We start from the raw sequence: 72,089 nt of genomic DNA, 5'->3' as shown, positions 1-72,089 counted from the left end.
GATGTGAATGAGGATATAGATGTGGATGTATGGATGTGAATGTGCATGTAGATATGGATGTATATATGTGAATGGGAATGTGGATGTGGATGTATGTATGCATGTGGATGTGGATATGGATGTGTATGTATGAATGTGGATATGGGATGTGGATGTATAAATGAGGATGTGAAAATGGAGATAAGCATGTAGATGTGGATGTATGGATGTGAATGTGGATGTGGATGTGGATGTATGAATGTGGATGTATGGATGTGAATGAGGATGTGGATGTGGATGCATGGATGTAAATGTGGATGTGTATGTATGGATGTATGCATGTAGATGTGGATGCATGAATGTGGATGTATGGATGTGAATGAGGATATAGATGTGGATGTATGGATGTGAATGTGCATGTAGATATGGATGTATAGATGTGAATGGGAATGTGGATGTGGATGTATGTATGTATGTGGATGTGGATGTATGAATGAGGACGTGATAATGAATGTATGCATGTGGATGTGGATATGGATGTGTATGTATGAATGCGGATATGGATGTGGATATGGATGTGTATGTATGAATGTGGATATGGGATGTGGATGTATAAATGAGGATGTGAAAATGGAGATAAGCATGTAGATGTGGATGTATGGATGTGAATGTGGATGTGGATGTGGATGTATGGATGTGGATATGGATGTGAATATATGATATGTGATGTGAAGGAATCTAAAGTGAAGAGATGAAAAATGATGTGAGTGGATGAGTACACATATAAATGAAATGTGGAATAAGTAATGTGGATTGTATGAGGGATAATGTGGAAAAATGAGAGTTAATATAGAAATTGTATTTGTAAACTGTTTGTAAATGCAGTTTGTAAATGGCTGTTTTATGTCAAGAATGCTGGGAAAGTATTTTGACCGTCTTGTGATTAAGGTCGTGGAGACCTAACTGATAAAGTTGCAACTGCTGACGGAGAGTCAATGGAGGACGTCTCACGTAGCAAGGTCGGCCGAGGTCTTGACCAGCCTCGGTTCGATTAAAATGGTGAGCTTCCGGTACGGTGGATGAGGGACCAAGGAAGCGGCCTATGAGTGAAGCGCTAGGTCACCTGCGAAGGATCCTAGAGGGTGCTGACCATACGGTGCTCGGGCTCTGGGTCGCCCAGGATACCCACGCGTGCGTCGAGGAAGATATTGGAACAAGGAGTAAGAGTTGTTTTCTGGAACCGGGCATGGATCTGGTTGACTGACCTTGCTGGTCCTCAACGGATGAGTCCATGGCTCTTTTATATGGATCTGTTGGTTGATCTTGTTGATCTTCAACGAGAGTCCATCTTGATAAGTGATTATATTGTTGAGTATTATGGGCTAGGAACTATTGAAACGGCCCCTGTGTGGACAGGTGGTGAGCGTTCTAGTTGCCAATGATGCCATAGATACTCTGATGAAGGAATGATGGAAAATTATGAATCAACTGGATAAATTGGAAGATTGTGATCAGTGGTACTATGGTTTCATTAAAGGATTGTTTTAAAGTTAGCTGATGCTAAGAAAAAAGGCAATTTTCATATTGGGTGTGTAAGTGGTGTGGCTAGTTTTATGTTTGCATGAACTTCCGGCTAGGGGGCCTTGGAACTCTTTTCCTTGGTACCCGGGACAAAACCTAACCAAATTCCAAATTGGATCCCATCACTACAGTGGTTGGGCGGTTGGCTAACCCATGGGATCGGATGGGGTTAGGCTGGACTGATGGATCCGTAAATCGAGACTCAAACTTTTGTTTTTACGATAGATAAAATGAATCCCGGACAGTAACTGTTCTATGGATAGGAATCAACGGCTGTGCCTCTTGAATGGGGAAAAAAGCGTTGATCCCAATGATCCAAGTGCAAGTTTCTTCCTTAATCTGACCATGTATCTTATAGATGCAATTGGATCAGCTCGATCAGAAATGTTCTTGACTACGTTAGAGTAAAAAATTATCCTGGTGGAATCGCCCGTGCTTTCCGGATAAGGGAAGTTTTTCCGGGTCTGGTTTTGGAAAAACCGACGGATTAGTCTTTTGTCCGGATATCCGTGGGCGAGACCCCGAATGTGGGACCCCTGTCCCACGCGAGAAGTGCTACTTCCGCTGCCAGTATCTTGAATCCGTTGCTCGGTGGGAAAAGGGATCCCACAACATCACTCCGAGCATGCATTTGGAAATCACAATCACTTCTTCCAGCGCGTCAAAATTAGGTCCTGGCGAAGATAGTGCAAAATCCCCATAACAGAGTTTCGGATCCGAAATAAGTCCGAATCGCATCTGAACACAACAAGAAAGATCCGGGTTGCTTTGCCACACATTTGTCCATGCATGATTCGATTATCATGCCTCTTCGCGGTGCCGTTTGGGCCCCTGTTGGAAATTTCCACCATTTGGCACGCTCGTGCATCTTTTTCGAGAACCCGGATTCGGAGAGTTAGAAGTTGAGGATCCGGGACCCCATCAGAGAACGGACCACACAGACTTTTGCTAGGAAAGTTGCTCTATGTCCATGTCACTCCGTGCATAGATTTTGGCATCGCAATCACTTCTCCCCGCGCGTCAAAGTTGGGTCCCGGCGAAGATAGTGCAAAATCGCCATAATAGAGTTTCATATCCGAAATGAGTCCGAATCGCATCTGAACACAACAAGAAAGATCCGGGTTGGTTGTCACACATTTATCCATGCATGATTCGAATTTCATCCCTCTTCGTCGCTGTTTGGGCCACGGTTGGAAATTTCCGTCATTTGGCACGCTCGTGCATCTTTTTCGAGAACCCGGATTTTGGCAGTTAGAAGTTGAGGATTTGGGACCCCATGAGAGAACGGACCATACGGACTTGTGCTAGGGAAGTTGCTCTATGTCCACATCACTTCGTGCATGAATTTGGGCATCGCAATCAGTTCTCCAAGCACGTCAAAGTTGGGTCCCGGCAAAGATAGTGCAAAATCGCCATAATAGAGTTTTGGATCCGAAATGAGTCCGAATCGCATCTGAACACAACAAGAAAGATCCGGGTTGCTTGCCACACATTTGTCCATGCATGATTCAATTTTCATGCCTCTTCGGTGACGTTTGGGCCATGGTTGGAAATTTCTGCCATTTGGCACGCTCGTGCATCTTTGTCGAGAACCCTGATTCGGATAGCTAGAAGTTGAGGATCCGGGACCCCATCAGAGAACGAACCACACGGACTTGTGCTAGGGAAGTTTCTCTATGTCCACATCACTCCGTGCATGGATTTGGGCATCGCAATCACTTCTCCCAGTGCGTCAAAGTTGGTTTTCGTTGAAGATAGTGAAAATCGACATAACATAGTTTCGGATCCGAAATGAGTCCGAATCGCATCTGAACACAACAAGAAAGATCCGGGTTGGTTGCTTCACATTTTTCCATGCATGATTCAAATTTCATGCCTCTTCGGTGCCGTTTGAACCACGGTTGGAAATTTCTGCCATTTGGTATGCTTGTGTATCTTTTTCGAGAACTCGGATTCAGACAGTTAGAAGTTGAGGATCTGGGACCCCACGAGAGAACGAACCACACGGACTTGTGCTAGGGAAGTTGCTCTATGTCCACATCACTCCGTGCATGCATTTGGAGATCGCAATCACTTCTCCCATCGTGTTAAAGATGGGTCCCGGCGAAGATAGTGCAAAATCGCCATAACAGAGTGTCGGTCATCCGCAATGAGTCTGAATTGCATCTGAACACAACAAGAAAGATCCGGGTTTCTTGCCACACATTTGTCCATGCATGATTCGAATTTCGTGCCTCTTCACGCCGTTTGGGCCACGGTTGAAAATTTCCACCATTTGGAACCCTCCTGTATCTTTTTCGAGAACCCAGATTCGGTTAGAAGTTGAGGATCCGGGACCCCATTAGAGAACGGACCACACGGACTTGTGCTAGGGAAGTTGCTCTATGTCCACATCACTCCGTGCATGGGATTTGGGCATCGCAATCAGTTTTCGCAACGCGTCAAAGTTGGGTCCCGACCAAGATAGTGCAAAATTGCCATAACAGAGTTTCGGATCCAAAATGAGTCCGAATCACATCTGAACACAACAAGAAAGATCCGAGTTTCTTGCCACACATTTGTCCATGCATGATTCGATTTTCATGCCTCTTCGGCGCCGTTTGGGCCACTGTTGAAAATTTCTGCCATTTGGCACGCTCGTGTATCTTTTTCGAGAACCCGGATTCAGACAGTTAGAAGTTGAGGATCTGGGACCCCACGAGAGAACGGACCACACGGACTTGTGCTAGGGAAGTTGCTCTATGTCCACATCACTCCGTGCATGCATTTGGAGATCGCAATTACTTCTCCCAGCGCGTTAAAGATGGGTCCCGGCGAAGATAGTGCAAAATCGCCATAACAGAGTGTCGGGTCCGAAATGAGTCTGAATTACATATGAACACAACAAGAAAGATCCGGGTTGCTTGCCACACATTTGTCCATGCATGATTCGAATTTCGTGCCTCTCCATGCCGTTTGGGCCACGGTTGAAAATTTCCACCATTTGGAACCCTCCTGTATCTTTTTCGAGAACCCAGATTCGGTTAGAAGTTGAGGATCTGGGACCCCATTAGAGAATGGACCACACGGACTTGTGCTAGGGAAGTTGCTCTATGTCCACATCACTCCATGCATGGGATTTGGGCATTGCAATCAGTTTTCCCGATGCGTCAAAGTTGGGTCCCGACCAAGATAGTGCAAAATCGCCATAACAGAGTTTCGGATCCGAAATGAGTCCGAATCACATCTGAACACAACAAGAAAGATCCGGGTTTCTTGCCACACATTTGTCCATGCATGATTCGATTTTCATGCCTCTTCGGCGCCGTTTGGGCCACTGTTGGAAATTTCCGCCATTTGGCACGCTCGTGCATCTTTTTTTGAGAACCCCGATTCGGATAGTTAGAAGTTGAGGATCCGGGACCCCATCAGAGAGCGGACCACACACACTTGTGCTAGGGAAGTTGCTCTATGTCCACATCACTCCGTGCATGCATTTGGAGATTGCAATCACTTCTCCTAGTGCGTCAAATTTGGGTCCCGGCGAAGATAGTGCAAAATCGCCATAACAGAGTTTCGGATCCGAAATGAGTCCGAATCGCATCTGAACACAACAAGAAAGATCCAGGTTGCTTGCCACACATTTGTCCATGCATGATTTGATTTTCATGCCTCTTCGGCGCCGTTTGGGCCACTGTTGGAAATTTCTGCCATTTGGCACGCTCGTGCATCTTTTTCGAGAACCCGTGTTGCATGACGAATGAAGATCAATACAAGGATGCAACAAAAAAGACACTTAGGGCTCTTGAAAAGAGTTCCAAGTTGTAGATGAATGTGGGAGAGGGCTTGACAATAATCCCACATGGGAACTTTTGGGAGTTCTAGAATTTTTGTATAAAAGGTGGCCCATTTGAGAGCTAGAGAGGACTCTTTGGTCATTTAGTTGAGAGGCTCATAGAGAGAGCTTACTCCATAGCTCCTTCTGTCAAGTGCACTCCCAAGGCTCTCCATCTCCATTCATGCTTCAATCTTGCACTCTCTATTCTCTACATTTTCAATGATATGAGGTTTTGGTTTACACACTTGCTAATCTAGATTTCTTAATGATGTTTTGATTTGTGAGTTGTAGAGTGCATGTGATGAAGCTTGTGCATGAAATGATGTGTAGTTGAGGCTTGTGTGAGAGCTCTTTGCATATTAGGTTCCTTGCATAAGTTGCATTGTGTGCTTAAGTGTAACCTAATCTTGATGCTTTGATTATGTAAGATTGATTGCTTGAGTGATGAAGAAGGATTGAGTAGGACTAGAAGTCATTAGTGTGTGGTTAACTCTTCTTCTCCCATTCGGGATAGCCTCTATGCGCTAACCGGGTTGCATTCACGGATTGACAAGTGTGTGGGTTGGAGTGTAGCCTCCGCTATGCTATGATGTCCCAAACAATGGCGCCGCTGCCGGGGAACGCACACCTAAGTTAGTGAAGGTGTTAACCATTACTTCTTACTAAGTGCTCCATTGATTGCAAAATCGTGGATTAGGGTAGATTAGAGTGGAGTTTGCAAGGGCATTGAGTGTGTGATCTCAAGGGCGCCTTGTGTGTATTTTTTTGATTAGAAGCAAAAAAATAAAAATAAAAATTAAAACCCCATTGCGGTAGAGTAATCCCGCCATTATTTAGGTTCAAGTTGTTTCTGTTTTTGTATTTTTTGTCGTGAGTGGCGTATGGTGGCGTCGGGCAAGTCAAAGTGGTTGTAGCTAGGCGGCGAAGGACTGTGGGAGGTAAGCAGCTGGCCGCAGCAAAGAAATATATATATATATATATATATATATTTACTTGAAGCGTGGCAGCAGGCGAAGTGGCTGTAGGTGAAGGCGCCTGAAAGGAAGAGTGAAGCAAAAGAAGGTGGTAGCCAAGGGGCGGTGAGGCTCAGCAAAGAAGAAAAAAAAAAAAGAGAAGAAGAAGAAAGCGAAGGCGTCAGGCTCAAGGCGGTTGAAAAAAATAAAAAAAATATATTAAAAAAAATATTCGTGCGTGAAGCGTGGCTGCTGGGGAGGCGCAGCAGCGAAGCTGTTGGAAGCGACCTGCGTGGAGTTGAGAGGTCGAAGGCTGCGCAGCAGCAAGGCAGTGCGTGAAGCGTGGCTGCTGGAGGCGCAGCAGCGAAGCTGTTAGTGCGTGGCTATTGGAGGCGCAGCGACGACTCTGGTGGTGCAGCTGGCAGAAGAGCGAGCGAAGGCGAAGAAACAAAAGGCTGTAGGAGCAGGCGGCTGACCGGCGGAGCGGAAGGCGTCGAAGCGCAGGCTGTCGGCAGCACGGAGTGACTGTCTTTTGAGCTATGGTGCGGGCGGGCTGTAGCAAGCAGCAACGCGGAGCAGCATAAGAGCAGACGGCTGGCAGAAAGCGCCGCAAGGAGGCACATGCGCGCAGGCGAGAAATCTGGCAAGGCGGTGGTGAGGATAAGGTAAGTTCATTTTTAAATATTTTTTTTATTTTTTTATTTTTTTAATTAATTTTTCATGTTTCTTTTATATTTTTAAATAAAAAAATAATAATAAAAATTATAAAAAACAAAACAAAAAAATATTTTTTTTAAAAAAAAGAGAAAAAGAGATAGAAAAAAAAAAGATTTTTTAAAAAAAGAGAAAAAAATATATAAAAAAATATTATTTTTTTTAAAAAAAGAAAAAAAGAAAAAGAAAAAAGAAGAAAAACAATTTTTAGTTTTGGTAGTTTAAATCCATTTTTTAAATTTTTTGTTAAATTTTTGCATAAGTAAAGTAGTGTGCATTTTTTTGTTATTTTTTGTAATTACGTGCATAATTAGTAGATTTATATTTTTTGTAATTAGGCATGAAATTTATTAGTTAAAAAAAAAACAAAACAAAACAAAACCAACAAAAGGAGAGAAAAACAAAAGAAAACAAAAGAAAATTTATAAAAAAAATAAATTAATTATAAATTAAGTGTTTTTTAGGAGTCTATTTTTTTGCCTATTTTGCAATTCTTTATTTTTTTTAATTTTTTGCATAATTAGTGTAACCTGCATTTTTTAATTTTTGTAACTTTGTGCATAATTAGTATTTTTTTTAGTGTGATTCATAATTTTTGTGTAAATTTAAAAAAATAAAAACATAAAAAACATAAAATCATTTAAAAAAATCATAATTAAATAAAAAAATAGGATAGATAGTTACACCGCACATACTCCTTTTAGTGCATTTAGTGATTAGGTAGGTTAAAAAATATATATATATATACATATATATATATATATATTTTATTTTTAAAAAAAAACAAAAACAAAAACAAAACAAAACAAAACAAAAACACATAAAAAAAAACCAAAAAATTTTGACCTTATGCACTTGCGGTCGGGACGTCTTGTAGATTCTGCCACAGGGCCTAGGGCACCTTCTAGAGTACCTACGCAAGAAAGTGGGACCCAATCGGTAGGCAATTTGGCAGATATTGCTGAAACCCTTTCTGAATCCCAATCCGATACCCTTTCCTCCAGAACAACTAGTTCATTGTCCATGGACAATCTAGGGCCAACAAATAGTCATCCCGTAGCCCCAAATAGGACACCCTCAAGATCCTTTAATCCATTTGAAGCCGACACCATGGGGTTAACACTCAATGTGAGACTCCAATATGTCTACACAAATGCTCAAGGAGCTGAGATCTTTAGGGACCCAGAACAACGGTATCTTGTTAAGATCGCAGACATTTTCTCAGCACTTGATAGAGCACCTCTAGTCAATGACCAGGGTAACATGTACATGGGTGGAGATGGTGTTCGCTACGAAGTCACCTACCATCCAGAAAAGGTAGACAAATTAGGGGAGCTCTCTAAAACCGAGTTCTTAGACTTATCAGAACTTTCCAGAGCAAGGGAGTCTAGAGATGACTGGCTCATTGAGCCGGACATGCCCGGACCCTCCAATGCCCAGTCCTCAAAGCCATCCACCATAGATGATTTACTTCTTGTAGATCTAAGTTTGGAAAGGGATAGGAAAGGCAAGAGTAAAATGGATCAGGGGGCTGAAAACCAATGGGAGTTTGTACGACAAATTCCAGTGACAAAGGTCTTACAGGATGATCCACTTCAAGAGGTCTATAAGGACTCGTTGGAGGGATATTATGCCACAACTAGATTGCCACAGCTGGATCTTCCTCTAGCTCATGTGGTGGTAGTTGAGAAGCTTGCAGGACACATGAACAGAATAATTGATAAATGGGCCAATGAATACCGAACCTTAGATTGGACAGAGATTCAGGAACTCACATGGAAAGGACAACCATTATTCATGGAAGTGTTCTCAACAAATACAGCCACACCGGGAGAGACAGCCTTTCTTGGAGAAACTGTTGCTCCTCCCCTACGAGAGTTCACTAGAGAGGGACCCTCAACATCCAAGTGGGCCACAGCTAGTAGCCCAACTCTAGCACCAAGATATCGTCCTACACCAAATGTGCGACCACAGGTCACACCACACCAACATCTTTCTCACTATAACAATCGGAGGGTAGGGGAGCCAACTTGGCTTCCCATTAATGCACCTCCTGAAATGCGGGTGACAAGATCTTTGGAGGGGTTTGGTGAGGCTGGTAATAGGATACCCACACCAATTTTGGAAACATGTGGACCATCTTTCCAAAGGGAGGAACAATTCCCACTGAGAGTGAGAGGCCGTAGGCCCTATGATGAGTATTCAAGACAAGTAAGGCCATCAACTCTTCAGAAACTGGTAAAGAAGTATGAAGTGTCGGGAGATCCATACGACCATGTAGCAGCATTTAGACAAGCAGTTCGAGCTGAGCAAGTGGCTGATAAGCATACTCAAATTGAAGGATTTGGACTCACTCTTGAGGGAAAAGCCCTGGCTTGGTTTCAGGCATTAGAGGCTTCAGACAAATCTTCTTTACGAGTTTTGGACATATGAGGCTTGGCATAGCCGCAAGCCATCTGTTGGCCATTTACGTGTTTTTGGTTGCCTGGCATATGCATTAGTGCCTGTGCAACATCGCAGAAAATTGGATGACAAAGCTGTCAAATGTATTTTTGTTGGATATAGTGCTGAGAGCAAAGGCTATCGTTTGTATCATCCACAGACAAAGCGCATTTTGGTTAGCCGTGATGTTGTATTTGTGGAAGATGCAGTTCAGCCCTTGGTTTCATGTACTAAGGAGACAGATATCAGCTCACGTGATGTCTATGATACATTGTTGCCTCTTTTCAGTGGCGCACAGTCAAGTGCAATACCTCATGAGGCAGTTTTTCAGCCTATGCAGGTTTTAAATGATGGCACAGATCAGGCTATATCTGATGCAGATGTGCATGATGCACTTGAGGATGAGAGACAAGAGATTGAGGGCTCTAGGAACATGCCTAGATGGCTGGTGCAGACTTTGCGTGACAGCAAGTTGGATGCCCCTTTGTCTAGTCGCACTCGTTCTGGCTCTCATGGTGCCTCTTATGCGTCAGATTGTTATGCATTGGCTGTTTCTAGTATGTGCGATGAAAGTGAGCCTGTTTCATTTGATGAGGCACAAAGTTCAGAAAATTGGATGGCTGCTATGCAAGCAGAATACGATGCTATTATGAAGAATAGTACATGGTCTTTATGTGACTTGCCCCCTGGCAAGAAGGCCATTGGCACTAAGTGGGTATACAAATTGAAGCGTAAGCCTGATGGCACAGTGGATCGCCATAAGGCTAGGCTTGTTGCAAAAGGTTATGCTCAAGAGAAGGGCATTGATTTTGATGAGACTTTTGCTCCCACATGTCGTATGACCACTGTTCGTAGCATCTGTGCATTAGCAGCTCATAATGGTTGGAATGTACATCAGCTGGACATAAAGACTGCGTTCTTAAATGGAGATTTGCATGAGGAGGTGTATGTATCGCAGCCTCGTGGTTTTGTTCAAAGAGGGCAGGAAAACAAAGTGTGCAGGTTAAAAAAGGCTTTATATGGTTTAAAGCAAGCTCCACGAGCTTGGTATGAAAAAATACATGCATATTTGACTGCACATGGGTTTCAGAATAGTCCAACAGAAAGCACTTTGTATGTTAAAGGTGTGGATGGTGTACATCTAATCATTGCTCTCTATGTCGATGACATGCTGCTCACAGGACCAAATGAGAGTCATATTGCTGATTTTAAGGCTGATTTGAATGCCTCTTTTGAGATGTCAGATTTGGGGCATTTGTATCATTATTTGGGGATACAATTTAAGCAGTGTGATGGAGGTATTGCTTTGTGTCAGACAAAGTATATTGAGACATTGTTGCGGAGATTTGGCCTTGAAGACTGCAAACCTATTGCTACTCCAATGGAGACAGGTTTGAAGTTGAGTCTTCATGATGCTGGAGATCACTTTGATGTCACACTCTATCAGACAGCTGTTGGTTGCCTCATTTATGTATGCATTACGAGGCCAGACATTCAGTTTGCAGTCTCACAGGTGAGCAGATTTATGCATAGCCCAGGCATTAAGCATTGGCAGGCAGTGAAGCGTATCTTTCGCTATTTGAGTGGTACTCGGCATCTTGGGTTGTTTTATCCCAAGGGGGGATCATTGCCGCCAGATTTACATGTTTTTTCAGATTCTGACTGGGCTGGTTGTTATGACACACGCGTGTCCACGAGTGGTTTTTGCTTCATGCTTGGAAGCTCATGCATATCATGGTTGAGCAAGAAGCAGCCTACTGTGGCCACTTCTAGTTGTGAAGCTGAGTACAGGGCATCTTTCACAGCTACGGTTGAGTGTGTGTGGCTCAGACGCCTTATGGCTGATTTGGGTGTTGGGCAGCCATCTGCCACCACCATCTTCACTGACAGTCAGAGCGCATTGGCAGTTGCGCGGAACCCAGTGTTCCATGCTCGTACGAAGCACATTGAGGTGCACTACCATTATGTCAGGGAGAGACTCTCTGCAGGAGAGATCAGTTTGGCTTATGTGCCAACACAGGATAACCTTGCAGACCTTTTCACAAAGGCTCTGCCTCGTGAGAAGTTCGAAGCTTTTCGCAAAGCTTTGGGCTTACTCCCTTTTGTGGATTCGTCCACATAGCTAGACACTTCCCTATACATGAGTGCTAGCTCTTGTTCACCGCATCACTCCAGGGGGGATTTGTTACCATATTATAGTAGTGATGTGTGTGAACACACTTAGGACCGCCGGGGCACTTTTTCCCTCACTAGGAGGTTTTTTCCCCCGTGCATTGTATATACGCCCATTATCTTCTAGGGCTTGTTATCTTTCATTTTTGGCACTCATAATACACTACTGTGTTGTGCTCAAGCTTCCTCATCTTCTTGAAGTTGTGTGTGCATTCCTGCAACCCTAATTCCAACATTCTCAAACCTTGAGGATACCCTCCATGCATAAAAGGTTGACAAAGGAGAAAGATATGAGTATGGTGCAAGCTATTTTGTCAGCACCAGTGGCTTGTACCTTACCTTTGCTTGATTTGATAAAAATTTGACCTGAGTTGTGGAATGATATTGCCACATGTTTGTCAGAGCAGGTATTGCTACAAAAGGTTCACCATGAGTGTACTATACACCCTGAGACAAAGCATGTAATGCCAGTTCCTATCAACAAAGTAGGAAAATTTTGTGAGGACGATCAGGGAAATGCTACCCTCCCATTAGAAGTGCGAAAAGTATCTTCAACTGCAATACTTGATAGTGGTGCAGGAGTGGGCATTGTGACAAGGTCCATTTGGGAAAAATGGGGCAAACCAGCTATTAGGAGTACCAGGATACACTTGCAGCTAGCAGATGGAAGCTTAGAACATCCCCTTGGGTTGCTTGAGAACATATTGGTCACCACATGTGGGATTGAATATGAGCACACCTTTGCAGTAGTAGATTTTGGAAAACATCCAAACTATGAAGTGATATTGGGTAGACCATTCATGCGACAATTTCAAATGTGTAAGGTTCCTCCCCAACCTTCGAGGTATACTGGAGTAAGAATCTTCCTTTCTGATCTTATAATTATTCCCTCTCTAAAATAAAAGAAAATTTCTGTTTAAAAAAGGAAGACCCTTTTCCTAGAATACTTCTCAGGAGTCACGCCTGTTTTAAGGATTTAGAACAATGAGTTTAGAAGTGAGAATCGGTGTTTTGGATACCAAGGTTTTGGTTTTCATTCGAGTACGGCCCAAAAGAAGTTCTTTATCTCTTGGGGAGTATAAGAAGTTATCCCCCAGATATTGTGATCCTTATATCCGAATTCAATGAAAGTAGGTGACTTAGCCTACAAGTTTCTTTTATCTCCTCATCTCAAAATTCTTAATGCCTTCTATAGAAAAATGTGTCAAACACAAATCATGGAAAGATAGTAAAACTTCAGTGGCAAGTTACCGTTGGCTTCTAGGTTACGCTAGCTCCTTCCTTTATATAAGTCGTAACTTTTACTTATCGCTCACAGTAATCTTACTCCCATCAATCTCCTTTCTTTCTTAATCTCCTTCATGGCTTGGCAACAGGAATTAGTTTTATCCATGATGATTTCTCACCTTCAAGACGCAAGCGAGTCTGTGAAGAAAGATTTTATAGAACAGTATGAGCGCTCACTTTTCCCTCACTTGGGAACTTCTGTAGCTCAGACCAAATGGCGAACCTATCAAAACATAACTAGGGCAACACCCTGGGGTCAGCAGCACTTTCGTAACAATGTCCGCTTGGCCATGGTTATTGAAGCTTTGGGTTTGGGTCCCCGATACTACTGCGTCATGAGATCAAGGCATCTTGGGTTTTCTGACCGAGTCTTCTTACTGACTTGTTTTCTTCCTCATGAGAAGATATGCCTTTATCCCGTTTTTGGCTTGCCTCTCAGAGGTCCTTTTGTTAGATCACCTCATACCACTGAGATAGGTGCGGCAATAACCAGTAGAATCATTCCCATAGATGAGTTACCCTATACTTGTGCAGCTTGTGAGGACTGCTTTTGTGACCATATGATGGACGGACTTATGGAAGTGTAAAGAGTTTCTCTATCTTTACTGTATAAGTTCCGAGAATGAATAAAGTTTAAATCTTGTTCTTATTTTGAATCTTGCTCTCTTTAAGACTTTTCTTGGTGGTTAATCATGATTAAAATTTTTCTCTAAGTCTCATATTCGTGCATCTTGCGAAATTATTCCAAGTTGCGAGATGAGGACATCTCGCGTTTTTTCAGTGGGGTAGAATGTAAGATTCCTCCCCCAACCCCTTTTTGATGTCTAGTATATTCCCCTGTAATCAATTCCTTTTCTGAAATATAAGAGATCTTGTTTGTGACTGTTTTAACCTAGAGAGAGAAAATATTCTAGAGAGAGAATATTTAGATTTTGAATATTTCTGGATAGAAAAATATCTCTTATAATTCAGATGAGTTTCCTTGAAACAGAAATTTAAAAAGAATTTTCCAATGTGCAATTGGAATTAATTGGAAATAGGTATAAAGAACCTTAGCCTAAGGGTCTAGATTTTTATAAATCTTTAGACTATGGTCCAATTAAGGTTCCTATGGGCCAATAGCATCAATCCATGTGTAGGGAGGAGATAAATCCAAATTGTAAAAAGAAAATACCCAAAAATGAGTAAATGCTCACATGAGGTGAAGAGTTGAAAATGTACAAGGTTTATTAGTAAAAAACTATATTAAAAATATGAGATATTTTGGGAATAATGATTTTATTATGACACATATGTAAGGAAGGGGAGTCCCTTAAATGCTCACATAAGATGAAGAGTTGAAAATGTACAAGGTTTATTAGTAAAAAACTATGAGCAATATTAAAATGATTCCATTATGACACATATGTAAGGAAGGAGAGTTCTTTAAAGGAGGTGCATATTTCACATAAGATAAAGAGTTGAAAATGTACAAGGTTTATTAATAAAAAACTATGAACAATATTAAAAATATGAGATATTTTGGGAATAATGATTTTATTATGACACATATGTAAGGAAGGGGAGTCCCTTAAATGCTCACATAAGATGAAGAGTTGAAAATGTACAAGGCTTATTAGTAAAAAACTATGAGCAATATTAAAATGATTCCATTATGACACATATGTAAGGAAGGGGAATTCTTTAAAGGAGGTGCATATTTCACATGCTTGAATAAATTTTAAACTCATAAAAATTGAGATATTTTATCTCTCCTCTCTCCTCATTCAAGTCTAGTTCCAAAAAGTTAGCTTAACTGACCTAAAAATGGTCAAAAAGTGACCAAACTGACTTGGAAAATTCTAGAATCAGTTTGTTTGGTTAGGAGCTCAAATTTTCCTATAAATAGAAGCCTCCCCTTGTTGAAAAAGATATAGAATCTTATGCCTTGTTACTCTACTCCACCTAAGCCAAAATATATACTGTCTTATGCTTTGTTACTCTACTCCACCTAAGCTAAAATATATAGTGTCTTATGCTTTGTTACTCTACTCCATCTAAGCCAAAATATATAGTGTCTTATGCTTTGTTACTCCACCTAAGCCAAGAACTGTGAATTCTTTAATAATTCACTAGTTTTTGACACTTCTCTCTTTCTTCAATCCCCATTGGTGGCTCCATCAACATACTAAACCAATTGATTGGTTGGGGGCCGCTACCGTGAATAAAGAATCAAGCAAATTATAAGGTAAGTATATTGAATTTTGATTTTTTCTATAATTACTCAATGATTCTCTCTTCTCAACCCCTCTCAAGCTTGAGAAGTTTAATTGGTATGGTTTTTTAAATGCTATTGAAGTTAATTGGTGAATAGTAGTGAAGAGTTACATAATTTAATAAATGCTATAGAAGTTAATTTCCATTTATGTTTAAATTCTAATGGTTTTTATGTAATTTCTCTCTCTCACTCAAGAAATGGTCATACTCATGACCCATTCTCAATCCAAATGAAGCTTTTCATAAAGCTTTTCCTTAATCCAAGATTAAGCTATGCTTGAGGCCAAATTAATGGCTTTTTGCTATGCTTTTAGTTTATGCACATTGATGATTCAATCCATTATGGATTGATGACCCAATTAGAGACCATTCTAATTATTTTCTTAATGATAAGCTTTATCCCTTAGAAAAAAATTGAGATTTATCAGTCATAGTAGCGGAGCTATGGCAAAATTTTTATAGAAATTACGCATAAAATAAATTTATTCAAAGCATAAAAAGAGGACTTCCTACCATATTCTAGGAACTATCATCCTAGATTAATTAAAAGAATTTTATTAAGCATGGAGATGTGGATGTTTGCATGTAGATGTAGATGTATGGATATGAGTGTGAATGTGGAGATGGGAGATGTGGATGTATGCATGTAGAAGTAGATGTATAGATGAGGATGTAAATAGAGATGTGGATGGATGCATGTAGATGTAGATGTATAGATGTGGATGTGAATGGAGATGTAGATGTAGGCATGTAGATGTAGATGTATAGATGTGGATGTGGATGTATGCATGTAGATGTAGATGTATAGATATGGATGTGGAGGTGGAGGTGGATGTATGCATGTAGATGTAGATGTGGATGTGGATGTGGAGATGGATGTATGCATGTAGATGTAGATGTATAGATGTGGATGTGAATATGGAGGTGGAAGTATGCATGTAGATGTAGATGTATGAGGAGAATGTGAATGTGGATGTGGATGTATGCATAGAGATGTGGATGTATGCATGTAGATGAGAATGTACGCATATAGATGTAGATGTATGGATGTAAATATGCATGTAGATGTGGATGTAGGGATGTGGATGCATGAATGTGTATGTAGATGTGGATGTGAAAATAGATGTATGGATGTAGATGTGGATGTGTGGATGTGAATGTGGATGTGGATGCGGAGATGTGAATATATGTATGAATGTGAATATACGATATGTGATGTGAAAGAATATGAAGTGTTGAGATGGAAAATGATGTGAGGGGATGAGTATACATATAAATGGAATATGGAATAAGTAATGTGGATTGATGAGGGATAATGTGGAAAAATGAAAGTAAAAATAGAAACTGTATTGTAAACTGTTTGTAAATGCTGTTTGTAAATGACTGTTTTATGTCAAGATTGCTGGGGGAGCATTGTGACTATCTTGTGATTAAGGTCGTGAGACCTAACTGATAATGTTGCAACTGCTGACGGAGAGTCAATGAAGGACGTCTCGCGTAGCAAGGTCGGCCGAGGTCTTGACCAGCCTCGGTGCGATTAAAATGGTGAGCTTCCGGTACGGTGGATGAGGGGCCAAGGAAGCGGCCTATGAGTGAAGCGCTAGGTCACCTGCGAAGGATCCTAGAGGGTGCTGACCATACGGTGCTCGGGCTCTGGGTCGCCTAGGATACCCACGCGTGCGTCGAGGAAGATATTGGAACAGAGTTGGAGTTGTTTTCTTAAATCGAGCATGGATCTGGTTGATTGACCTTGCTGGTCTTCAATGGATGAGTCCATGGCTCCTTATATGGATCCGTTGGTTGATCTTGCTGATCTTCAACGAGAGTCCATCTTGATAAGTGATTATATTGCCGAGTATTAAGGGCTAGGAACTAAGAAACGGCCCCTGAGTGGACAGGTGGTGAGCGTCCTAGTTGCCAATGATGCCATAGATACTCTGATGAAGGAATGATGGAAAAATTAAGAATCAACTGGATAAATTGGAAGATGGTGATCAGTGATACCATGGTTTTATTAAAGGATTGTTTTAAACTGGTTGAATCTGTGAAAAGGCAATTTCATATTGGGTGTGTGAGTGGTGTGACTAGTTTTATTTTGCATGAACATCCGGCTAGGGGGCCTTGGAACTCTTTTCCTTGGTACCCGGGACAAAACCTAACCAAATTTTTAATTGGATCCCATCACTACAGTGGTTGGGCGGTTGGCTAACCCATGGGACTGGATGGGGTTAGGCTGGACTGATGGATCCGTAAATCGAGACTCAAACTTTTGTTTTTACGATAGAAAAAAAAAATCCCGGACAGTAACTGTTCTATGGATAGGAATCAACGGCTGTGCCTCTTGAATGGGGAAAAAAGCGTTGATCCCAATGATCCAAGTGCAAGTTTCTTTCTTGAACTGACTAAGTATCTTATAGATGTAATTGGATCATCTCGATCAGAAATGATCTTGACTACGTTAGAGTAAAAAGTTATCCTGGTGGAATCGCCCGTGCTTCCGGTTAAGAAAGTTCTTCCGGGTTCGGTTTTGGAACGACCGACGGATTAGTCTCTTATCCGGATATCCGTGGTGGGCGAGGCCCCGAGTGTGGGACCCCTGTCCCGCGCGAGAAGCGCTACTTCCGCTGCCAGTACCCCGAATCCGTTGCTCGGTGGGAACAGGGATCTTACAGTTGGTATCAGAGCATTTGGTTAATAAAGATCAACTGAGAAGACAAATATGTCAAAAAATTATCAAGAAACACCAAAAGGTTATAATTGTGTGATATAATTCATACAATTTGATATTCAAACTGAAATTCATAATTTGGTAATCGGCTCTTCAGATGGAAGTACCGCAATTATATAGAATCCCTGACTTGCTTGAGGCCTACTTATAATTCCAAGGGCCGTGACTACGCGTATATACCGAGAGTATACTGCAGCTCTTTACTGACAGTATATACGAGTGAATCTAAGACTTGAAATTATAAGTGTTAATGCTATCCAGATGATGATTTCGAATGTGATTGATATGATTTTTAATTCTGTTTGAGAATTGATGAATTGACTTGGATTCTGATTGAAAATGCTGATTGAAAAAAAAATGTTGATTTTTAAAAATTAGTTGAAATATAATGAAACCACAATGAGGGGGAATGGGACAAGTCCCTGTGATGATATTCATAACTAGAATGATGATAACGAATTCAGCAAATCACTATGAGATTAGTGGATTGTGCTGTCAGATTGCTACTGTTAATACTTGACCGGTAGATCAAGTTAAGGGATGTCAAATTGAGAACTTGCTTGACTGAAATTTTCGTGGGGAGGAATGTTCCGAAGGAAACTTTTCGGTCTAATGGACCTTTATCATGTTAAAGATATGAATGATATGATCTGAATGAATTGTTATTTAATGATGAGTTCTATATAAGGGATATTTATCCCAGTGTTCTGTTGGGTTGACCAGAATATAAGGAACCCAGAATAAAATTGGATCTTAAGAAAAAGAGCTGTCCTCTACCTTGCGAGATAAGGACATCTCGCACTTTTTAAGTGGGGTAGAATGTAAGATTCCTCCCTAACCTTCGAGGTATACTGGAGTAAGAATCTTCCTTTCTGATCTTATAATTATTCCCTCTCTAAAATAAAAGAAAATTTCTGTTTAAAAAAGGAAGACCCTTTTCCTAGAATACTTCTCAGGAGTCACGCCTGTTTTAAGGATTTAGAACAATGAGTTTAGAAGTGAGAATCGGTGTTTTGGATACCAAGGTTTTGGTTTTCATTCGAGTACGGCCCAAAAGAAGTTCTTTATCTCTTGGGGAGTATAAGAAGTTATCCCCCAGATATTGTGATCCTTATATCTGAATTCAATGAAAGTAGGTGACTTAGCCTACAAGTTTCTTTTATCTCCTCATCTCAAAATTCTTAATGCCTTCTATAGAAAAATGTGTCAAACACAAATCATGGAAAGACGGTAAAACTTCAGTGACAAGTTACCGTTGGCTTCTAAGTTACGCTAGCTCCTTCCTTTATATAAGTCGTAACTTTTACTTGTCGCTCACGGTAATCTTACTCCCATCAATCTCCTTTCTTTCTTAATCTCCTTCATGGCTTGGCAACAGGAATTAGTTTTATCCATGATGATTTCTCACCTTCAAGACGCAAGCGAGTCTGTGAAGAAAGATTTTATAGAACAGTATGAGCGCTCACTTTTCCCTCACTTGGGAACTTCTGTAGCTCAGACCAAATGGCGAACCTATCAAAACATAACTAGGGCAACACCCTGGGGTCAGCAGCACTTTCGTAACAATGTCCGCTTGGCCATGGTTATTGAAGCTTTGGGTTTGGGTCCCCGATACTACTGCGTCATGAGATCAAGGCATCTTGGGTTTTCTGACCGAGTCTTCTTACTGGCGTGTTTTCTTCCTCATGAGAAGATATGCCTTTATCCCGTTTTTGGCTTGCCTCTCAGAGGTCCTTTTGTTAGATCACCTCATACCACTGAGATAGGTGCGGCAATAACCAGCAGAATCATTCCCATAGATGAGTTACCCTACACTTGTGCAGCTTGTGAGGACTGCTTTTGTGACCATATGATGGACGGACTTATGGAAGTGTAAAGAGTTTCTCTATCTTTACTGTATAAGTTCCGAGAATGAATAAAGTTTAAATCTTGTTCTTATTTTGAATCTTGCTCTCTTTAAGACTTTTCTTGGTGGTTAATCGTGATTAAAATTTTTCTCTAAGTCTCATATTCGTGCATCTTGCGAAATTATTCCAAGTTGCGAGATGAGGACATCTCGCGTTTTTTCAGTGGGGTAGAATGTAAGATTCCTCCCCCAACCCCTTTTTGATGTCTAGTATATTCCCCTGTAATCAATTCCTTTTCTGAAATATAAGAGATCTTGTTTGTGACTGTTTTAACCTAGAGAGAGAAAATATTCTAGAGAGAGAATATTCAGATTTTGAATATTTTTGGATAGAAAAATATCTCTTATAATTCAGATGAGTTCCCTTGAAACAGAAATTTAAAAAGAATTTTCCAATGTGCAATTGGAATTAATTGGAAATAGGTATAAAGAACCTTAGCCTAAGGGTCTAGATTTTCATAAATCTTTAGACTATGGTCCAATTAAGGTTCCTATGGGCCAATAGCATCAATCCATGTGTAGGGAGGAGATAAATCCAAATTGTAAAAAGAAAATACCCAAAAATGAGTAAATGCTCACATGAGGTGAAGAGTTGAAAATGTACAAGGTTTATTAGTAAAAAACTATATTAAAAATATGAGATATTTTGGGAATAATGATTTTATTATGACACATATGTAAGGAAGGGGAGTCCCTTAAATGCTCACATAAGATGAAGAGTTGAAAATGTACAAGGTTTATTAGTAAAAAACTATGAGCAATATTAAAATGATTCCATTATGACACATATGTAAGGAAGGAGAGTTCTTTAAAGGAGGTGCATATTTCACATAAGATGAAGAGTTGAAAATGTACAAGGTTTATTAATAAAAAACTATGAACAATATTAAAAATATGAGATATTTTGGGAATAATGATTTTATTATGACACATATGTAAGGAAGGGGAGTCCCTTAAATGCTCACATAAGATGAAGAGTTGAAAATGTACAAGGCTTATTAGTAAAAAACTATGAGCAATATTAAAATGATTCCATTATGACACATATGTAAGGAAGGGGAATTCTTTAAAGGAGGTGCATATTTCACATGCTTGAATAAATTTTAAACTCATAAAAATTGAGATATTTTATCTCTCCTCTCTCCTCATTCAAGTCTAGTTCCAAAAAGTTAGCTTAACTGACCTAAAAATGGTCAAAAAGTGACCAAACTGACTTGGAAAATTCTAGAATCAGTTTGTTTGGTTAGGAGCTCAAATTTTCCTATAAATAGAAGCCTCCCCTTGTTGAAAAAGATATAGAATCTTATGCCTTGTTACTCTACTCCACCTAAGCCAAAATATATAGTGTCTTATGCTTTGTTACTCTACTCCACCTAAGCTAAAATATATAGTGTCTTATGCTTTGTTACTCTACTCCATCTAAGCCAAAATATATAGTGTCTTATGCTTTGTTACTCCACCTAAGCCAAGAACTGTGAATTCTTTAATAATTCACTAGTTTTTGACACTTCTCTCTTTCTTCAATCCCCATTGGTGGCTCCATCAACATACTAAACCAATTGATTGGTTGGGGGCCTCTACCGTGAATAAAGAATCAAGCAAATTATAAGGTAAGTATATTGAATTTTGATCTTTTCTATAATTACTCAATGATTCTCTCTTCTCAACCCCTCTCAAGCTTGAGAAGTTTAATTGGTATGGTTTTTTAAATGCTATTGAAGTTAATTGGTGAATAGTAGTGAAGAGTTACATAATTTAATAAATGCTATAGAAGTTAATTTTTATTTATGTTTAAATTCTAATGGTTTTTATGTAATTTCTCTCTCTCACTCAAGAAATGGTCATACTCATGACCCATTCTCAATCCAAATGAAGCTTTTCATAAAGCTTTTCCTTAATCCAAGATTAAGCTATGCTTGAGGCCAAATTAATGGCTTTTTGCTATGCTTTTAGTTTATGCACATTGATGATTCAATCCATTATGGATTGATGACCCAATTAGAGACCATTCTAATTATTTCCTTAATGATAAGCTTTATCCCTTAGAAAAAAATTGAGATTTATCAGTCATAGTAGCGGAGCTATGGCAAAATTTTTATAGAAATTACGCATAAAATAAATTTATTCAAAGCATAAAAAGAGGACTCCTACCATATTCTAGGAACTATCATCCTAGATTAATTAAAAGAATTTTATTAAGCATGGAGATGTGGATGTTTGCATGTAGATGTAGATGTATGGATATGAGTGTGAATGTGGAGATGGATGTATGCTGGAGATGTGGATGTATGCATGTAGAAGTAGATGTATAGATGAGGATGTAAATAGAGATGTGGATGGATGCATGTAGATGTAGATGTATAGATGTGGATGTGAATGGAGATGTAGATGTAGGCATGTAGATGTAGATGTATAGATGTGGATGTGGATGTATGCATGTAGATGTAGATGTATAGATATGGATGTGGATGTGGAGGTGGATGTATGCATGTAGATGTAGATGTGGATGTGGATGTGGAGATGGATGTATGCATGTAGATGTAGATGTATAGATGTGGATGTGAATATGGAGGTGGAAGTATGCATGTAGATGTAGATGTATGAGGAGAATGTGAATGTGGATGTGGATGTGGATGTATGCATAGAGATGTGGATGTATGCATGTAGATGAGAATGTACGCATATAGATGTAGATGTATGGATGTAAATATGCATGTAGATGTGGATGTAGGGATGTGGATGCATGAATGTGCATGTAGATGTGGATGTGAAAATAGATGTATGGATGTAGATGTGGATGTGTGGATGTGAATGTGGATGTGGATGTGGAGATGTGAATATATGTATGAATGTGAATATACGATATGTGATGTGAAGGAATATGAAGTGTTGAGATGGAAAATGATGTGAGGGGATGAGTATACATATAAATGGAATATGGAATAAGTAATGTGGATTGATGAGGGATAATGTGGAAAAATGAAAGTAAAAATAGAAACTGTATTGTAAACTGTTTGTAAATGCTGTTTGTAAATGACTGTTTTATGTCAAGATTGCTGGGGGAGCATTGTGACTATCTTGTGATTAAGGTCGTGAGACCTAACTGATAATGTTGCAACTGCTGACGGAGAGTCAATGAAGGACGTCTCGCGTAGCAAGGTCGGCCGAGGTCTTGACCAGCCTCGGTGCGATTAAAATGGTGAGCTTCCGGTACGGTGGATGAGGGGCCAAGGAAGCGGCCTATGAGTGAAGCGCTAGGTCACCTGCGAAGGATCCTAGAGGGTGCTGACCATACGGTGCTCGGGCTCTGGGTCGCCTAGGATACCCACGCGTGCGTCGAGGAAGATATTGGAACAGAGTTGGAGTTGTTTTCTGAAATCGAGCATGGATCTGGTTGATTGACCTTGCTGGTCTTCAATGGATGAGTCCATGGCTCCTTATATGGATCCGTTGGTTGATCTTGCTGATCTTCAACGAGAGTCCATCTTGATAAGTGATTATATTGCCGAGTATTAAGGGCTAGGAACTAAGAAACGGCCCCTGAGTGGACAGGTGGTGAGCGTCCTAGTTGCCAATGATGCCATAGATACTCTGATGAAGGAATGATGGAAAAATTAAGAATCAACTGGATAAATTGGAAGATGGTGATCAGTGATACCATGGTTTTATTAAAGGATTGTTTTAAACTGGTTGAATCTGTGAAAAGGCAATTTCATATTGGGTGTGTGAGTGGTGTGACTAGTTTTATTTTGCATGAACATCCGGCTAGGGGGCCTTGGAACTCTTTTCCTTGGTACCCGGGACAAAACCTAACCAAATTTTTAATTGGATCCCATCACTACAGTGGTTGGGCGGTTGGCTAACCCATGGGACTGGATGGGGTTAGGCTGGACTGATGGATCCGTAAATCGAGACTCAAACTTTTATTTTTACGATAGAAAAAAAAAATCCCGGACAGTAACTGTTCTATGGATAGGAATCAACGGCTGTGCCTCTTGAATGGGAAAAAAAGCGTTGATCCCAATGATCCAAGTGCAAGTTTCTTTCTTGAACTGACTAAGTATCTTATAGATGTAATTGGATCATCTCGATCAGAAATGATCTTGACTACGTTAGAGTAAAAAGTTATCCTGGTGGAATCGCCCGTGCTTCCGGTTAAGAAAGTTCTTCCGGGTTCGGTTTTGGAACGACCGACGGATTAGTCTCTTATCCGGATATCCGTGGGCGAGGCCCCGAGTGTGGGACCCCTGTCCCGCACGAGAAGCGCTACTTCCGCTGCCAGTACCCCGAATCCGTTGCTCGGTGGGAACAGGGATCTTACAAAATGATTCAAGATTAGGGATACAATTATTTGTATCTCCGACATGATTCTGTCATCACAAGGGTCAACCTAAGGAATCACTCATATCGTGATGTAACAAGGTCTCCAATAGATGAGTTTGATTCTGCTTCATCTGAGGGCTCAAGAGTTACATTATCAAACGGACGAGAAGATCTGTGGATGTGTGGAGTCTCATGTAGGGATTTCAACACTGAGAGACTTAAGGGTAATAGAAGTGTATCAGACAAGGCATACATTCCACAACCCTTCCCTGAGCATTTAATTGATCCATTAGAATGGAGTCATGTCCTTGCAACATTATCGACATGTGCTTTACCGAAGCCAATTCAATTTTGTGACTCAGATGGATATGATATTATTCCTATACGAATGGTACAACCACGTGCCCTTCTAGATGATTTGTACTATAGAGATACATCCACAACAGCTCTGCATGTTGAGGAAGTCTCAGTAGAGGACTTAACACTCGAATCTGCTAATGATGCTGATGAGGAAGATGGTTGGGACTCTGATTTTAATAATGATGTGACAATCCCTGAGGAAGAGTTAGGAAAGGCACGCCTACTCTTGAGAGGAAGGGAGATTCAGGTAGAGATCCCTCGAAGCCGACCTAAACGTAAATGCTGTAAGAGCCATAAAAAAATTCGTAGACCAGATGAGCGTGAACAACGTGAGAGACTACAAAAAGAAAAGGAGGAGTCTAAGAGTGAAAACTCTCGACCACCACCTCACTTCGCAGGAAAGAACGGATATCTATACTATGTCCAAGCACAAGATAGTATCAAAGACCAAATAAGACGATCAGATGGATTCCAAGCAGGGGAAAAGCTAACAACTGTTAGCAAAAATTGTAAAAAAACGAAGAAACAAAAACCAAAACTCAAGTCTAAAACCGATTCAAAAAAGAGTGTGGGAAGTGCAAAGACAACGGTTGAACAAAAAAATCCGATGCAAGATAGCAAAGGAGAGCTCAAAACCGCATGGTCTTCAATGAGTGAAGACTCAAGTGGACATGAACAAGGTCTCAATGTTCCTCCCAATTTCACACAGTACACTCTTCAAGATCGGAAGATTGTTCTTCAACAGCCCATGCGACAAAAACCGAGCGTGCCAGGGGTTTCATACAATGGTCCAGAAGATGCAAAAAAGATTGATATTGCTAAGCCAGGAGAAGAGCCTCGCTATGTGTGGATTGCCACAGACTTGTCCTTAGATGAGGAGAAGTTATTAATACAAACAATAAAGGAGTATCGCGATGTTTTTGCTTGGAGTTATAAAGACCTCAAAGGAGTTGATCCAAGCATATGTCAGCATACAATACCATTGCGAGAGGATGCAAAACCCTCCAAGCAACGTCCTTATACTTACAATGAAAATTTTGCACGGAAGATAAAGGAAGAAATAGACAAGCTCTTAGAGGCAAAATTTATCTATGAGATTGAACACACTGAATGGGTCTCCCCTATTGTAGTGGTGCCCAAGAAAAATGGAAAACTTCGAGTATGTGTAAACCTCAAGAAGGTAAATGCAGCTACTGTGCGTGATCATTACCCACTTCCAATCACGGATCATGTTCTGGAACGAGTTGCAGGGAAAAAGGCATATAGTTTCTTGGATGGATTCTCCGGGTACAATCAAGTGTCAATTGATCCAAAGGATCAACATAAGACAGCCTTTGCTACTGAAGATGGCATCTTTGCCTATCGTGTTATGCCATTTGGTCTAACAAATGCACCAGCAACCTTTTAGCAGTTAATGAGTCATGTATTCAAGGAGTACCTTAGGCAATTTCTTGAGATTTTCATGGATGATTTATGTGTTCACTCACAAGAGCGTGATGATCATATAGAACACCTGAGACTTGTGTTTCAAAAGTGTCAACTTTATCGTATATGCTTGAATCCTGACAAGTGCAAATTCATGGTAAGACAAGGGAAAATTTTGGGCCATATTGTTTCTCGCAATGGTATTTCAACAGATATGGATAAAATTGATGTCATTGTCTCATTACCTCGGCCTATCAACCCTAAAGAGGTACAAACATTCATGGGACATTGTGGCTATTATCGTAGATTCATCTACATGTATGCTGTCCTACCCAGACCGTTATATGCTCTTCTTGTAAAGTTTAATTGGACTGATGAGTGTGAGGAATCATTTGAAAAGTTGAAGCAAGCATTAGTGACTGCACCCATTTTACGGGCACCAGATTGGAACCAAATCTTTCATGTCCATATTGATGCTTCAAACTTTGCAATTGGATGTATTTTGGCTCAATCGGGAGAACACAATAAGGATTTCCCAATCTCATATGCTAGTCGACAGTTGAACAATGCTGAGAAGAATTACACCACAACAGAAAGAGAAGGATTGTCCATGATATATGCAGTGAAAAAGTTTCGCCATTATCTTTTGGTAAACAAATTCATATTTTTTGTGGACCATCAAGCATTGCTATATTTGGTGAATAAGCCTTGTGCAACTGGAAGGATTGTGAGGTGGTTTATCATCCTTCTTGAGTTTGATTTTGAAGTTGCAGTTCGAAAAGGAACAACTCATCTAAGGGCAGATCATTTGTCTCGAATCACCTCTGGCGAAGCTCCTGTGGGTGTGGATGATGATATGTTAGATTCAACACTTTTCCTTGTAGAGACAGCTCCTAGATGGTCTGAATCCATTTTAGAAATTTTGACAAGTGGGCAAATACAACTAGCGGGTCCTAATGTGGACCTATGGCGACCATTCAAGTTAATCTCAGGGAGATTATATCGTCAGGGTAATGATGGAGTGTTGAGGCTTATACCTAACCCCGACCAATATGAGGAGATCTTGGAATGGGCACATGCGGGTATCGATGGAATCCATGCATCAGCTACTACTTGTGTGCGACGTATATCTCAAGATGGGCAATGGTGGCCTACCATGCATGCAGATGCTGAAACATTTGTTTGTAACTGTGCTTCATGTAAATTCAGAAGCCAATTCAGAATGTCACATTATTCCAAATTTCAACTACACCAAGTTGGAGTAAGTATATTGTGGACTATCTTCAGCATGGTCATTTGGATCAAACAATTCCTAAACATCGAAAGCAGGCTATTAAAATTGAAGCAGCAAACTATATGCTGATAGAGGGCCAACTCTACAAGAGGGGCAAGGATGGTAACTTACGCATGTGTGTATGTGAAGCTGACTATCTGAAAATCTTAACTCATGCACATGCAGGTGTTGGTGGTGGACACTTTTCTGGCAATACCACAGCTAAGTTGACTAGGTGGTCTAGGCTTTGGTGGCCAACCTTACAAATGGATGCCGAAGAATATGTGAAACGTTGTGACGATTGTCAAAGGACCAAACCTCCCATCACAAAGGACAATATGCCATTGCGGCCTATGTTAAGCACACGTGCTTTTGCAAAATGGGGTATTGACTTTGTCGGTCCCATTAAACCTCCAACTCGTAACACGCATGCAGAATATATTATAGTCGCAACCGACTATTTGACCAAATGGGTTGAGGCAAAGGCAACAGTCAAAAATGATGCCAGAACCACAGCCAAGTTCTTGTATGAGTACGTGTTTACACGCTATGGCTTACCAATTGAGATCGTTAGTGATCAAGGTGTGCACTTTGTAAATGAAGTCATAGAATTTTTGCTTCAAGAATTTATGGTAATTCACAAGCGTTCTGCACCCTATCATCCCCAGACCAATGGACAAGCCGAGAGTACTAACAAGACTCTCTGCACAGCACTCACAAAGATTGTTGAGGGACATAGGACTGATTGGGAGCAAAAGTTGCACTCAGTTCTCTGGGCATATAGGACAGCCTATAAAACAACTGTGGGCACAACCCCATTTGAACTTGCTTTTGGGCTAGATGCAATTCTTCCCATTGAATTTCTTGTACCTACTCTCTACGAGTAGCTAAACAATTGGATTGGACTGGTCATGAGCTTTCACAACGCGTTGACGAATTGGAAAAGCTTGATGAGACCCGCTTATTGGCGGTAATGGGGATGTATGCCGAGAAGAGGAGACAAAAGCAATGGTATGATAGAAATGTAACAACTGGCCGATTCAAAAAAGGAGACCTGGTGCTCTTGTACACACTTAAGAAACATAAGAGAAAGCTCAAAAAACGTGGCCTAGGACCGTTTGTGATTAATGAGCTTACCCCAAGTGGTGCAGTGCGTTTAGAGACACTAGACGGTGAGCAAATGCCTAACTTCATTAATGGAAGTCGTCTCAAGAAATACAATGAACCATTAACTGAAGCCATGCTTCAACAGATGCATGCTGTACAAACACGGAAAGAAGCACTTGACCTACTTAAACGTCAGGCTCAAGAGGAGGCTAAAGCTAGAGTTGCAAAAGCCAAGGAGCGTCGCAAAGTTCTAACAGTGCCCCAAACGGCGCCGAAGAGGCATGAAATTCAAATCATGCATGGACAAATGTGTGGCAAGCAACCCGGATCTTTCTTGTTGTGTTGCAATTCGAACTCATTTCGGATCCGAAACTCTGTTTGGCGATTTTGCACTATCTTTGCCGGGACCCAACTTTGACGCGCTGGGAGAAGTGATTCCGATCTCCAAATGCATGCACGGAGTGATGTGGACATAGAGCAACTTCCCTAGCACAAGTCCATGTGGTCCGTTCTTTGACAGGGTCCCGGATCCTCAACTTCTAACTGTCCGAATCTTTGTTCTTCAAAAAGATGCACGAGCGTGCCAAATGGCGGAAATTTCCAACTGTGGCCCAAACGGCGCCGAAAAGGCATGAAAATGGAATCATGCATGGAAAAATGTGTGGCAAGAAACCCAAATCTAGCTGTGTACCATGCAGATCAACAAAACCAATTATTGTAAGAAGAGACCTACTTCACATGACGAGAACCAAGGAGCTACAATTGCATCAGATCTAGCTCTAACATGTGGTGGAGCTAGAATGCATCGATCTAGCTGTGTACCATGCAGATCAACAAAATCAATTACTCCAAGATGAGATCTACTTCACATGACAAGAATCAAGAAGATAGAATTGCATTTGATCTAGCTCTACCACGTGGTAGAGCTGTATCCAACCTAGACCACATCGTAGAGCTAGACTGCTTTGAGGTCTAGCTCTACCATGTGGTGGAGCTAGACTTGCATTTGAGGTATAGCTTTACCATGTGGTAGAGCTAGAATGCATTGATCTAGCTATGTACCATGCAAATCAACAAAAACAATTACTCCAAGAAGAGACCATGACGAGAACCAAGGAGATAAACAAGTGTGTTGAATGGCGCTGGGACCCAAATTTGACGCGCTGGGAGAAGTGATTGCGATGCCCAAACTAGTGCACAGAGTGCTGTGGACATAGAGCAACTTCCCTAGCACAAGCTCGTGTGGTTCATTCTCTGATGGGGTCCCGGATCCTCAACTTCTAGCTGTCCGAATCAGGGTTCTCGACAAAGATGCACGAACATGCCAAATGGTGAAAATTTCACACTGTGGCCCAAACGGCACCAAAGAGGCATGAAAATTGAATCATGTATGAACAAATGTGTGGCAAGCAACCCGGATCTTTCTTGTCGTGTTCAGATGCAATTCGGACTCATTTCGGATCCGAAACTCTGTTATGGCGATTTTGCACTATCTTTGCCGGGACCCAACTTTGATGTACTGGGAGAACTGATTGCGATGCCCAAATCCATGTACGGAGTGATGTGGACATAGAGAAACTTCCCTAGCACAAGTCCGTGTCGTCCGTTCTCTCATGGGGTTCCAGATCCTCAACTTCTAAAACTGTCCAAATCTGGGTTCTCGAAAAAGATGCACGGGCGTGCCAAATGGTGCAAATTTCCAACCGTGGCCCAAACGGTGCCAAAGAGGCATGAAAATTGAATCATGCATGGACAAATGTGTGGCAAGCAACCCGGATCTTTCTTGTTGTGTTCAGATGCAATTCAAACTCATTTCGGATCCGAAACTCTGTTATGCTGATTTTGCACTATCTTTGCAGGGACCCAACTTTGACATGCTAGGAGAACTGATTGCGATGCCCAAATCTATGCACGGAGTGATGTGGACATAGAGAAATTTCCCTAGCACAAGTCCGAGTGGTCCCTTCTCTCATGCGGTCCTAGATCCTCAACTTCTAACTGTCCGAATCCAAGTTCTCGAAAAAGATGCACGAGCATGCCAAATGGCGGAAATTTCCAACCGTGGCCCAAACGGCGCCGAAGAGGGATGAAATTCGAATCATGCATGGAAAAATGTGTGAACCTACTCGAATCTTTCTTGTTGTGTTCCGATGCAATTCGGACTCATTTCGGATCCGAAACTCTGTTATGGCGATTTTGCACTATCTTTGCCGGGACCCAACTTTGACGTACTGGGAGAAGTGATTGCGATGCCAAAATCTATGCACAGAGTAATATGGACATAGAGAAAATTCCCTAGCACAAGTCCGTATAGTCCGTTCTCTTATGGGGTCCTGGATCCTCAACTTCTAACTGTCCGAATCCGGGTTCTCGAAAAAGATGCACGAGCGTGCCAAATGGCAAAAATTTCCAACAGTGGCCCAAACGGTGCCGAAGAGGCATGAAAATTGAATCATGCATGGACAAATGTGTGACAAGCAACCCGGATCTTTCTTGTTGTGTTCAGATGCGATTCGGACTCATTTCGGATCCGAAACTCTGTTATGGCGATTTTGCACTATCTTCGCCGCTGGGACCCAACTTTGACGCACTGGGAGAAGTGATTGCGATCTCCAAATGCATGCACGGAGTGATGTGGACATAGAGCAACTTCCCTAGCACAAGTCTGTGTGGTCCGTTCTCTGATGGGGTCCCGGATCCTCAAGTTCTAACTGTACGAATCCAGGTTCTCGAAAAAAGATACACGAGCATGCAAAATGGCAAAAATTTCTAACCGTGGCCCAAACGGCGCCGACGAGGCATGAAAATTGAATCATGCATGGACAAATATGTGGCAAGCAACCCGGATCTTTCTTGTTGTGTTTAGATGCAATTCAAACTCATTTTGGATCCGAAACTCTGTTATGCCGATTTTGCACTATCTTTGCCGGAACCCAACTTTGAGGTGCTAGGAGAACTGATTGCGATGTCCAAATCCATGCACGGAGTGATGTGGACATAGAGCAACTTCCCTAGCCAAGTCAGTGTGCTCGTGGGGTCCCAGATCCTCAACTTCTAACTCTCCGAATCCGAGTTCTCAGCGAAAAACATGCACGAGCATGCCAAATAACAGAAATTTCCAACCGTGGCCCAAACGGTGCCAAAGAGGCATGAAATTCGAATCATGCATGGAAAAATGTCTGGCAACCAACCTTGATTTTTCTTATTGTGTTCAGATGCGATTCGACTCATTTCAGATCCGAAACTCTGTTATGGCGATTTTGCACCATCTTGGCCGGGACCCAACTTTGATGCGTTGGGAGAACTGATTGCGATGCCCAAATCCATGCACGCAGTGATGTGGACATAGAGCAACTTCCCTAACACAAGTCCATGTGGTTCCTTCTCTTATGGGGTCCCAGATTCTTAACTTCTAACTGTCGGAATCCGGGTGCTCGAAAAAGATGCACGAGCATGGTAAATGGTGGAAATTTTTAAGAGTGGCCCAAATGGTGCCGAAGAGGCATGAAATTCGAATCATGAATGGACAAATGTGTGGCAAAGCAACCCGGATCTTTCTTGTTGTGTTCAGATGCGATTCGGACTCATTTCGGATCCGAAACTCTGTTACGGCGATTTTGCACTATCTTCACCGCTGGGACCCAACTTTGACGCACTGGGAGAAGTGATTGCGATCTCCAAATGCATGCACGGAGTGATGTGGACATAGAGCAACTTCCCTAGCACAAGTCCTTGTGGTCCGTTCTGTGATGGGGTCCCGGATCCTCAAGTTCTAACTGTACGAATCCAGGTTCTCGAAAAAAGATACACGAGCATGCAAAATGGCAGAAATTTCTAACCGTGGCCCAAACGGCGCCGAAGAGGCATGAAAATTGAATCATGCATGGACAAATGTGTGTAAAGCAACCCGGATCTTTCTTGTTGTGTTCAGATGCAATTCGAACTCATTTCGGATCCGAAACTCTGTTATGTCGATTTTGCACGATCTTTGGAGAACTGATTGCGATGTCCAAATCCATGAACGGAGTGATGTGGACATAGAGCAACTTCCCTAGCCAAGTCAATGTGCTCATGGGGTCCCAGATCCTCAACTTCTAACTCTCCGAATCCGGGTTCTCGGCGAAAAACATGCACGAGCATGCCAAATAACAGAAATTTCCAACCGTGGCCCAAACGGTGCCAAAGAGGCATGAAATTCGAATCATGCATGAAAAAATGTCTGGCAACCAACCTTGATTTTTCTTATTGTGTTCAGATGCGATTCGACTCATTTCGGATCCGAAACTCTGTTATGGCGATTTTGCACCATCTTGGCCGAGACCCAACTTTGATGCATTGGGAGAACTGATTGCGATGCCCAAATCCATGCACGGAGTGACGTGGACATAGAGCAACTTCCCTAACACAAGTCCATGTGGTCCCTTCTCTTATGGGGTCCCAGATTCTTAACTTCTAACTGTCGGAATCCGGGTTCTCGAAAAAGATGCACGAGCATGGTAAATGGTGGAAGTTTTTAACAGTGGCCCAAATGATGCCGAAGAGGCATGAAATTCGAATCATGCATGGACAAATGTGTGGCAAAGCAAACCGGATCTTTCTTATTGTGTTCAGATGCGATTCGGACTCATTTCGGATCAGAAACTCTATTATGGCGATTTTGCACTATCTTCGCCCGGACCCAACTTTGACGCACTGGGAGAAGTGATTGCGATCTCCAAATCCATGCACGGAGTGATGTGGACATAGAGAAACTTCCCTAGCACAAGTTCGTGTGGTCCGTTCTCTGATGGGGTCCCGGATCCTCAACTTCTAACTGTCCGAATCCGGGTTCTCGAAAAAGATGCACGAGCGTGCCAAATGGCGAAAATTTCCAACCATGGCCCAGACGGCACCGAAGAGGCATAGAAATGGAATCATGCATAGAAGAATGTGTGGCAAGAAACTCGGATCTAGCTGTGTACCATGTAGATCAACAAAACCAATTACTCTAAGAAGAGACCTACTTCACATAGTGAGAACCAAGGAGCTACAATTGCATTAGATCTAGCTCTTCCATGTGGTGGAGCTAGAATGCATCGATCTAGCTGTGTACCATGCAGATCAATAAAATTAATTACTCAAAAATGAGATCTACTTCACATGACAAGAACCAAAAAGCTAGAATTGCATTTGATCTAGCTCTACCACGTAGTAGAGCTGTATCCAACCTAGACCACATCGTAGAGCTAGACTGCTTTGAGGTCTAGCTCTACCATGTGGTGGAGCTAGACTTGCATTTGAGGTATAGCTTTACCATGTGGTAGAGCTAAAATGCATTGATCTAGCTGTGTACCATGCAAATCGACAAAACCAATTACTCCAAGAAGAGACCATGACGAGAACCAAGGAGATAAACAAGTGTGTCAAATGGCGCTGGGACCCAACTTTGACGCGTTGGGTGAAGTGATTGCGATGCCCAAATCTGTGCACGGAGTGCTCTGGACATAGAGTAACTTCCCTAGCACAAGTCTGTGTGGTCCGTTCTCTGATGGGGTCCCGGATCCTAAACTTCTAACTGTTTGAATCCAGGTCCTCGAAAAAGATGCACGAGCGTGCCAAATGGCAAAAATTTCCAACCGTGGCCCAAACGGTGCTGAAGAGGCATGAAAATTGAATCATGAATGGACAAATGTGTGGCAAGCAACCCGGATCTTTCTTGTTGTGTTCAGATGCGATTCGGACTCATTTCGGATCCGAAACTCTGTTATGGCGATTTTGCACTATCTTCGTTGGGACACAACTTTGACATGCTGAGAGAAGTGATTGCGATGTCCAAATCCATGCACGGAGTGATGTGGACATAGAGCAACTTCCCTAGCACAAGTCCGTGTGGTCCGTTCTCTGATGGGGTCTCGGATCCTCAACTTCTAACTGTTTGAATTCGGGTTCTCGAAAAAGATGCACGAGCGTGTCAAATGGCGGAAATTTCCAACAGTGGCCCAAACGGCGCCGAAGAAGCATGAAAATTGAATCATGCATGGAAAAATGTGTGTAAAGCAACCCGGATCTTTCTTGTTGTGTTCAGATGCAATTCGAACTCATTTCGGATCCGAAACTCTGTTATGTCGATTTTGCACGATCTTTGGAGAACTGATTGCGATGTCCAAATCCATGAACGGAGTGATGTGGACATAGAGCAACTTCCCTAGCCAAGTCAGTGTGCTCATGGGGTCCCAGATCCTCAACTTCTAACTCTCCGAATCCGGGTTCTCGGCGAAAAACATGCACGAGCATGCCAAATAACAGAAATTTCCAACCGTGGCCCAAACGGTGCCAAAGAGGCATGAAATTCGAATCATGCATGGAAAAATGTCTGGCAACCAACCTTGATTTTTCTTATTGTGTTCAGATGCGATTCGACTCATTTCAGATCCGAAACTCTGTTATGGCGATTTTGCACCATCTTGGCCGGGACCCAACTTTGATGCGTTGGGAGAACTGATTGCGATGCCCAAATCCATGCACGGAGTGATGTGGATATAGAGCAACTTCCCTAGCACAAGTCCGTGTGGTCCATTCGCTGATGGGGTCCCGGATCCTCAACTTCTAACTGTCCGAATTTGGGTTCTCGAAAAAGATGCACGAGTATGCCAAATGGCGGAAATTTCCAACATGGACCCAAACGGCGCCAAAGAGGCATGAAAATCGAATCATGCATGGACAAATGTGTGGTAAGCAACCCGAATCTTTCTTGTTGTGTTCAGATGCGATTGGGACTCATTTCGGATCCGAAACTTTGTTATGGCGATTTTGCACTATCTGGGCCGGGACCCAACTTTGACATGCTGGAAGAACTTATTGTGATGCCCAAATCCATGCATGGAGTGATGTGGACATAGAGAAAATTCCCTAACACAAGTCCGTGTAGTCCGTTCTCTTATGGGGTCCCGGATCCTCAACTTCTAATTGTCCGAATCCGGGTTCTCGAAAAAGATGCACGAGCATGGTAAATGGCGAATATTTCCAACAGTGGCCCAAACAGCGCCGAAGAGGCATGAAATTCGAATCATGCATGGACAAATGTGTGGCAAGCATTTCTGACCTTTCTTGTTGTGTTCAGATGCGATTCGGACTCATTTCGGATCCGAAACTCTGATATGGTGATTTTGCACTATCTTCGCCGGGACCCAACTTTGACGCGCTAGGAGAAGTGATTGCGATCTCCAAATGCATGCACGGAGTGATGTGAACATAGAGCAACTTGCCTAGCACAAGTCTGTGTGGTCCGTTCTCTGATGGGATCACGGATCCTTAACTTCTAATTGTCCAAATCCGGGTTCTCGAAAAAGATGCACGAGCGTGCCAAATGGCAGAAATTTCCAACGGTGGCCCAAATGGCGCCGAAGAGGCATGAAAATGGAATCATGCATGAAAAAATGTGTGGCAAGAAACCCGGATCTAGCTGTGTACCATGTAGATCAACAAAACCAATTACTCTAAGAAGAGAACTACTTCACATGACGAGAACCAAGGAGCTACAATTGCATGAGATCTAGCTCTACCATGTGTTGGAGCTAGAATGCATCGATCTAGTTGTGTACCATGCAGATCAACAAAATCAATTACTCCAAGATGAGATCTACTTCCCATGACAAGAACCAAGAAGCAAGAATTGCATTTGATCTAGCTCTACCATGTGGTAGAGCTGTATCCAACCTAGACCACATCATAGAGCTAGATTGCTTTGAGATCTAGCTCAACCATGTGGTGGAGCTAGACTTGCATTTGAGGTATAGCTTTACCATATGGTAGAGCTAGAATGCATTGATCTAGCTGTGTACCATGCAAATCAACAAAACCAATTACTCCAAAAAGAGACCATGACGAGAACCAAGGAGAAAAACAAGTGTGTCGAATGACATTGGGACCCAACTTTGACACGCTAGGAGAAGTGATTGCGATGCCCACATCCGTGCACAAGTCCATGTGGTCCGTTCTCTGATGGGATCCCGGATCCTCAACTTCTAACTGTCTGAATCTTGGTCTCGAAAAAGATGCACGAGCATGCCAAATGGCGAAAATTTCCAACCATGGCCCAAACGGCGCTGAAGAGGCATGAAAATCGAATCATGAATGGACAAATGTGTGGCAAGCAACCCAGATCTTTCTTGTTGTGTTCAGATGCGATTCGGACTCATTTCGGATCCGAAACTCTGTTATGGCGATTTTGCACTATCTTTGCCAGGACCCAGCTTTGACGCGCTGAGAGAAGTGATTGCGATGTCCAAATCCGTGCACGGAGTGATGTGGACATAGAGCAACTTCCCTAGCACAAGTCCGTGTGGTCCGTTCTTTAATGGGGTCCCGGATCCTCAACTTCTAACTGTCCGAATCCGGGTTCTCGAAAAAGATGCACGAGCGTGCCAAATGGCGAAAATTTCCAACAGTGGCCCAAACAGCGCCGAAGAGACATGAAAATTGAATCATGCATGGAAAAATGTGTGGCAAGCAACCCGGATCTTTCTTGTTGTGTTCAGATGCGATTCGGACTCTTTTCCGATCTGAAACTCTGTTATGGCGATTTTGCACTATCTTCGTCGGGACCCAATTTTGACGCGCTAGGAGAAGTGATTGCGATCTCCAAATGCATGCACGGAGTGATGTGGACATACCAATTACTCTAAGAAGAGACCTACTTCACATGACGAGAACCAAGGAGCTACAATTGCATCAGATCTAGCTCTACCATGTGTTGGAGCTAGAATGCATTGATCTAGCTGTGTACCATGCAGATCAACAAAATCAATTACTCTAAGATGAGATCTACTTCACATGACAAGAACCAAGAAGCAAGAATTGCATTTGATCTAGCTCTACCACGTGGTAGAGCTGTATCCAACCTAGACCACATCGTAGAGCTAGACTGCTTTGAGATCTAGCTCAACCATGTGGTGGAGCTAGACTTGCATTTAAGGTATAGCTTTACCATGCGGTAGAGCTAGAATGCATTGATCTAGCTGTGTACCATGCAAATCAACAAAACCAATTACTCCAAAAAGAGACCATGACGAGAACCAAGGAGAAAAACAAGTGTGTCGAATGGCGTTGCGACCCAACTTTGATGCGCTGGGAGAAGTGATTGCGATGTCCAAATCCGTGCACAAGTCCGTGTGGTCCGTTCTCTGATGGGGTTCCAGATCCTCAACTTCTAACTGTCCGAATCCGGGTTCTCGAAAGATGCACGAGCATGGTAAATGGCAGAAATTTCCAACAGTGGCCCAAACGGCGCTTAAGAGGCATGAAAATCGAATCATGCATGGACAAATGTGTGGCAAGCAACCCGGATCTTTCTTGTTGTGTTCAGATGCGATTCGGACTCATTTCGGATCCGAAACTCTGTTATGGCGATTTTGCACTATCTTCACCGGGACCCAACTTTGACGCGCTGGGAGAAGTGATTGGGATCTCCAAATGCATGCACCGAGTGATGTGGACATAGAGAAACTTCCCCAGCACAAGTCCGTGTGGTCCGTTCTTTGATAGGGTCCCGGATCCTCAACTTCTAACTGTCCCAATCCGGGTTCTCGAAAAAGATGCACGAGCGTGCCAAATGGCAAAAATTTCCAACCGTGCCCCAAACGGTGCAGAAAAGGCATGAAATTGGAATCATGCATGGAAAAATGTGTGGCAAGAAACCCGGATCTAGCTGTGTACCATGCAGATCAACAAAACCAATTATTCTAAGAAGAGACCTACTTCACATGACAAGAACCAAGGAGCTACAATTGCATCAGATCTAGCTCTAACATGTGGTGGAGCTAGAATGCATCGATCTAGCTGTGTACCATGCAGATCAACAAAATCAATTACTCCAAGATGAGATCTACTTCACATGACAAGAACCAAGAAGCTAGAATTGCATTTGATCTAGCTCTACCACGTGGTAGAGCTGTATCCAACCTAGACCACATCGTAGAGCTAGACTGCTTTGAGGTCTAGCTCTACCATGTGGTGTAGCTATACTTGCATTTGAAGTATAGCTTCACCATGTGGTAGAGCTAGAATGCATTGATCTAGCTGTGTACCATGCAAATCAACAAAACCAATTACTCCAAGAAGAAGAGACCATGACGAGAACCAAGGAGATAAACAAGTGTGTTGAATGGCGCTGGGACCCAACTTTGACATGCTGGGAGAAGTGATTGCGATGCCCAAATCCGTGCTGTGGACATAGAGCAACTTCCCTAGCACAAGTCCCTGTGGTTCGTTCTCTGATGGGGTCCCGGATCCTCAACTTCTAGCTGTCCGAATCAGGGTTCTCGACAAAGATGCAAGAGCCTGCCAAATGGCGAAAATTTCCAAGCGTGGCCCAAACGGCACCGAAGAGGCATGAAAATTGAATCATGCATGGAAAAATGTGTGGCAAGCAACCCGGATCTTTCTTGTTGTGTTCAGATGCGATTCGGACTCATTTCGGATCCAAAACTCTGTTATGGCAATTTTGCACTATCTTTGCCGGGACCCAACTTTGACGCGCGGGGAGAAGTGATTGCGATGCCAAAATCTATGCACGGAGTGACATGGACATAGAGCAACTTCCCTAACACAAGTCTCTGTGGTCCATTCTCTGATGGGGTCCCGGATCCTCAACTTCTAACTGTCCAAATTCGGGTTCTCGAAAAAGATGCACGAGCGTGCCAAATGGTGGAAATTTCCAATAGGGGCCCAAACGGCGCCACGAAGAGGGATGATAATCAAATCATGCATGGACAACTGTGTGGCAAAGTAACCCGGATCTTTCTTGTTGTGTTTAGATGCGATTCGGACTCATTTCGGATCCGAAACTCTGTTATGGCGATTTTGCACTATCTTCGCCCCTGGGACACAACTTTGACGCACTGGGAGTGTTGAGATATCGAGCTCGTCTAGTGAGGCCGTGGCCACTGATGACCCGCCTCGGGGATAGGCCCCACACTTACACCACTGGCATGGTTGGTGAGATCATGGGAGATATGCGGCCAGTGGGATGACAGGCTGTGTGACAGCCATTCTAGAGACTGGCATAGTTATAGCGCCAGCTCATTTAGTCGGGTTCACACTATAGAGAACCCGTGTATGTATTGGTTGAGTACCTTCCATATTATTGTGTACTATTATTCTTGTATATGGTGTGTTGAGTGTTGAGTAGAGAAGAAGAAGAAGATTTTCAGCCTCTCACCTTGTGTGTTCTCTATTAGGGTTTTGTGAGTGTGTGTGTGTGCTTGCAAGAGCTCAAGCTCTCTTCCCCCCTGCATCTTTTCATGGTATCAGAGCCTGGTTCGTGCTAAGAGCTGAGCTGCAAGCAAGAGAACCACAGGAAGCGGTACGAGGGTAAGAGCTTCAACTACTCTTCCCTATTGTGTTGGTGACTACACCCTTGTCGGGAGCTCTACGGGAGGCACCGGCAAACGGTCTCTGATTGAGGAGCTTTCTTCACGGGAGCAAAGCTACAGGGCAACTATACAGTCCTTCAGTCCTTCGGACTGAAATTTTCGGGCAGAAAACGCGTTTCGGGCGCGTCTGGACCTCCGTTTTTGAGAAAGCAGGCGCTTTCGAGCACTGCGAGTAAGTCATCGTTTCTCTGCAGAACTCTGTTTTAAGTACTGCAGGAAGACAAATTGACTGTGCAGACACTGTGGGTGCTGCAAAGAGGTCTACAGTTGCCATTGGGTGTATGTATGCACATTGACGTCACTGGTTGTGACATTTGAGAGTACGACAGTACCGCTGTGCAGAAAATACAGCAATTTGTGCAGAAAAACCAGAGTGCAGTTTTTGGTAAAATTGTGTGTTTGGCAAGATGTCTAATGATGGCATAACATAGATTGTGGCTGAGAAACTGGATAAGAATAACTTCCATGCTTGGAGGTTCAGGTTGACGAATTTCCTGATGGGAAAAGGCTATTGGGACTACATAGAAGGTGAGCATGAAGAGGCACCGGAGATACCGGATATAAATCCGACTGCTGCAGATGTGAAAGAGTTTAAAGACTGGAACCAAGGAGCCAGGAAGGTTATGTATTGGCTTTCCATTAGTATACAGGACACCATGATTGGGCACATTCAGGATGCCAAGTCCCCCAAGGAGGCGTGGGACACCTTGGTAAAGCTCTATGAAACAAATACCAAGGCACGTAAGATACAGTTGAAGAATGAACTTCATACTGTGGAGAAAAAGAGCATGTCTGTGAATGACTATGTGCTGAAGATAAAGGGTATTGTGGAATCCCTTGCATCTATTGGTGTGTCAGTAGATGATGATGACAAGGTGGAAGTCTGTCTACATGGTCTCGGGCCACAATACAAGGCGTTTAAGACGGCTATTCAGACTCGGGAAAACATTCCCAACTTTACAGATTTGGTGTCTATGCTGATTATCGAAGAGAAGAACTTGGGTGAAGACCAACAGTCTTCACAAAGTAAAAACAGTTCTGAGCAACAGGCTTTCTACACGAGTTCAGGAAGAGGACGAGGTAGAGGAGGCCGTGGACGCGGTCAAGGAGGTGGCCGAACAGGTAATCAGAATTATGGCCAGCAGCAGCAGCAACAACAACAGTCCCAGAATCAACAACAACAACAACACGCAGGTGGAAGAGGCAAATTCAGAGGCAGGGGGAGTCAAAGAGGCCGTGGAAATTGGCAAAGGCAATACAATGATGCACGTGAATGCTATTATTGTGGTAAGACTGGACATGTGCAGGCAAAATGTTATAAGAAGCAGGCTGACATGCAAAATGGGAAAGTGCAGCAAAACAACTATGCATCCTCAAGCAGAAATAATGAGGATAATGAAAGGTTGTTTGTGATGCAGCATGTCGTGAATGCCATGTCTGAAAATGTTGATGCAGCACAAAAAGATAATGTATGGTATGTGGATTCAGGTGCTTCGAACCACATGACGAGTCATGGGGAGTGGTTCAAGGAGATGAAAAACCCGGAAAGACCAGGTTTTGTGGAAACAGGGGATGACACTGCTCATCCAATTGCCCATGTACACTGCTCATCTAATTGGATGACACTGCTCATCCAATTGTGCCATTGTCCATGCAGGATGGCAAAGTGAAGTACCTTGCAGATGTACTTCATGTACCGAACATAACAAAGAATCTAGTTTCAGTTGGCCAGATGATTGAGCAGGGTTTGCAGGTTCGGTTTAACCCTGATGGGTGTTATGTTGAAGATTTCAAAGACAAGTGCAGGTTGGTTGCAAAAGGCAACAGAGTGGGCAGAATGTTTACGTTGAATGTAGACATGCCTGAAATGAGTGCTGCGATGTTTGCAAATGGTTCAGGAGTTGTTGCAGACACATACATATGGCATAAAAGAATTGGACATGTAAATGTGCAGAGATTGAAGTCTATGCAGACAAAAGGAATTGTGACAGGGCTGCCAAAATTTAAAGTGGAAAGTATGCATAAGATCTGTGAAGCATGCCAATTTGGGAAGCAAACAAAGCATGTGTGTTCAGATGCGATTCGGACTCATTTCGAATCCAAAACTCAGTTATGCCGATTTTGGACTATCTTTGTCGGGACCCAACTTTGAGGCGCTGGGAGATTTGATTGCGATGCCCAAATCCATGCACAGAGTGATGTGGACATAGAGAAACTTCCCTAGCACAAGTCAGTGTGCTCATGCGGTCCCAGATCCTCAACTTCTAACTGTCTGAATCCGGGTTCTCGGCGAAAAACATACACGAGCATGCCAAATGGAATAAATTTCCAACCGTGGCCCAAACAGCGCCGAAGAGGCATGAAATTTGAATCATGCATGGAAAAATGTCTGGCAACTAACCTTGATTTTTCTTGTTGTGTTCAGATGCGATTCGACTTATTTCGGATCCGAAACTCTGTTATGGCGATTTTGCACCATCTTGGCCGGGATCCAACTTTGACGTATTGGGAGAACTGATTGCGATGCCCAAATCCATGCACGGAGTGATGTGGACATAGAGCAACTTCCCTAACACAAGTCCGTGTGGTCCATTCTCTTATGGGGTCCCGGATCCTCAACTTCTAACTGTCCGAATCTAGGTTCTCGAAAAAGATGCACGAGCATGGTAAATGGCAAAAATTTTCAATAGTGGCCCAAACGGCGTCGAAGAGGCATGAAATTCGAATCATGCATGAACAAATGTGTGGCAAGCAACCTGGATCTTTCTTGTTGTGTTCAGATGCGATTCGGACTCATTTCGGATCCGAAACTCTATTATGGCGATTTTGCACTATCTTCGCCAGGACCCAACTTTGACGCGCTGGGAGAAGTGATTGCGATCTCCAAATCCATGCACGGAGTGATGTGGACATAGAGCAACTTCCCTAGCACAAGTCCGTGTGGTCCGTTCTCTGATGGGGTCCCGAATCCTCAACTTTTAACTGTCCGAATTCGGGTTCTCTAAAAAGATGCACGAGCGTGCCAAATGGCAAAAATTTCCAACCATGGCCCAAACCGCACCGAAGAGGCATGAAAATGGAATCATGCATGGAAAAATGTGTGGTAAGAAACTCGGATCTAGCTGTGTACCATGTAGATCAACAAAACCAATTACTCTAAGAAGAGACCTACTTCACATGACGAGAACCAAGGAGCTACAATTCCATCAGATCTAGCTCTTCCATGTGGTGAAGCTAGAATGTATCGATCTAGCTGTGTACCATGCAGATCAACAAAATCAATTACTCCAAGATGAGATCTACTTCACATGACAAGAACCAAGAAGCTAGAATTGCATTTGATCTAGCTCTACCACGTAGTAGAGCTGTATCCAACCTAGACCACATCGTAGAGCTAGACTGCTTTGAGGTCTAGCTCTACCATGTGGTGAAGCTAGACTTGCATTTGAGGTATAGCTTTACCATGTGGTAGAGCTAGATTACATTGATCTAACTGTGTACCATGCAAATGAACAAAACCAATTACTCCAAGAAGAGACCATGACGAGAACCAAGGAGATAAACAAGTGTGTCGAATAGCGCTGGGACCCAACTTTGACGCGCTGGGTGAAGTGATTGCGATGCCCAAATCCATGCACGGAGTGCTGTGGACATAGAGTAACTTCCCTAGCACAAGTCCGTGTGGTCCGTTCTCTGATGGGGTCCTGGATCCTCAACTTCTAACTGCCCGAATCCAGGTCCTCGAAAAAGATGCACGAGCGTGCCAAATGGCGAACATTTCCAACCGTGGTCCAAACGGCGCTAAAGCAGCATGAAAATGGAATCACGAATGGACAAATGTGTGGCAAGCAACCCGGATCTTTCTTGTTGTGTTCAGATGCGATTTGGACTCATTTCGGATACGAAACTCTGTTATGGCGATTTTGCACTATCTTCACCCCCAAGACCCAACTTTGATGCGCTGGGAGAAGTGATTGGGATCTCCAAATGCATGCACGGAGTGATGTGGACATAGAGAAACTTCCCTAGCACAATTCCGTGTGGTCCGTTCTTTGATAGGGTCCCGGATCCTCAACTTCTAACTGTCTGAATCTGGGTTCTCGAAAAAGATGCACGAGCGTGCCAAATGGCAAAAAATTCCAACCGTGGCCCAAACGGCGCAGAAAAGGCATGAAAATGGAATCATGCATGGAAAAATGTGTGGCAAGAAACCCGGATCTAGCTGTGTACCATGTAGATCAACAAAACGAATTATTCTAAGAAGAGACCTACTTCACATGACAAGAACCAAGGAGCTACAACTGCATCAGATCTAGCTCTACCATGTGGTGGAGCTAGAATGCATCGATCTAGCTGTGTACCATGCAGATCAACAAAATCAATTACTCCAAGATGAGATCTAGTTCACATGACAAGAACCAAGAAGCTAGAATTGCATTTGATCTAGCTCTACCACGTGGTAGAGCTGTATCCAGCCTAGACCACATCGTAGAGCTAGACTGCTTTGAGGTCTAGCTCTACCATGTGGTGGAGCTATACTTGCATTTGAGGTATAGCTTTACCATGTGGTAGAGCTAATATGCATTGATCTAGCTGTGTACCATGCAAATCAACAAAACCAATTACTCCAAGAAGAGACCATGACGAGAACCAAGGAGATAAACAAGTGTGTCGAATGGCGCTGGGACCCACATTTGACGCGCTGGGTGAAGTGATTGCGATGCCCAAATCCATGCACACGGAGTGCTGTGGACATAGAGTAACTTCCCTAGCACAAGTCTGTGTGGTCCATTCTCTGATGGAGTCCTGGATCCTCAACTTCTAACTGTCTGAATCCAGGTCCTCGAAAAAGATGCACGCGCGTGCCAAATGGCGAAAATTTTCAACCGTGGCCCAAACGGTGCTAAAGAGGCATGAAAATCGAATCATGAATGGACAAATGTGTGGCAAGCAACCCAGATCGTTCTTGTTGTGTTCAGATGCGATTCGGACTCATTTCGGATCCGAAACTCTGTTATGGCGATTTTGCACTATCTTCACCGGGACCCAACTTTGACGCGCTGGGAGAAGTGATTGGGATCTCCAAATGCATGCACGGAGTGATGTGGACATAGAGAAACTCCCCTAGCAGAAGTCCGTGTGGTCCGTTCTTTGATAGGGTCCCGGATCCTCAACTTCTAACTGTCCAAATCCGGGTTCTCGAAAAAGATGCACGAGCGTGCCAAATGGCGAAAATTTCCAACCGTGTCCCAAACGGTGTAGAAAAGGCATGAAATTGGAATAATGCATGGAAAAATGTGTGGCAAGAAACCCGGATCTAGCTGTGTACCATGCAGATCAACAAAACCAATTATTCTAAGAAGAGACCTACTTCACATGACAAGAAGCAAGGAGCTACAATTGCATCAGATCTAGCTCTACCATGTGGTGGAGCTAGAATGCATCGATCTAGCTGTGTACCATGCAGATCAACAAAATCAATTACTCCAAGATGAGATCTACTTCACATGACAAGAACCAAGAAGCTAGAATTGCATTTGATCTAGCTCTACCACGTGGTAGAGCTGTATCCAGCCTAGACCACATCGTAGAGCTAGACTGCTTTGAGGTCTAGCTCTACCATGTGGTGGAGCTATACTTACATTTGAGGTATAGCTTTACCATGTGGTAGAGCTAGAATGCATTGATATAGCTGTGTATCATGCAAATCAACAAAACCAATTACTCCAAGAAGAAGAGACCATGACAAGAACCAAGGAGATAAACAAGTGTGTTGAATGGCGCTGGGACCCAACTTTGACATGCTGGGAGAAGTGATTGCGATGCCCAAATCCGTGCACGGAGTGCTGTGGACATACAGCAACTTCCCTAGCACAAGTCCGTGTGGTTCGTTCTCTGATGATGGGGTCCCGGATCCTCAACTTCTAGCTGTCCGAATCAGGGTTCTCGACAAAGATGCATGAGCGTGCCAAATGGCAGAAATTTCCAACCGTGGCCCAAACGGCACCGAAGAGGCATGAAAATTTAATCATGCATGGACAAATGTGTGGCAAGCAACTCGGATCTTTCTTGTTGTGTTCAGATGCGATTCGGACTCATTTGGGATCCAAAACTCTGTTATGGCGATTTTGCACTATCTTTGCCGGGACCCAACTTTGACGTGCTGGGAGAATTGATTGCAATGCCCAAATTCATGCACGGAGTGATGTGGACATAGAGAAACTTTGCTAGCACAAGTCCGTATGGTCTGTTCTCTCATGGGGTCCCAGATCCTCAACTTCTTACTGTCCAAATCCGGGTTCTCGAAAAAGATGCACGAGCGTGCCAAATGGTGGAAATTTCCAACCGTGGCCCAAACGGCGCCGAAGAGGGATGAAATTCGAATCATGCATGGAAAAATATGTGACAACCAACCCCGATCTTTCTTGTTGTGTTCAGATGCGATTCGGACTCATTTTGGATCCGAAACTCTGTTATGGCGATTTTGCACTATCTTTGCCGTGACCTAACTTTGACACGCTAGGATAACTGATTGTGATGCCCAAATCCATACACGGAGTGATGTGGACATAGAGCAACTTCCCTAGCACAAGTCTGTGTGGTCCGTTCTCTCATGGGATCCCAGATCCTCAACTTCTAACTGTCCGATTCCGGGTTCTCGAAAAAGATGCACGAGCGTGCCAAATGGCAAAAATTTCCAACCGTGGCCCAAACGATGCCGAAGAGGGATGAAATTCAAATCATGCATGGAAAAATGTGTGACAACCAACTCGGTCTTTCTTGTTGTGTTCAGATGCGATTCGGACTCATTTCGGATCCGAAACTCTGTTATGGGAATTTTGCACTATCTTCGTCGGGACCAAACTTTGACGCGCAGGGAGAAGTGATTGCGATGCCAAAATCTATGCACGGAGTGACATGGACATAGAGCAACTTTCCTAGCACAAGTCTGTGTGGTCCGTTCTCTGATGGGGTCCCGGATCCTCAACTTCTAACTGTCTGGGACTCCATCAGAGAACGGACCACACGGACTTGTGCTAGGGAAGTTGCTCTATGTCCACATCACTCAGTGCATGGATTTGGGCATCGCAATCACTTCTCCTAGCGCGTCAAAGTTGGGTCCCGGCGAAGATAGTGCAAAATCTCCATAATAGAGTTTTGGATCCGAAATGAGTCCGAATCACATCTGAACACAACAAGAAAGATCCAGGTTGGTTGCCACACATTTTTCCAGGCATGATTCGAATTCTTCAACGCCGTTTAGGCCACTGTTGGAAATTTCTACCATTTACCATGCTCGTGCATCTTTTTCGAGAACCCGTATTCGAACAGTTAGAAGTTGAGGATCCGGGACCCCATCAGAGAACAGACCACACGGACTTGTGTTAGGGAAGTTGCTCTATGTCCACATCACTCCGTGCATGCATTTGGAGATCGCAATCACTTCTCCCTGCGCGTCAAAGTTGGGTCCCGGCGAAGATAGTGCAAAAACACCATAACAGAGTTTCGGATCCGAAATGAGTCGGAATCGCATCTGAACACAACAAGAAAGATTCCGGTTGCTTGCCACACATTTGTCCATGCATGATTCGATTTTCATGCCTGTTCGGCACCATTTGGGCCACTGTTGGAAATTTCTGCCATTTGGCGTGCTCGTGCATCTTTTTCGAGAACCCGAATTGGGACAGTTAGAAGTTGAGGATCGGGGATGCCATCAGAGAACGAACCACACGAACTTGTGCTAGGGAAGTTTCTCTATGTCCACATCACTCTGTGCATGGATTTAGGCATCGCAATCACTTCTGCCAGCGCGTCAAAGTTGGGTCCCGCCAAAGATAGTGCAAAATCGCCATAACAGAGTTTCGGATCCGAAATGAGTCCGAATCGTATCTGAACACAACAAGAAAGATTTGGGTTGGTTGCCACACATTTTTCCATGCATGATTCGAATTTCATGCCTCTTCTGCGCCGTTCTGGGCACGGTTAGAATTTTTTCGCCATTTTGCACGCTCGTGCATCTTTTTCGTCGAGAACCCGGATTCGGAGAGTTAGAAGTTGAGGATGTGGGACCCCATGAGAGAACGGACCACACGGACTTGTGCTAGGGAAGTTGCTCTATGTCCACATCACTCCGTGCATGGATTTGGGCTTCGCAAATTAGTTCTCCCTGCGCATCAAAGTTGGGTCCTGGCAAAGATAGTGCAAAATCACCATAACAGAGTTTCGGATCCGAAATGAGTCCGAATCGCATCTGAACACAACAAGAAAGATCCAGGTTGCTTGCCACACATTTGTCCATGCATGATTCAATTTTCATGCCTCTTCGGCGCTGTTTGGGCCGCCATGGTTGGAAATTTCTGCCATTTGGCATGCTCGTGCATCTTTTTGGAGAACCCAGATTCGGACAATTAGAAGTTGAGGATCCGGGACCCCATCAGAGAACGGACCACACAGACTTGTGCTAGGGAAGTTGCTCTATCCCCACATCACTCCGTGCATGGATTTGGGCATCGCAATCAGTTCTCCCAGCATGTCAAAGTTGGGTCCCGGCAAAGATACTGCAAAATCGCCATAACAGAGTTTTGGATCCGAAACACTACAAGACAATGCTGCCATACACGCGTTTCATGCACGCGATAAATTACGAGCGCGTGTATGGTCGCGCCTGTATTTGAATAGAATCGGGCGCGTGTATTTCATCATTTAAGTTCGCGTGTATATTTGCATTTATCTACGCGTGTATAAACGTGTTTATATACACACAGTAATACACGCATCTATACACGCTACCATACACGGATTAATACACGCTATCATACACGGATTAATACACGCCACTATACACGGATTAATACACGCATGGTAAAGAAAAACTGAAAAAAATTGAATTCCTTTACAAAATTAAGAACTATTTTTTTAAAACCATCTCATAGTACATTACAGTATACATCATTACACAATCCCACTACATACATTTACAATAATGAAATATATTAAAAAAGAAATCATGCATATGAGATGATAGAAATGTCATCAATTTAGAACGTACAGTGACGGATTGGTTAGGGTTCGATCTCATCTTCAATAAGATCCACTTGCCAAACGATCAACATCAATATCCATTTGATCAATTTGTAAGGCTACGATTAAATTTATTTCACTATCGATATTCTGTTGATAATGGTATCGATGTTCTGATCATCCTCATCAACATCACCATCATCCTCAATGGTAGGGTCATTCTCATGATCATGAGAAATGGCACGCTCATCCTCATTATCATGATCATCTCTTATTTCTTGATCATCGATCACAACATCTTCATTGGCATGTTCGACATCATCTTCATTGCGGCTTGTTACATCCTCCATATGCTCCATATCAGTGAATGTATTATACATCACTTTGGAACGTGGTGCAATAGGGATGACATACCACCATTTAATATCATGCACCATTGGTAGATAGATAACCTACTCAAATACACATAGTACAGTAATTATCTAGCCCCGGGGCCTCCACCTTATAGACGTGTAGGTGTAGCACGTGCGTTCAAAAGGATGGGTTTTAATATAAATCTCACTTACAGTTTTAAAAATAAAGGAGGGGTATTACAATTGTGCCTGGGAAAAATAAAATAAGGAGTGTTTTTATTCACAAAACTTTAGAAGTAGGGTACTATTCTAGTGGTATGACATAATTTTGTTGGGGTCTAGGTAGAGGGTTCAAATCTAGTAGTGTTTTTTGGCCCCACACTTTAAAGTTCTTTTTTTGCTCCACACTCTATTTAACGTTTTTTAAATTTGAAAGTGTTTTAAATTAGTTGCTGTAAAAGAGAGAAGCAATAAAGAAACATCTCACGTAATGATGCTCTCTCTTTACTACTCCCTCCTTCCTTTTGGACGCCGCTTCCCCCTTTCTCTATCTTTGTGCAGCTTAATAAAGCTGGCTAACTAAGCTTAATAAAGCTCCTTAGTGTTTTATTGGTGTTGTAAGCGGAAGATTTCTAAGGTCTAAGGTGGAGACATGCGCATACGCCGTTGCACCAAACACGCGGAGATGTGCAAGGTCAGGCGCACGCATTGCATCGACTGAGCGATGGTATACTCTGACGAGCGGAGTCAGCGAGGCCATTTGCAGAACTCCCTTTCTCTCTCTCTCTCTCTCTCTTTCAGTCCCTACCTCACTCTCACTGCTCAGAGTCCCGACTCCCCCGTGTGATCTTCATCCAAGGCAGTGAAGCTCTACATATCACTGTATCTGAACAGGTATCAGGCCCTGCAGCCCGATTGAAGACTAGTCTCCGAGGCAAAGGCCCTCGCTTGACGCTTCGTCCCGGCATCTGCTTTCCATCTCTCGTTCCCACAGGTAACGGTCTCCTTGCTCAATCATCGTCTCATCATTTGCTTAAGAAATTATCGGCTTTCGGTGCTCAGTTCTGTGAGTACTTTGCTCAACTTCTCCATTAAACTTGGATTATGGGCTGCTGCAACTTGCGGAGCTGTTTGGATCGACCAATACCCTCAGCAGTTTGATGTGTTTTATTACCGAATTTAACAGTTATAGTATGATTGAGTGGATGGTAATTAAACATCACAAGGTGTTGAGCTGCAAAAGGAGCTCATCCGATTCTTGAATTCTGGGATATTTGGCAAGAGTGAAGGTAATGTCCTCCCTGTAGAAGCCTCTAGGGCTGCAGTTTTGGTGAGAACCAATACACTGATGCAAGGCTATTCTGGTATCAGATGGGACATCCTTGCTGCCATTGAGAAGCTTTTGAATGCCAACATTACCCCCTTGCTGCCCCTGAGAGGGACCATCACTGCATGAGGAGACCTTGTCCCCCTCTCTTACCTTGCAGGGCTTGTCACAGGAAGGCCTAATTCTAAGGCAATCAATGCTGATGGCAAGGTAGTGAGCGCCATTGAAGCTTTAAAGAGTGTTGGTCTGGAGAAGCCCTTTGAATTGCAGCCTAAAGAAGGGCTTGCTATTGTGAATGGGACTGCAGTAGGGGCTGGCTTAGCTTCCATGGTTTGCTTTGATGCTCACGTTCTAGGTCTTCTAGCAGTTGTTACTTCTGCTATGTTTTGTGAGGTGATGAATGGGAAGCCTGAGTACACAGACCCTTTAACAGAAAGGCTAAAGCACCACCCTGGCCAAATTGAAGCCGCTGCAATGATGGAACACATCCTCCATGGAAGCTCTTACATGGAAGCTGTATGTTCGTGTATAATGGAAGGGATTAGAATAGGTATGGAGAGATGAGCTGCGGTTCGGGTGGTTATAAAGGGCTGCCATGAAGACGGGAGGGCAGCAAGCAGCAACATAGCCTGCATGTTTTCAGGAAGATTGACACCCGAGAGTGTAGTCTCATCCAGTTGAAGTCGCCACGCCTCTAGGAATTTAGGAACATTCTGATCTTCAGTCATAACTTTATTCACTAGAGTTTTTAGGTTCATGACCTGAGTGGCAACATCTTTATGTGACATGGGGAGATTGATCGTAGTAATCCAGCCCTAATATGCTAATCTTGCACTTAACTTATACTGAGAGAGATAAGAGATAAAGAAAGAGGACTGCAAGATAGCTTTGAATGCAATGCAATGCAACTAAATTAATATGAAATGATTACAACTGAGATCCAAAGGATCTATGCTGAATGCTACTGCTGATGATCCCTTGCCTTTTTCCCTATGCTGGAACTACTGAGGCTGAGGATTATAGATGATGACCTAACTCCTCTGTGGCTGCAAAACGCTGAGAAGAGGAGATGCTTCAATGCGTGGACTGGCCCCCCTCTTATATATGTCCTCTATATGCAGGTCGGCCAGTATTAAGGCCTGTCGGCCTGCTGTAAATCCACAACAGCCCAAAAAGACTGCTGTCGGCTGTTATTAATGTCCACGACCTGCTGTGTGCAGTCGGCTAGCCTATAACAGGCCCTGACCTGCTATTGATGAGGCCTATGATGGTTTGAAAGGCATAGGCACTGCCCTGGCCTGTGGTACATGCTTCTATGCTGCATATGCTGATGCTGTGACTGATGTCGACCTCCTCCAGATGGTCCAGAAACTGCCGACAGGTGTACTGATGCTCTTCTAACTGAATTATGCTGCCCCTAGGGTTACCCCCCAAGGCCATGATGATGTACTTCCATGCTCCAGATCACTGGTGCATGCTTTTATCTGCTACATGCTTTCTTGATGATGATGATTTGCTATATGCCTATGATGTTATGAAATGATGCCAGTGTGTCACTGTGCACCCTGTAGGGGTGTGCACGTGACATTCCCTTCTGCGGAGATTGTTGCTAGGTGGTAGACCTGGCAACACTTTGACCCCCTGTTATACTGATCCTCCTCTTCTGAAACCACTATCCCCCACTTCTTCTGCTTCTTGGGGAACTGAGGTTAATGCTGGAGTAGTCGACTGAGGAATTGCCTGGCAATGCTGTCTAAACTGCTTGGAGAACTTGAAGCACCCTTGACTTGCCTGTGGAGTCCTTTCACACACCATCCCCGTCGATCATGAAACTCTGAACTTCCTGAGGCCTGTTGGAGCACCTTCCGTTCTTCTTCTGATGAAGATAACTCCCTTATGTTGCCATGTGAAGCACAAACCTCCATTTTCTCTGATGAAGATGAATGTCAGTTTTCCCCAGAAAACTCCTTGGTGTCCTTGTAGACCTTGCAGATGCAAGATGCTGAATGCAAGAAACTGAGAATGCTATGCAAGCCATATGCACTCCTATATGCTGTGCATGGTGCAGATGATGGATTTACTAGTGCATGCCTGAGGGAAGGACCCTAAGGAAGGCTTGCAAAATCTTCAAAATTGGGTTTAACTGAGCGGAAGCGAATGAAATGCTGAATAACTGCATGGTGTAGAAAAACGCTAGGAGCTGGCTACCCTGAGAATCTGATACCAATGTGACATGGGGAGATTGATCGTAGTAATCCAGCCCTAATATGCTAATCTTGCACTTAACTTATACTGAGAGAGATAAGAGATAAAGAAAGAGGACTGCAAGATAGCTTTGAATGCAATGCAATGCAACTAAATTAATATGAAATGATTACAACTGAGATCCAAAGGATCTATGCTGAATGCTACTGCTGATGATCCCTTGCCTTTTTCCCTATGCTGGAACTACTGAGGCTGAGGATTATAGATGATGACCTAACTCCTCTGTGGCTGCAAAACGCTGAGAAGAGGAGATGCTTCAATGCGTGGACTGGCCCCCCTCTTATATATGTCCTCTATATGCAGGTCGGCCAGTATTAAGGCCTGTCGGCCTGCTGTAAATCCACAACAGCCCAAAAAGACTGCTGTCGGCTGTTATTAATGTCCACGACCTGCTGTGTGCAGTCGGCTAGCCTATAACAGGCCCTAACCTGCTATTGATGAGGCCTATGTTGGTTTGAAAGGCATAGGCACTGCCCTGGCCTGTGGTACATGCTTCTATGCTGCATATGCTGATGCTGTGACTGATGTCGACCTCCTCCAGATGGTCCAGAAACTGCCGACAGGTGTACTGATGCTCTTCTAACTGAATTATGCTGCCCCTAGGGTTACCCCCCAAGGCCATGATGATGTACTTCCATGCTCCAGATCAGTGGTGCATGCTTTTATCTGCTACATGCTTTCTTGATGATGATGATTTGCTATATGCCTATGATGTTATGAAATGATGCCAGTGTGTCACTGTGCACCCTGTAGGGGTGTGCACGTGACAATCTTTATGTTCATGGCTGTCACCATTGAGCTATCAAATGGTCCTCTTATCTTCTTGTGTGAGCTTTGGGCTCTGGATGAGCATACTCCGTAGTGGTGCTCCATCGCTAGGACTGGCACAGCCGTCCCGTGGCAAGGAGAAAATGCAGGAGCAAGAGCAAGAGCCAAGTGCCATGAATGCTGAAATTCAGCGTATGCGAGAGCTTCTCCATGCCAGGGAGATGGAATTGGCCAGCCTACGTGAGGACCCACACATTCAACAAGTGTTAGATGCAAAGAAAAAGGAGGCAACCGTCTTTCAAGACTTTGAAGCTTTGGCTCGTGGATCAGGGCTGAAACCTCGTGAGCTAGCTCTTTCATTCTTAGTGGACAAGGGTGATGTATTGCAGGGCTAGGATGGGGAGCTTGTTATAAAGAGATCTCCACTGGGGTGGACATGCCTGGGATAGCCTCTCCAAAGCTGAAATCTGCTGTCCACAAAGAGGAGCCTTCCATTACATCCCGACGTGATTCTACCTTACATGGGAGGCATAGCCATGCCTATGAAGGTAACATTACTTCTAGAGATGATCGTTACAAGCCTCATTCTTCATCTTTGCAGGTTTCTCATGGGCTTAGAGAGCACCGACATCCCCGTACTACTACTTTACCTGTTGAACTCTCCCGTGAAGAGCCATTTCTTCATGCTCCAATCTCCACACCCTCTCCGGATTATGCTTATGCTGCAAGAGATAGTGGTGGGGCTACACACATGCATGCAGGTACAGCACATGGTTCACGTCCACCTATGCCACCTATGTATGCAGGAGCATCTATGGATGCCAGGGCTGATCCACATGAACGTGGAATCAAGAGGAAGCATGGGGATTATGAGCATCATGTTCATAAGCAAAAGGAATTCAAAAACGGGGACAAAGCTTTTCTTGTGGTAGTAAAGATCACATGGTCCGGCAATGCCCAAAGAAAGCAGGCAAAGAGGATGCAAAGGAAACCAAGGTTAATGTGCATATGGTGCCCCATGTACAAGGGGGGACAGCCCATGATGCTTTGGATAGGATGGTATGCAAGGCATGGGGACAGCTCAAAGATCAGCCCGCATTATTTATGTTTGATGATTGTGCCACGGACAACTTCATATCATTGGAAATGGCTACAGCATTGGGCATTAGTGTGGGTGACATGGGACCGGAGATTGAGGCCGAAAGTGCATTTGTTGGCAAGAAAGTCAAGGTCACACCTCTTATTGGCAAGCTTCGCATGCATATTCAGGGATATTTGGACCATGAGAACTTCCTCATTGCACCAAATCTACTAAGAATTCAATCTAGTAGTAATCCTCATGCATTTTTTTCCAATAGAATTTTATGTAGCTCTCAAGTAAAGTAGATTTGCCTTATTTTTTGCAAGCTCTCTCAAGCTTTATGGTTGAAATCAAAGAAAATGAGTGTGGTCCTATTGCAAGAGAGAAGAAATTTCTTTTAATTTTTCTTTCATATTTTTTCAATAAATAGAGACCTTGTAGATATTTTATGCCCATTAAACTATTTATTGGCATCCCTCATAATGTTTGATATTTTCTCTTTTATGGTTCTTTTGAATGTAGGATCGATCATTCATGGCATCCAAGGCTCGCATTAAGGTGTTTGACCATGGGGATAGTGAAAAGAAGTTGTTGGGTTACGTTAGAGTGATGGGAGATTATACCTATAGTGCCATACGCAAAGAGATTGTGCAAGATGGCATTGTAAGTGAATCTTTTGAGTTTGTTATTGAAGATGAAGATGATGATGGAGTGTGCACATTGAATGCCACACAAGAAGAGCGTTGGCAAGTGGAGAGCAACAAAAGTGTTGGCATAAAGAGGTGTTTAAGCATGGCTTATGGTGGCGGGCCCGCAAAACGCATTTGTAGAAGCTTAAATGTTGCCTTAGAAACTAGTGACATGAATGCAAGGGAAGAGGGTGAGAATGTTCATGGTAGCAAGGTCAACATGCTCAAGAGTTCTTTACTACCAAAAGAAACTCTTGACCTTTGGGAGGTCCAATGTGACAAGACTCGTAAGAATTTGAGGAACAGAAATCCACCTAGAGATGACAATTTTCAGCTTACAACTGAAGATGTCAATGACAAGCCTTTGATTCGAATTTGGTGTGATGAATGTAAAAGCTTTTATGGATCGGGAATGACTGGAGGCAAGCAGACCGCATACTCATGCTTATCAAACTTCAAAAGATTTCACATTCTTTAAGGACAATCCCATACAAAACGGTACCTTTCCAATCGAGGGCTAAAGATCGATGCAATAGACACTCAAGGAAGTAGTACAAAGGACAAAGAAGATGATTGTGATGATGCGGTGGCAATTTTGGCGGCTATCGAGGAGATGAATAATTTCAATAACACTCATGAAGGTAAGCATCAACTTATTTCTTAATTCTTTGCAACCAAACTATTATCTTCTTTATGTAACATCTTTGTTAAGCTCATGCAAGACACTAATTTCAGCCCCTTGTATTGGTTTTTTTTAAAGGATTTTTGCTTGTTCTTTTTAGTGTTAATTTTCAGCTGATTTTTCTTTTCTTTTCTTCTCTCAAGATCTTGTTTCTTCATGTAGGGGCTGATTTTCAGTTGGTTGAAGCCACCTTGCATGATTACAAAGATAGAAGCACTGTCAGAGTGGTGTGTAAGTATGATGGGAAGTGGCTGCACTTATGTCCTCGTGGTTCAGATTTGCCAACAATTCTAATGGAACATATTAATGGAAAGTCTCACACCATTGCATGGAGCAAGACCACACCACATCAGTCTTCTTCACTCTTGACTGGATCTTGTGGGCGACCTAAAAAGCATTTTGACAAAGATCCACGCCAACAAACCTTGGGTGCTTTTCTCACATCAACAAAAGAGCGTTCAAAAGCGCCTTCTATCCCCACAGGTACATCATGCTTGCCTTCATCCAATCTTACTATCTTGTGTTGGGGATTATGGCAGCATACAATTCATGTTGGTGGTCGTGAGGTTGATATAAAACCTCTCCTACAAGATCTAAAGATGGGACGAGAGTGGTTTTGTGAGCCATATACAAAAGCATCTTTGCATGATGGAGATATGGAGTACATGGTAGATGGATGCTTTAGGCATATACATTGCCTTCGTATCTCAAGCATTGGAATGCCTTTTCAAAGTTTTACATGCAAGCATTGCAAGACAATTCCATCATGTGGTGATTTTCGCATGAGAGTGTATCGGGAGAGTATTTCCATTGAGAAGAGAGGAGAAAGGCAAACGGGCAAAGGAATGCGGCTAGATTACCTTGGAATTGAAGAGCTGAAAAGTGTCTCAGTTGGGACCAAGAAGAAATTACGAGAAGCAGGTAGAAATTTATGGTGGTTGAAGGCAAAGATTGTGGTGCTTTCCGTGAGAATCAGATCCTTGAAAGAGGCCAACTATGAAAGCATTAATAGAAAGGATGTGAGGCGATTTTGCAATAACATCATTGAAGCTTGCAGGCAAGGTAAATTTGGAGGCAAATCAGCTTTATGGGACTTTCTTCAAGACATTGCAAAGAATGCATTAAGATCCGAAAAGGGTCAAAGATTCACAGAATCAACAAAGACCATTTTTGAAGTCGTGAAGCTATGGGGTGGGCCATGCTTACATGAGTTTTTGAGTGCAAACCTTGGAGGGCCATCCATGTCAACCACTAGAAGACACCGAAGAAAATCAACTTACTTTCAGTCAGGGGAGCATGAATATATCTTTGATGCAATCGGGAAGATATATGTTGAAGCAAAGAGAAAACATGGAATAACATCACGAGTGCCAATTATCATTGTTGAAGATGAGACAACTATCAAGCGACGCATTAGGTAAGCTTTTTTCAATATCTCTTCCTTTCTTTGATTGTAAATATAAAGTTCTTTGTGCATGAAGCGGGCTGAAATAAAAATCTTTCTCTTTATGTAGATGGAATGCAAAAGATGATGCTTTGATTGGGTTTTGTGGAAGAGAAGGAGAGGATCATCAATGCTCTTCAAATGATGCCATCATCGTTGGAGATGGAGCACAAGGATATGAGACAATAGTAGATGCCTTCCAAAACCACGTGGTGGGACACTATGCAAGGCTCCTCATTGTCAACCCTCTTCATGAGAGTCTTCCAAGATTGGCTCTAGTTGTGCATTGCACATGCAACCGCTTTGATAGTGATTTCATCAGAACCCAATGGATGCTTGTGGAGCGGATGTGGAATGCAAAGTTCAAAGACGTGATAGGTCCAATAATTGGGCATGCATCAGATGGTGACAGTAGACGTCGAAAGCTCATGGTTGAAGACTACCTAGGAAAGAGAGATAGGCAATTTTTCATTGATTGGCCTGGATGGAAGTTGAAAGGAAGATTTGTGAGAGGAGATGTGTATGGTTTACATGATCAAGATTTTGTCCATTGTGGAAAGAAGCTTGTGAGTCCTCTTGACAGTCCTACCCGACAGCTTGCAATTGGGCATGTGTGGATTACACTCAATCACGTTGCTATGGTCTACAACACTTTCTCTGTTGATCAGCACAGGTTGCGAGATGGGGACATACAACGAAATGATCGTCAAAACTGGGGGGCAGCCCAAAGGATTGTCTCTAGACAAGTGCAAAAATGTATGAGGGAAATGCGAAAGAAAGAGAGGAGCATGCAAGGGACCGAGGCATATTTGTAGGTTGTTGCTGACTACATAGACATATTCTTATCACCATATTTAGACTTGGGACAGCGTGTGGTGCTTGCAGCTAAAGTGGTCTTCTTCTTCAAGCTGTGGAGATTATGGCTACATCACCATCCTACATACAACCTAAGGGAAAACTTCATTAGCAAAGAGGCATACATAGACATTCAACTTTCTTGCCATTTTGTTGTTCTACTTATAAAGATGTTTCGGGAGTTCTATCCAAATTTCAAATGTCCTCTACATCTCACAGGATCTGATGCAGCGGAGATCTATTTCAGCAAGATTGGCGGTATGGTTGGGCAGGAAAGAGCGTTTGATTTTGGAGATCTTTTGCATTGTGTTGGTAGTTTGAATCAGGTTGCCATGCATGAGTATAGCTCAAATGGGGTGACTTTTTCAAGGACCCATAAGAAACAAGAACACATTTGGAAGGACTTGAACAAGCATGAAGGTGTTTTGGAAGCAGATCTTGGGAACTACGAAAGTGTTTCCTGTGATACAAAGATGATAGATGCATTAAAAGAGGGATTGAAGCAGGCACAAACTTTATGTGAGACATTGGGCCTCAAACCTTGCACAAGTGAGGGTCTTAAATGGTGGAAAGAGCCTTGGTTAGATACAGAATCAATGTGGTCAAAGCTAGATACTGAAATGGGCGAGGCAGATGAGCATGATGACTTTGCGGAGCCATGTGGTGATGATAGCCCCATTGGCGACGAGAGCAATGAAGATGACGAGGTCATATCTTTGAGTGAGATTCGACATGAGATCGATGGGCTTCTTGATGAGGCAAGCAATGAAGCTGAGAAGAAGAGTATCTCACCGGTGGTAGAGGTTGATGGCAAATTCATCTTCAAATCTACTTTGGTAAGCCAACTCAATGGAAACTCTACATTGTCAAAGGATAGGTTGACTAGGGTGAAGCAAGGAGTGTATTTCAGCCACAAGGAAAAAGAAGCGTCATCTAGTAATGGCAATTTTTTTGGAATAGGGTCTGATTGCACAATTTATTTCCATGATGTGACACATGGAGAGGGACAAAAAAGGTCAAAGAGAATTGGAAAAGCTACAAATCTGAAGAAGATGGACACACTTCATAGCACTTGGTACCTTGGAAGAGTTCAAAAGATGAGAAAGAAGGTAGGTGGCAGGTATGTGGATTATAAGCGAGGTTTTGACTTGACGGACCGGCCTCAAGGGGTAGAAATTCAGCTTGGTTGGTATCAAAAGGTGAAAGGGTGTCGAAGATTTACTTATGACTTGACGGACTTGAACATGGTCGATATAGAGTCAGTTATTGCATTGGCACATTTAACATACAATACAGCAACTGATAAATATGAACTACATCAAAATGACTACAAGCTTTTTAATGATTTTGTAAATACTTCAGGTTAGTTTTTCATGTGATTCACGTAAGTGTTGAAGCATTTAATTGTATTTTTAAGTCATGTTATATCAGATTTTTGCATCATTTTTCTCATTTTCATTTTGATTGTAGGCAACAGGTCATCAAACACATAGGGAGGCAAGAAGCTGATTTGACATGGGCTGAATTTTGGTGGGGCTGAAGTTTTTTGGGTGCGGGCTGAAAGACTTAGCGACTCTGACTTGACATGTCTAAGCGTATATTCAAGGACAGTTTTTGTGAGAGAAAGTAAGTCTTAGTTATTGCTTTAATTCAAAAGAATAGAGGAACATCTTTAGCTCACGTATACAAAATTTCTCTTTTGATTGCTATCAGATTGTTTTGCAGATCCAATTCATTCCTAAGGCAATCCATTTTGGCAGAAGGCAATGGGACCTACAATAACGGCTAAAGAAAGAATCACAAACACTTATACATATTGTAGATTTTTGTTAAATGTCATGTATATCCCTTCTATAATGTGGGTAGCTTGAGTATAATATACATTTGAGCAGCTCTAGTCAACGACATTATATGAAGTTCAATGATATGCGTGTATGATGAGTAGGTGTTTAATCCAAGAATAGGTTACTAAAAAGCATGTGCATGTCTTTTATTGATTCCTTGTTAGACCAGTTCTTATGTGCATGCATATGTTTTTTTTGTGTTGCAGCTGTTGCCCAATTTTATTTTGACAGGCATGAGAGTTGTTGGTGTTGTCTGCTTCACAATTTGGATGTCAACCATACGTAAAATGTGTCATCTTGATTGTATGTCTGCTACGAAATTCCACACTAGCACAGTGTCACAGAGTAGGATGATTCAAAGTCGAATGCACTGTGGACTGTGGAGTATGATGATGCTGATAAATCTGTAGTCAAATTGCTTAGCTTCCCATCGACTCCCTACTCGCATTTAGAATACATGCCAAGGTTGCTAGAATGGGGTTACTCGAGAGAAATGTTGTTGTTGGCAGCACCTTGGTTGACATGTATTCTAAATGTGGCTCGCTTGCAAAAGCAGGGCAAGTGTTTGATAAACTTCCAGTTCGAAATGTAGTCTCATGGAATGCATTAATAGCAGGATATGCCGAACATGGGCATGGTGAGGAAGCACTCGAGTGTTTTGAACAGATGCAATCAGAGGGAGTCTCACCAGATGCTGTGACATTTGTTTGTAGCTTGATAGCTTGTGGCAGCATGGGAGCCACAAACAAGGGCCAAGAAATACATGCTGAGCTTGAAAGAAAGGGGTTGTTGGAAAGGGACCTTGTTGTTGGCAACACCTTGGTCCATATGTATGCCAAAAGTAGCTCGCTTGCTAAAGCATAGCAAGTGTTTGACAGGCTTCCAGTTCAAGATGTTGTCTCCTGGACTGCACTAATGGTAGGATATGCCCAGCATGGAGAAAGTGAAAATGTTTTTCGTATCTTTGACAGAATGCTAGGAGAAGGTGTAAGGCCAGATCCAATCACCTTTGTTGTTGTTCTGAATGCATGCAGTCGCACATGTCTATTTAACAAGAGCCAGATGTACTTTGAGGCCATGAGCAAAGACTATGGTATCGTTCCATCCCTAGATCATTACACTTGCATGGTTGATCTCCTTGGCCGTGCAGGCCAATTAGAGAAGGCGTCAGCAATAATAAAGAAGATGTCGTTTTGTCATAATCTTGTGGTGTGGCAAACTGTATTGGGTGCTTGTAGAAATTGGGGAAATGTGGAGCTTGGGAAACAGGCCTTTGAACATGCAGTGTGTTTGGATGAAAAGGATGCTGTAGCTTATGTCTTAATGTCTCACATCTATGCAGGTGCTGGCATACAGAAGGCAGCAAACAAAGTTAAGGCAATGTGAGTGTATAAATAAGCATGGAACAGGCCACACGACACTGCCAGAATTGTGCACTCATTTTTCATTGGGTTATGGGTATGATAGCAAACTTTCTGATGCAGAGCTAGAAGATCTTTTCTCTCATTGCATGGAAGAGAGCCACCTGACTCTATAACCTTCATCAGTGTTTTAAAAGCGTGTTCCAGCTTAACAGACCTAGATTATGGGAAATTAGTTCATGATTACATAATCAAGTGTGGTTCTGAGCTGGATGTATTTGTTGGCAACACTCTTATTGATATGTATGCCAAGTGTGGACAACTTGAGGAAGCAGGTGATGTGTTTGACAAGTTGCCCACTCGAGATGTGGTATCTTGGAATGCATTGATTGGATTACATTCACAAAATGGGAGGAGCCAGGATGCCCTCCAAGTCTTTGGGCAAATGCTACAAGAAGCCACATTACCTAATAAGGTCACATTTGTAAACACTTTTGATGCATGTGCCAGTGCTGTGGCCATAGCCACAGGCAAGAAGATGCACCCTTGCATCATGGGAAGTGCCTTTGAGCAGGATATTGTCATCCAGACTGCCCTCGTTAACTTGTATGGAAAATGTGGCCGATTTTCACATGCGTGCAGAGTTTATGAAAATATGTCGGAGCGTGATGAAGTGACACTCATCAGCATGATTTCGGCATGCGCCAACTGTACAGCCCTATCTGAAGGCAAACAGCTACATAAATATATTATTTGCAATGCATCTGAATCTAACATTGTTTTAGGGACTGCCCTCATAAACATGTACAGCAAATGTGGGAGCATCAAAGATGCTCAGAGGGTGTTTGACAGAGTGCCCCTGCGGAATATTGTGTCTTGGACTGCCATAATTGCAGCATATGCACAAGTTGGGCATGCAGAGGAAGCCTTTCAGTTATATCAACAAATGCTTGCTGAAGGGATATATTCAGATAAGCGCACCTGTAGTACAATTCTTGCTGCATGTTCCTCTCCAGCAGCTCTAGAAGATGGCAAAAGGATCCATGCTAGAATGGTTGATAGTGGGTTTGAGCATGATGTAGAATTACAGACTTCCCTTATCAGTATGTATGGCAAGTGTGAGAGTATTAAGGCCGCAGTGAAGGTTTTTGACAAGAAGCATGTACAAAATGTGGGCTTATAGAACACCATGTTGGCTGCATATATCCAGCATGGGGATGCAAAAGAGGCCATGCAACTTTATCGACGCATGCAAAAGAAGGATCTTGAACTAGACAAGGTGACATTTAGTACCATTCTTAGTGCATGCTCTGTTCTGGCAGACCTACCCGAGGGCAAGGAGATCCATGCAAGCATCAGAAATGCAGGATTGCAGTCAGATGTCATTATAGGGATTGCCCTTATCAATATGTATACGAAATGTGGGGGTCTCGAGAGTGCAGCCAGGGTGTTCAAAACTTGGCATATCAAAGATAAGAGATATGGACTACCCTGAGCGTAAGGCACCAGCCTATATAGCAACTTGGTGGCACATACCGGAGGATGTGCAGGTTTAGAGGGGGTCGATGTCGTGCTGTGGCACGTCTATGCAGTGAAAGCATGTTCATGGAACAACTTATGTGGAATCTGAGCCTTGAGCAGCAAGGACAGATATGGAAGGTATTCACTCAGATACAGTGGCATTGGAAGCTGTATGAAGGTGTACAGGATGGGACACTCCAATTCATGTGGATGCGGCCAGCGGTGGTTTTGTGGTACCATTTTTGTACCCGGAGATAAAGTGGGATTTTAGGTTACCATGTGTGAGGAGCATTGATGTGAGTGGCCATTATTGAGGCAAGAAAAATAAATGAAATATATGATACAAGTGGCCAATAATATAAAGGGCCACATGGAAGCTTTGTGAGGGGCCAACGTAGCTGCCAGCACGTAGCCTAGAAGCTGGCAAAAAATCCAGAAGGTGGCCGCCCAGAGAGGAATGGGGCCGTCGTGAAACAAGGGGGGGGGAAGCTCCCGCCTCGGCAAGGGGGGCAGCTCTGCTCTACCTCCAAGACCATCTTCATGCAACAGCCCAACCTGCTGGAGCTCGGAGCCCCGATCAAGATTGTGGTGACATTCATGGACAATACTCTGATCTGTTGAGGCTTTTTTGGCCGCCACCACCACGGCCACAAATCAGAGGAGGATTGCTCTGATGATGCCCCTCCTCCACAGTCTGATTATGGCTATGGTGATGACAAGCCTTCATCGGGCTGGATTCTGCATAGCTACGTGGAGATGGACACCATATTATGCATGCTGTGAGGATCTGCAGGTAATTGAGGAGGAGAGCTTTGCTTTGGATGTGCATGAGAGTACGTAGAGATTGAACGGGCTGTAGCATACAGGTTTAGGCGCAATCCTGCAGGTAGCTCAGAAAGGAAGGAGCTGCTGTGGAATTCTGTGTGGAGATGGAATGGCCTGTAAGATGGTCTATAGGAAAGGTAGGCCAATTTTTGTAAAAATGAAATCGTCATGAAGCTGCATACAGGAAACCGTCTCAGTGCTATGAGAGAGAACTGCACGAAGACATGGAGATTCAGGCACAGCAGGGCAATTATGGATTAATCTTCTAGTACTTGGATTATCCGAAGGAATTACGGATCGTGATTTGGTCAGCTTGTTTCATCCTTATGGGACAATTTTATATGCAAAAGTAGTGATGGATAATAAATCTGGACCAGTTGAATGTTATGGAATTGTTACCATGGAAAATCCTCAAGCTGCTGAAGCAGCAGCAGCTGCCGTTAGTGGTATGTTTATCTTGGGAAGGCACATCAAGGTGGAAGTACAAGCAAAAGAGCAAAGACCTCCTCACCAACAGAGCTACCCTCAACCTTCAATGCAGCAAGGGCCTATGCTGATGAGTGGCTATTTGTTCAAGCTGGTTTGGTGAAGTTCTAGCATTGTGTTTGAAGTAAATGTAACAGATTTGAACTTGCAGAAATGTAAACTACGCTGTGATCCATATGTATTATGGCAACCTACCCTCTCACAGCCAGACACCCAGTGTGTTCCCGGCTAGACCGCACACGTCATGACACCGTATGATGTCTACATGTATGGAGATGCTATGTTAATGGTTTGCCATCATTTTGGCCCTGATTTAGGACTGAGAATACTCAGTTTTGAGCAGTGAATCACTGCTGACATACAGTGGGCTGAAGCTATTTTACTCATGTATGCTTATGCCTATGCTATTCGGGTTATGTCTTGGGTACATGCTTTGAGGTATTGACCATCGGGGATTGGAAAAGAGTTCGACATTGTTTCTTACTCATTGGTTGAGCTTTTGAGCTCGTACATACAGCTTTTGTGCCAGTGGGAGCATCTTTGGATGCTTGACAGACATTGAGCAGGCAAGTGTTATTTATCTGGGAGTGTTTCCGCGCTTTGGAGATACTTTGCTGAGCACTTCTAAGTGCTTGCAGGGAGTCATACACTTTATTTCTTGGTTCTATTTGCTGATATGGCTTCATCAGGAGAGAGCTCATCTTTGCTCCACATCCGGTCTGGACGGCAAGAAATTCATCTCTTCTTACCAGACGAAGGGCCTTTTTGAGTTTGTATAAGTGCCAGTGCTCCTTTTGAAATGGCTCTTCAGAACATCGGGGCCAGCAACCGTGATGATGCCTTCTACAGGTATAAAATGCCTAAGCTGATCACTAAGATTGAAGGCAGAGGAAATGGAATCAAGACCAATCTTGTGAACATGATCGATGTTGCAAAGGCCTTGGCTAGGGCTCTAGCCTACACTACTAAGTACTTTGGATGTGAACTTGGTGCACAGTCAAAATTTGATGAGAAAGCTGGCATTGCTATTGTGAATGGAGCACATGATACAGCAAAACTTGCAGGGCTTTTGGAAAATTTCATTAAGAAATATGACCAGTGTTATGGATGTGGGAACCCAGAGACAGAGATAGTCATCACAAAAAGTCAGTTTATAACGTTGAAGTGTGCTGCTTGTGGATTTGTATCTGATGTTGACATGAGAGACAAGCTGACTACCTTTATCCTGAAGAATCCTCCAAAGCAGAAGAAAAAAAATGACAAGAAAGGGATGAGGAGAGCTGAAAAAGAACGCCTGAAGGAAGGCGAGGCAGTGGATGAGGAGATGAACCGGTTCCACCCTAACTCTAACACATGAATAAAACTCGTGGGTTGTGGTGTGCCCATTATCCATTCTTCACACCCACACATTGTTGACTCTCGTCTCCTACTCTCCCGTGAACTCTCCACTCTCGACATCAGTATTCAATTCTTTGTTTCAATAAACTTGCATTCTTACTTTCTAGGAAGACCTTGATAATCTCACTAAGTCTGCATGCTGGCCTTCTTTCAAGGCATTTAGAAAGGACATGTTCTTAAGGATCTCCCTTGTTTTCTCTTGGAACGCACAAATTCAAAGATAAGGTCAAGGTGAGAATACATGACGGCATCCTTCTAGATGTAGTAGTATATGCAAGTTGACAAAGGCTTATCGATTATTCTTGTGATCACCTTTTTCAATAATTGTAAGGGGCGTAATATCTTTAAATTTAAATTTACTAGAGGGGGGAAAAAATTCTATGAGCTGGAAATTTTAAAAGTACAGGAGGGTTATAATAATATATTGCAAAAGTAATAGGAGGTATGCATAAAATAGGGGAAATCAGGCTACAGAGGGGTTTTAAAATATGCCTTTGAACGCACGTGATACAAACTTTTTTGGAAGGTGGAGGCCCCGGGTATCTAGCATATCAAAAGTCAAGGGGTACGTGAGCTTAGATATATATATACATGAAACACATTAGTAAAAAAATGCATACCTGCTCACGTTGTTGTGGCAATACGAGCCTATCTTTCTTTGTTTGCCAAAACTTTGTAGAGTCAATAGTTACATAGCCACTTGCATGGCATTTTATCATTGCATCAGGCCCTTTTTCCACCACGTTCATTTGCCATTTGACATCCAAAACATACACAAAGAAGCGACGAAAGTCAAGCCTAAATATGTCTTGGATTATGCCACAATAATCATCCATTTTTCCATTAGCTCCCTCAAAGCTACTAATGACACCGCAATCTTGTGTATTTCTCTTTTCATCAATACTTTGTGTTCGAAAATGCTTGCCTTCACACCATATAGCATTGAACATAGTGCACTGGACCAAAATAGAAGCAATATTTGTGTAAGCAATGTGAATAAATATTAAAAGCAAATCACTTACAACTAATGCAAAACATTAGTTCTATGTACCTTTAACATGCATCCTCGTGCATACTCCCATTCTTCCGCCATGATATGCAGCCCCTCGTCGCTCTCTGCTCTCTCCATTTCCTCATACAACCAATCAACATGGATATCATTTGGAAGTGTTGCTAGATACTTAGGGTACGCCTTCCGAGCCATGTTGCCTCCGAAAGAGAGCTCTTTCTGCTTGCCTTTTTGTCTTTGCATCCTCATATCTTGTAACCCATTTGCTCATCACATCACTATTAAGGATACAAGTGAAATTGAGATCATCAATCAATGTTCTGTCAATTACTTTACTCTGTCCTTTTCCTTGAGGCACAATAGAGGTCATCCTCAAGTCCTCTTCATTGCTCCATAGTCGTGGTGGCAAAGAGTTGTCCACCTGACCAAGAAATTCTGAAATATATACAAGAGACTCTTGTATCAACCAACCCTCGGTCATGCTTCCTTCAGGCCTTGCACTTTGCCTCACAAAGTCTTTTAAGGTCTTCATGAAGCGCTCTAGGAAGAACATCCAACGTGCATGCACAGTACCACATAAAGTGATTTCGTCCACTAAATGCACAATGAGATGTAGTTGACTTGTGAGAATGGTTCGCGGAAAAGTCTCCTCTACCAAACAAACCACCTCCACTGCCATAACACGCGCATCATCCAACATGGCTGGATCAATTGCTTTGGAACTAACATATCTGAAAAATAAATAAATAGTATACCTCATGCACGTTCATTTTGCAAGGTATAATGAAGGGTGATCTGACATGGGTTTTACATACCTCACAAGCTCGCCCATCTTATAAATACATTTTTTCAAACTCTTATTTGCACAATGGTCAATGCTAGTAGGTAGTATGAACTGCGCACATAAGAGCACATGTATGTATGGTTTATGGCATTACAAAATTGAATTTCAACGTACAAGACTTGGAAAACACTTACTTGAAGCATCTTGTGCCAATCGTGGGACTTCAACCCATATAGTTGCTCAACGCCTCTTTTCTTAGTGGTTGTAAAGGCTCCCTTCAATGATCTCATGCATCCAGTGGGAGTACGCAAAGTGGTGATGGCCTGCTTTACCTGCTTCTCCTCTTTCTTTGATATAATCCATGGTGCAGGCGGAAGACGAACGTGCCCACCCACCTCTCGTGGCCAAGCTTGACGCATACGTCCTGCGACCCGCAAGTCCTCACGTACGCTAACATTGTCTCGTTTACCAATAATATGTTCCTAAATACCAGATCCCACATTCTTGAAGATGTGCATGGGATCAAGAAGATGGTTGATCTTAAGATGGGTCCAATATGGCAGCCGAAAAAAAATGGAGTACCTACACAAGGGATTGCTCTATGTGACCTTTAATCCAATTAGAGACTACACAAAACAAGATTGAAAAAACATTAATATACCTGTTCATGCCATCTGGAGGAAGAATAGTTGTAGACTCCCAAATACGCTTCCAATCTTTTGCACGAAGTGTTTGTGGAGGAATGTTACTCTTACTAGCAACATATTTAGGATGATCTGAGGGGAGAAATCGATGATGATTATCGAATATGGTCTTACACAAACCGTCAGCATACTCATGTACTAACGGAGGGCCACAAACAGGACATGCATGTTCACCCGATGTATTCAAACCTATTAAAATATAAATAAAAGTTAGAATAATAAAGTCAATATGTATCATTAATATATATAGCCAATAGTATTAGAGTAGGGAGGTAATTAGAATTCTTACAAGAACAATCGCTGTATCCTGGGAAGTCATGCATTGTCCACATCAACACTACTTTTAAGTCGAAGTGTCGAGAGGAGGGAGGCCTACTAATGTCCACCACCGCAACACCTCTCCATAGTTCCTCCAACTCATCAATGAATGGTTCAAGATAAAAATCCATATGCTTGACTTTATGTTTCCCTGGAATTAGAAGGGATAACATAAGATGTCCCTTCTTGATCGCCATTGATGGTGGAAGGTTGTAATTCACCAACACAACTGGCCACACGCTGTATGCGGTGCTTTTGAAACCAAATGGATTCACTCCATCCATACCTAGGCCAAGTCTCAAGTTTCTAGGCTCTGTTTTAAAGCTGGGCCACTCATCTTCAATATGCTTCTAAACAGGAGTGTCTGCGGGAATTCTCCACATGCCATCATCCGATCGATGTGAGGAATGCCATGACATGAGCTCTGCTATGGATTTGCACTTGAACATGTGTTTGATGCGAGGAATTATAGGAAAGTGTCGAAAGACTTTACGAGGTACATCAAAACTCTTCATATCTGTTCTATACCTTGCTTCACCACAAGTGGGACAATGTCGAGTCTCCTTATGCGTCCCACGATAGAGAATGCAATCATTGACGCATGCATGTATGCGATCATAATCCAATCCTCCAAGAGATGTCACATAGCACCTCGCTATGTCTCTTGAGGTGGGTAGTCTATTTCCCTTTTCTCTGCGCCCTCCTTCTCCCGTGTGTGCTCCTTCTCTGCTCCCTCCTTGCACTTAAGTTTCGTTACTGTTGGAAGAGGCGAAAACGAAAGTAATGTTGATATGTTAGTTCAAAATCTATATTTGGGAAAGGCAGGCTATTTTTAGTTTAAACATACCGTCGCGTTTATAAACGCATGTATATTCGCGTGTATGATACTTTAGCTGCGTTTATACACGCGTTTTACAGGAATTATACACGCAATTTTCAAGAAATAGCCGCGTCAATACACGCGATTTTTATACTTTCATTAAAAACATATTATGATTTTGTGTTTTCTGGTTTGTACATAGGATGTCATCAACCTCTTCAAGCAGTTCTGGGGAAGATGAGACAATGCGTCATCGTAATCGCGATGTGTGGTTGGGACAACGGATCAAATGTATGTGTAATCGATGTCAAGGATGCATTGTACGAGCATGTCGAATTACCTTGAATCACATCTCCATGTATGGAGAATGGAATCAAACAGGTTTAGAGGTGAGTAGATGTAAATTGATGGTATTCAAATGACTCATGGTATCCAAATTAAATTAATAGAGTTGTAATATATAAACTCTAATTGAAGCAGGATGCAGTACCACACCCTAACATGGTACCCTACGCGCGACGAGAGCACGCAAAGCATCGACGAGATGATGCTGGAGCTTCGGGATCTATTGTCAGAGATGAGTGGGAAAGGGATGACAATAGCCCTGCACCCCACGAAGTTGTGGAAGAAGAGGTGCTTGATGATATGGTGTGGAATCTTTTTAAGGATGATCCCAAAGGTATGGACGACGATGATATGGATTAAGAGCATCTTTATAAGGCTTCATCAACACCGGTGTTTGAAGGGTGCACATTCTCTGTTTTACGTGCTTCACTTGAACTACTTAATATACAAACAGTTTATGGATGGAGCAATGCAAGTCTTGACGCATTGTTGAAGTAAGCATTCTAACTTACAAATTTGAATTAGTGGTTTAAGGTTTAGGATTTAAGACTAATTATAATTGATGATATTGGATGCAGGCTATTATCAAACATGCTTCCAAAGGAAAATAGACTACCCACCTCAAGCAGAAAGAGCTCTCTTTCGGAGGCAACATGGCTCTCGGAAGGTGTACCCTAAGCATCTAGCAACACTTCCGAATGATATCCATGTTGATTGGTTGCATGAGAAAATGGAGAGAGCAGAGAGCGACGAGGGGCTGCATATTACGGCGGAAGAATGGGAGTATGCACGAGGATGCATGTCAAAGGTACATAGAACTAATGTTTTGCATTAGTTGTAAGTGATTTGCTTTTAATATTATTCACATTGCTTACACAAATATTGCTTCTATTTTGGTCCAGTGCACTATGTTCAATGCTATATGGTGTGAAGGCAAGCATTTTCGAACACAAAGAATTGATGAAAAGAGAAATACACAAGATTGTGGTGTCATTAGTAGCTTTGAGGGAGCTAATGGAAAAATGGATGATTATTGTGGCATAATCCAAGACATATCTAGGCTTGACTTTCGTCGCTTCTTTGTGTATGTTTTGGATGTCAAATGGCAAATGAACGTGGTGGAAAAAGGGCCTGATGCAACGATAAAACGCCATGCAAGTGGATATGTAACTATTGACTCTACAAAGTTCTGGCAAATAAAGAAAGATAGGCTCGTATTGCCACAATAATGTGAGCAGGCATGCATTTTTTTACTAATGTGTTTCATGTACATATATATCTAAGCTCGCGTACCCCTTGACTTTTGATATGCTAATTAATTACTGTACTATGTGTATTTGAGTAGGTTATCTATCTACCAATGGTGCATGACATCAAATGGTGGTACATCATCCCTATTGCACCACGTTCCAAAGTGATGTATAATACATTTACTGATATGGAGCATATGGAGGATGTAACAAGCCGCAATGAAGATGATGTCGAACATGCCATTGAAGATGTGATCGATGATCAAGAAATAAGAGATGATCATGATAATGAGGATGAGCATGCCATTTCTCATGATCATGAGAATGACCCTACCATTGAGGATGATGGTGATGTTGATGAGGATGATCAGGACATCGATACCATTATCAATGGAGTACAGAATATCGATAGTGGAATAAATTTAATCGTAGCCTTACAAATTGATCAAATGGATATTGATGTTGATCGTTTGGCAAGGATGGATCTTATTGAAGATGAGATCGAACCCTAACCAATCCGTCACTGTACGTTCTAAATTGATGACATTTCTATCATCTCATATGCATGATTTATTTTTAAATATATTTCATTGTTGTAAATGCATGTAGTGGGATTGTGTAATGATGTATACTGTAATGTACTATGAGATGGTTTAAAGAAAATAGTTTTTAATTTTGTAAAGGAATTCAGTTTTTCTTCAGTTTTTCTCTGCCATGCGTGTATTAATCCGTGTATAGTGGCGTGTATTAATCCGTGTATAATAGCGTGTATTAATCCGTGAATATTACCGTATATAGATGCGTGTATTACTGCGTGTATATACGCGTTTATTCACGTGTTGATAAATGCAAATATACACGCGAACTTAAATGCTAAAATACATGCACCCGATTCTATTCAAATACAGGTGCAACCATACACGCGTTCGTAATTTATCGCGTGTATGAAACGTGTGTATGGCAGCATTGTCTTGTAGTGCATGAGAGAACGGACCACACGAACTTGTGCTAGGGAAGTTGCTCTATGTCCACATCACTCCGTGCATGGATTTGGGCATCGCACTCACTTCTCCTAGCCCGTCAAAGTTGGGTCTCGGCGAAGATAGTGCATAATCGCCATAACAGAGTTTCGGATCCGAAATGAGTCCCGAATCGCATCTGAACACAACAAGAAAGATCCCGGTTGGTTGCCACATATTTTTCCA

The 72,089-nt window shown here is 42.7% G+C and overlaps 2 protein-coding genes and 1 pseudogene across 2 annotated transcripts; all 3 read left to right on the top strand.

Annotated features, from left to right (window-relative positions):
* Positions 1-57,207: 57,207 nt before the first annotated feature.
* LOC147612618 (uncharacterized) lies at positions 57,208-60,147 on the top strand (annotated as a pseudogene).
* Positions 60,148-60,537: 390 nt separating this feature from the next.
* Positions 60,538-62,607, top strand: LOC147612617 (pentatricopeptide repeat-containing protein At4g18520, chloroplastic-like). Its single transcript, XM_086783548.1, has 4 exons — positions 60,538-60,700; positions 60,785-60,893; positions 61,035-61,445; positions 61,632-62,607. Exons 1-4 carry the CDS (start codon positions 60,538-60,540, stop codon positions 62,605-62,607), a joined length of 1,659 nt encoding a protein of 552 aa, XP_086639674.1.
* Positions 62,608-64,981: 2,374 nt separating this feature from the next.
* On the top strand, positions 64,982-65,613 carry LOC147612616 (putative eukaryotic translation initiation factor 5-2). Its single transcript, XM_086783547.1, has one exon. The coding sequence runs from the start codon at positions 65,056-65,058 to the stop codon at positions 65,611-65,613; it is 558 nt and encodes a 185-aa protein (XP_086639673.1). The 5' UTR covers positions 64,982-65,055.
* Positions 65,614-72,089: the final 6,476 nt, after the last annotated feature.

Source organism: Cibotium barometz, chromosome 45 (assembly GCF_041138505.1).
Source record: "Cibotium barometz isolate CiBa-2024 chromosome 45, ASM4113850v1, whole genome shotgun sequence".
Taxonomy (NCBI): domain Eukaryota; kingdom Viridiplantae; phylum Streptophyta; class Polypodiopsida; order Cyatheales; family Cibotiaceae; genus Cibotium; species Cibotium barometz.
This window is presented reverse-complemented; position numbering and strand designations above follow the sequence as displayed.

Bases quoted from the DNA above. Each gene is read 5' to 3' on its own strand.
- LOC147612617 (XM_086783548.1), top strand. From the start codon at position 60,538: ATGGGGTTACTCGAGAGAAATGTTGTTGTTGGCAGCACCTTGGTTGAC. The intron at 60,701-60,784 runs GTGAGGAAGCAC...GTAGCTTGATAG, and splicing joins ATATGCCGAACATGGGCATG to CTTGTGGCAGCATGGGAGCC. The intron at 60,894-61,034 runs GTATGCCAAAAG...TATCTTTGACAG, and splicing joins GGCAACACCTTGGTCCATAT to AATGCTAGGAGAAGGTGTAA.
- LOC147612616 (XM_086783547.1), top strand. From the start codon at position 65,056: ATGGCTCTTCAGAACATCGGGGCCAGCAACCGTGATGATGCCTTCTAC.